This window comes from Papio anubis, chromosome 5 (genome assembly GCF_008728515.1).
Source record: "Papio anubis isolate 15944 chromosome 5, Panubis1.0, whole genome shotgun sequence".
NCBI classification, from domain to species: domain Eukaryota; kingdom Metazoa; phylum Chordata; class Mammalia; order Primates; family Cercopithecidae; genus Papio; species Papio anubis.
This window is the reverse complement of record NC_044980.1, coordinates 89,756,604-89,818,245: the sequence shown is the minus strand read 5'-3', so window position 1 is coordinate 89,818,245 and position 61,642 is coordinate 89,756,604. Positions and strand designations below refer to the sequence as shown.

Below are 61,642 nucleotides of genomic sequence, written 5' to 3'. Positions count from 1 at the left end.
CTGCATTGACTTGGCTCGGGCTGCGCCTCACTGCGCCTGCCAACTGTCACACGCTCCGAGGCTGTCAACAGCGGGGCGCCAGGGACAAACAAGCCGCGGCGAGCGCAAACAGCCTGCGCAAACAGGGACGGCGAGGGTGTTGTTTGACCAGCACTGGAATTGGAAACTAGGTTTCGAAGAAGTCAAGTCGAAGTACAATATTGTATTTTAAACTGTTGTTATTACATCCCTCACAATCCACGCTCTACTTGAAACTTCCAGTGCATACCAACTGCACTTAGAAAAAAAAAAATGAAACTCCTTGCCTAACTCTGGGACCTCATCAGCACATTCTCACCATGTTTTGGTCACAGAGGCCTTCATGCTGTTCCTGGAAGTCGCCAAGTTCCATCTATCATTGTTAATCATTCCTTTTGTTCGCTCTTCGCACTAGAACTGTTTCTTCTGCTTAGTACTTTGCCTACTGATTCCATCTTGTCATTTAAGTCTCAGCTCAGATGTCATCTCTGCAAAGAACCCTTGTCTGACCATACATCTAAAATAGCCACACTCTATAAAGAGTTGGCCTTGCTTTATTTCCTTCTCAGCACTCATCACTGTCTGAAACAATGTTTTGGATTTGTTGTTTATTATCAGTCTCCCTCTCAAGAATGCAAGCTTTGTGAGGGCAGGGTCGTAATCCTTTTTAAAGCTGTGTCCCCAGTGCGTGGGTAAGTATACAATAATTAATTTTTGCATGAATAAGTGAAGGACGTAGTGGTGTTTAGAGTTCGCTTCCACTGCTGCAAGCCCTTCCAGTTAATGACTGCATACTGAATGATGTGTTTGATCAGTACAGAGAAGATTTCTGTATCATATGATATGTCAGAGTTGCTGTCTTCCTAATGTGTGAAAGGTAATCAGAGCCCTTAGGCTGGCCCCTTGTGCTGGCATTTCAGAACCAAAAATAGTGAACCACAGGGGCTGATGTATCCCAGTTCAGATATTATACAGTATATGCAGAGCTAGATTTTGTTAACATACTTCACACATTGTATTGCTTAAATAAGATGCTCTTCTCTATATTTTAGGTCATGTCATATACCCTTGGAGTTATTTTTGCAACCAAACCACTTAGTATAGGAGATATTTAAAACACCGCAGCTTGTTAAATCGCCTCACCTCACGTCACCTGTAACCTACAGTCTACCATGCTTTTAAGTGTGAAACATGTTACCTTGTGTTTTGTTTTAAATATCCCAACTCTGCAGAGATATGTGGTAAAAAAAATGCACTAGCGAATATAGGTGGATCATTATGTCTTTTTGAGATTTCTTTGACAAAGAGGCAAATGATTTTTTTGCCAACCTCTTGCCTCCCGCCCCTCCCATTCCTTCACACACACGAAGACAAGGAGGACCATTTCAAGACATGTAAAAATACAAAAAATAAAATTAGCCAGGCATGGTGGCGCACACCTGTAATCCCAGCTATTCCGGAGGGTGAGACTTGAGAAGCTGAGGCATGAGAATCGCCTGAACCCGGGAGGTGGAGGTTGCAATGAACTGAGATCGCACCACTGCACTCCAGCCTGGGCGACAGAGCAAGACTCCATCTCAAAAAAAAAAAAAAAAAAAAAAAGGCCTGGTGCGGTGGCCCACACCTGTAATCCCAGCACTTTGGGAGGCCAAGGCGGGTGGATCACGAGGTCAGGGGATCGAGACCATCCTGGCTAATACGGTGAAACTCCGTCTCTACTAAAAATAAAAATAATAATAATAATAAAAAAAATTAGCCGGGAGTGGTGGCGGGCGCCTGTAGTCCCAGTTACCGAAGGCTGAGGCAGGAGAATAGCATGAACCCGAGAGGTGGAGCTTGCAGTGAGCCGAGACCGCGCCACTGCACTCCAGCCTGGGCGACAGAGCGAGACTCCGTCTCAAAAAATATATAAATAAATAAATAAATATGGTTTCATATAGGAAGTAAAAATAGTAAACAAACCAAAATGTTTCAGAATCCTACCTAGGAGCAAAAGAATAATAATGAAGTTTGTTTTGTTTCATTGGATACTGTTTTACGTTTGACTTTATAGAGCCTTTTTGAGGGAACATGGTATCACAGTTTCACAGCCAAAACCCATTATGTTTTTATCTTTAACACCCGCCTATCCTCCCACACAGAACTTGCTCTTTAGTTTAAAAATATGACACTTTAAGTTATTATGAAGTTACTATTCATTATCAAAGGAGATAATGTGACATTATCTACTATACCCATCTACTTACTGTCTTCAGAATCATTGCTGTCTACCATTTAACATTTGAAAACCATTAATTTGGAGAGTTAATTATAATACATAATAAATATCATGACAGGAAAAATATAAGCACCCTGAAAAACAAATTGCATTTGTTTAAAGAACTGACAAACTTGATAATCAATGAATATAGGAATATTTTTATCAAAATAAAACACTTGGTATACCATAGATCAGCAAATCCCAGCCTCACATTGAAACAGATAAGGAGGGAACTACTATCTAGAGAGGGTAGAATATCTACTCACAATCCAGGAGCAGACATGGACCGGAACTCAGACCATCTGTGTTCTAAACCAGTGCTTCAGAGTTTTCTGTTGCCTTGCAATTTCCACAAGCAAATTGGGGTCAATGACAAAAATCCACAAAAGGGATATGGAATAGAGAGAAATATAGCTAATTTCAGCTATTAGAAGTCTATTCCATTAATCATTTAATTAAGATTCCAACTTAATTAGTTGGTATTCCATAGGGAATTTGGATTCAGCCCTACTAAATTATTTTTCTAATTATTTTGAAATAAGCAACAACAATACATTAATTCAGTGAACACATTTGAAAATGTTATTTGTTCAGCACTCTTACAGAGGAATCTGCTTCCCGCCAGGGCAAGGCTGACCATCGTGAGGTTTCCGGCCACCCTAAGGAATGAAGGAGTCGATATCTCATTACCTTTGTAACCCATTTGCAGCACACATACACTGCATTAATTAGTAATGTTTGAAGTTATACCAAATCAAGAAATGTTTAGAACACAGAAGAAAGCAGAATAATTATCTAATAAAGTTCAAGTAGAGCTTAGGCATTAGCAAAAAAACACAGCCAAATAAAGTGAAAGGTTATTATTTGGAAAGAACAGTGATATACTAGTTCAGATTCCTTGGGCTACAAAAAAACAAAACTCTGAGTATAACTAGTTTAAATGATACAGACATTTATCAGTTCATATAACAAGTCCAGAGATAAGACAATCTTCAGTTACAGCTCACCAACCTCATCGAGAGCCCACCTTCTCTCTCTCCACTCTTCAGTCCTCTATATGAGGAATTTCCCAAAGCCCAGACTACCATATGGTCAAAAGTTGGCTGCAGCAGGGGAGGAAGCAGGAACTTACTCTTCCGCATCTCTTTCTTGGGAGCAGGGGAGACACGTCTCAGAAATTCCCCATTAAAATTCCCTTTAGGTCTCATTTACCAAAACTATATTTGTACGTTTGTAGATCAATCACTAGAAATGAAAATGAGGTTACAATTGAGACAGAGTAGGAATGGGGCTCAGCTTCACCTCACTCCTACTAGAGCATTCTTTAATGCACCCCCACCAAGCACAAAACCTACACCACTACCTCACTGATGCCTTAATGTTTAGACCATGCCTTTTACTTAAAGAATTCCAGGAACTAGGCTGGGCACAATAGCTCACACCTGCAATTCCAGCACTTTGGGAGGCCAAGGCGGGAGGATTGTTTGGGCCCAGAAGTTCAAGACCAGCGTGTACCCCACAGCAAGACCTCATTTCTACAAAAGATTGAAAAATTAGCCAGGCATGGTGGTCTGTGCCTGTGGTCCCAGCTACTCAGGAGGTTGAGGTGGGAGGATTGCTTGAGCCTGGAAGGTGGAGGCTGCAGTAAGCCAAGATCACACCACTGCACTCCAGCCTGGGCAACAGAGCGAGATCCTGTCCAAAAAAAAAAAAAAGAATTCCCAGAACTGCCTTAGATGACCAAGGTTGTGGAGTGTCCTAGCTAGGGAAGGAATGCTGAACAATTGATTTACAGACTTGTTGCCTCTGTCCAGCCCATAAGGTGCCTATTACTCAAGATAACATAGCAACCAGGTAATGCTGACCCGCATAGCCTACCCATCATATGCTTTGCCCAGTCCAGCCTGCATACCCTACCCCTGATGTCAATTCCTGCACTTTGCCTAATAAAAAAGCACTACTAGCTCTTTTTGAGGAGTCAGTCAGGAATTCTCTCTTTTGTGCTGCCTCCCTTATGTCCCAGCATAAACTCCAATGAAGGCTTGTCTGGGGAAACTGTTTTGGCCTCTTGTCAATCTGTATTGCATTGAGAGACCAAGAACCAGTGGTCAGTTAACACCATGATTGGTTTCTTAGACAAAGTACAGCCTAAATGTGCTGAGTTTAGGATCGCCTTCCTTGTTTCACATGGGAGGAGAGGGTATTTGAACGAAACCATTTTCCATTCAGAAAGGAAAAGGAGAGTGTCAGCTGAGGAATAGATGAAGTTCACAAATTTGGAAAGTTATTTCTCGAAAAGGGTTGCAGCCTGTAGGGTAGCCATGCTGACAGGCTGACCCCACAGCCAGAAGCCAGAAACAGACACTCTGAGGGAGGGGCAAAGAGAACAGGAATTTATGCTGAGCAGGGTGGCCAAATATACATATTCAATAAGCTATAGGAGTCATGAATATTTATGAAAGGATAAATGTGTGCATGTGCAATGGAGCTTCATGCCCCTTCATGGGTTCCATGTACAAAAAATAGCAGTGTTAGCATGATCCGAGAGTGAAGTTTTCAGTTCTCTGACATCAAAAGGCGAAGCAGAGGACATGAAAACTCTTACTGTGCATTTTCTGGAGATGGGCCAGAACCACTCCGTGTGATAATCTCTTATCAGGCAAAAAACTAGAGGCAATATCAGGTGGTCGGTTGATATAAGTGGTGGAATCTTTCAAAAGGGCTGGTTTCTGTTTAGCCCTTAGGGAAGAAAGGCTCATCCTGAATATTGAGGAAGGAGTATAATAAAGCTTGTTTGACCCCGGCATCCTGTCATGAATGATAATTTAGCTTTCAAGGTTACCCTGGAGTCCCCTTGGCCAAGGCATGGTCTGTTCAGTCACTTGGGAGATCTAGACTGTTATTTTTAGGCATTTATATTAGTTTAGCTAGCAAAATGTTAGGCAGGCAACCTAAATGTCCACTAAAGGTTATAAACACTGACATATTTTAATGCCTTCCTTGGTAGGAAAGAATTAAAACTGCTGAGGGGCTTATATAGGCAGAGTAAACATAGAGGCAACTTTTAGAGCAGGAGTGAAAGTTTATCAAAAATGATTAATATAGAGCAGGAATGCAAAGGAAGTAAATGGTACACTATTGTCAATGAGGGCCAAGTGAGTGAAACTCTGTAGAGTATCCGAAGTGCACTGATTCGGCCCTCGACTATGAGTGGTTTTCACACAGTAGCATGAGTGCCCAGGATTTCCTGTGTACATCCTGCCAAGTATGATTTTAGTCCCAGTTGCTGTGGGCTGTCTGCATGTGCAGTGACCTGCCAGCACTAGGGAGGGACCACCTTACTGAAGTTGTCCACATGTTCAATTGAGGTGTTTTCCCCTTACCAGTTGAGCAATCCTAAAGGAAGGCCATATACTTGTTGTATGCCATTTTGCCTCTTAGCGCGTATGCTTGAGCCCTCTTACCCAACTCCTGAGATCTTATTGAGAAGCCGCCGATCACCAGCTTCAGGTGTTTTCTGTCTACTGGGAGATTGCCTTTCCCTGATGCTGGCTGCAACCAATTACTATTTTAGAGAGACAGTTTAACAATTGCCTCTCTAAAATAGCAGACATGGATGGGGAACTCTGCTGCCTTGCTCATGTCTGCCTGGCTACCTATCCTAACATTAGGGCTAAAACCTAGTGCATTCTGAATGACTTAAACAACAGAAATTTATTATCTCATAGTTCTGGAAGATAGAAGTCCAATATGGAGGTGCTGGTAGGACCATACTCCCCCCTAAAGGCACTAGGGAAGGATCTGTTCTAGGCCTGTCTCCTAGGTTCTAATAATCCCTAGGCTTGTGGCAGGTAACGCCAGTGTTTACATGACATTCTTCCCGTGTGCATACCTGGGTCCAAACTTCCTCTTTTGACAAGGACACTAGTCATATTGGATTGGAAGCCCACCCTACTCCAGTAGGACCTTATCTTAACTAATTACACCTGCAACAACCCTATTTCAAATAAGATCACATTCTGAAATACTGGGGATTATAAATTTAACAGATAAATTTTGGAGGACAGTATTCAACTCATAACAACTTCATTGTAATGGAAATAAGGTTGAAGAAGATAAGTATCAAGAAAGTATGCTTCAAAGGATAGCATCAAGAAAAGATAGCCAGGTGCAGTGGTTCATGTCTGTAATCGCAGCACTTTGAGAGGCAGAGGTGGGCGGATCACTTGAGGCCAGAAGTTTGAGACCAACTTAGCTAAAAATACAAAATACAAAAGACAAGAAATTAGCTGGACGTGGTGGTGTGTGTCTCTAATCCCAGCTACTCAATAGGCTGAGGCATGAGAATCGCTGGAACCCGGGAAGCAGATGTTGCAGTAAGTAGAGATCATCCCACTGCACTCCAGCCTGGGCAACAGAGCAAGACTATGTCGAAAGAAAGAGAGAGAGAGAGAGAGAGAGAGAGAGAGAGAGAGAGAGAGAGAGAGAGAGAGAAAGGAAGTAACGAAGGAAGGAAGGAGACAACTCACAGAGTGGGAGAAAATATTTACAAACCAAGGGACTTGTATCTATAATATATAAAGAATGTTTAGATTTAATGACAAAAGATAAATAATCCAATTAAAAGTAGGCAAAGGATCTGAATATCATTCCTCCAAAGAAGATATACAAATGGCCAATGAGACATGAAAAGATGTTCAGTGTCATTAGTCATCAGGGAAAAGCAAATCAAATCCAAAATGAGCCACCACTTCACATCTACTAGGATAGCTAGAATAAAAAAGCCACATAATAGTAAATGCTGGCAAAAATGTAGAGAAATTATAAGCCACATACGCTGCTGATGGGAATGTAAAATGGTGTAGCTGCTTTCAAAAACAGTCTGGCAGCTCCCCAAAAGGTTAAGCAAGAGTTACCATGTCATCCAGCAATTCCATTCCTAGATATGTACCCAAAAGACCAGAAAACTTATGCACATTCAAAAACTTGTGCATGGACTGGGTGTGGTGGCTCACACCTGTAATCCCAGCACTTTGGCAGGCCGAGGTGGGTGGATCACTTGAGTTCAGGAGTTCAAGACCAGCCTGGGCAACCTGGTGAAACCCCGTCTCTATGAAGAATAAAAAAATTAGCCAGGCATGGTGGTGCATGCCTGTAGTCCCAGCCACTTGTGGGGCTGAGGCGGGAGGTTCACTTGAGCCTGGGAAATCGAGGCTGCAGTGAGCTGAGATTGCACCAGTACACTCCAGCCTGGGCAACAGAGTAAGACCCTGTCTTGAAAAAAAAAAAAAACTGGTACATGAATGTTCATAGCTGCATTATTCACAATAGCCAAAAAGTGTAAACAACACAAATGTCCATCGACTGATGAATGGATAAATAGAATGTGAAATATTTGTATATATAATAGAATATTATTCAACAATAAAAAGAAACAAAGTACTGATACATGTTAAAACATAGATGAACCTTTTAAAAATTATGTTAGCTGAAAGAAACCAGTTACAGAAGACCATATATTGTTATTATTCCACTTATTTGAAATGTATTATATCATTCCATTTGTATGAAATGTCCAGACCAGGCAAATCTATAGAATCAGAAAGTAGAGTAGTGATTTCCTTAGACTGAAGGGAGGCAAGAACGGGAAGTGTCTGCTAATAGGTATACGGTTTTTTGTTAGGGTGATGAAAACATTCTGAAATTGATCATTTTGCTAGGCACTCAACCCTGTCACTATACTAAAAACCATTGAATTACAAACTTTAAATGGGTGAATTTTATGCCATGTAAATTATATCTCAGTAAAACTGATATATATGAAAGACTTGAGGTTATAATTTTTAGAAACCATAATAACAATGCTTGACCAAATGAAACAGTAATGGCCGGGCATGGTGGCTCAAACCTGTAATCCCAGCACTTTGGGAGGCCAAGGTGGACAGATCACGAGGTCAGGAGGTTGAGACCATCCTGGCTAACACGGTGAAGCCCTGTCTCTACTAAAAATACAAAAAATTAGCTGGGCGTGATGGCACACGCCTGTAGTCCCAGCTACTTGGGAGGCTGACGCAGGAGAATCGCTTGAACCCGGGAGGCGGAGGTTGCAGTGAGCCGAGATCACACCACTGCACTCCAGCCTGGGCGACAGAGCGAGACTCTGTCTCACAAAACAAAACAAAACAAAACAAACAAACAAAAACAGTAATGCAAATTATACTATGTGTATCTCCATTCACCATTGCTCAAGCAAGTTTGTTTCCCCCCATCTGGTTGCTACTATTAAAAAAGGTACAGATTTCATTCAATTAAACACTGACCTATTTAGAAACAGAAACGCTATAGAAAATTCTACAGGTATAGATATATCATTTCCATTTTTTCCAAATGGAACCCTAAGCCTACTAGAAATGCTTAGAAAGAAATCTTCACTCTGGAAGTGCAAACTGTGGTGACTGTTAGAATTTCTTGAGGGAGCTTGTTAACAAAACAAATTTCTGGGCATTGTCCCCCAAAATTTCAATTCAGTTGGTATGAGATATTGCCTAAAATCTGCATCTTTATCAAGTGATTGTCACACAGGTGGTCCTCAGATAATCCTGCGCTGAAGGAATTCTAGGGTAAATAAGGAGCAGTATGTTTGCTAGAAACTGCACTACATTTACTACAGGCAGGACTGAGGTGAGAGCCTGGACCCTGGAGGTAGACTCTAAGGGTTCAAATTCTGCCTCTGCCACTTTCTACCCCTATGCCTGGGGCAAGTTCCCTGAGCTTCACTTTCTCCTTTGTAAAATGAGGACAAGTCCCCTCATAGAGTTAGTGTGAGGATGAGACGAATTCACATAATTATACTTAGAGACTGGCACAAAGTAAGCACTAAAGATGTATTTGCTGTTACTATTGAATGTGAGTTATAAAATTTAAATACCATGTAGATCACATGCAAAGAAGTTTAGACTTGTAATAGCAAACCAATTTCTATAACGGTAACATATTCCAATCTGATCACTTAAAATAATGACGTGCTGGCAAACCAAGTTTTCAGTGTTGAGTTGGCACCTAAGCCCTAGGTTGGATGGGGCCTACCTAGGCCAGGAAGTGACTAGGATGATGGGCCTGGCTTTATAGCCATAAAAACCAATCATAGGCTTTCTTCTATAAAAGTCAGAAGATAGAAAAAACATTTTTAGAAATGATCTGGGTCAAGCGCAGTGGCTCATGCCTGTAATCCCAGCACTTTGAGAGGCCGAAGTAGGTGGATCACCTGAGGTCAGGAGTTCAAGACCAGCTTGGCCAACGTGGTGAAACCCCATTTCTACTAAAAATACAAAAATTAGCCTGGCATGGTAGCAGGTGCCTGTAGTCCCAACTACTCGGGAGGCTGAGGCTGGAGAATCACTTGAACCCAGGAGGCAGAGGTTGCAGTGAGCCGAGATCACGCAATTGCATCGCGCCCAGCCTGGGCGAGAGCGAGACTGCATCTCAAAAAAAAAAGAAAAGATCTGTTAGCCCGAATTGTTGTTGACTTGCTCTTTCTAGAGGGATGTTTATACTCTTGAATATTCTGATTTAGTTTTCCTTTTCCTTTGTTTCTTAGAGCTATGCTAAAATAGAGCCTGCCCAAGGTTCACTCCCATAAAATGTGTCCTTGAGCTTTTTGTTTGTTTTTTAGCATGAGAAGGTCCTATAATATTTGTACCGAAAATTACATTTGACTGTGTTTCTTGGCTGACTCTCAGTTGATTCAGGTGCTTTTTTCCTCCCTTTGGCTGATGGTTGTCAGCACAGGCTGTCAGTCAGTCAGCACCATTTATGGAGGGCCCCTGGTGTGCAGGGCTTCAAAGAGACCTCAAAACAAAGCAGGAGCTAATGCTTGGCTTTTACGACACATAGAATCTATTGGGCCAATCAGGACAAGCGCACAGGATGTATACATAATACATGAAACATGACACAGACATATACCATCATGTTCTAGCAGGATCAGCCTGAGGCAAATTTTCTGTGTCTCTTCCTCACTTCCAGGTGCTGCTTTACAGCCAACAAATATTTATCAAATGACATCTGTGTAACATCCTTGAGTAAGTGACAGATACTGTCCTCAAGACCCTCCTACCTAACCAGTACTTTCTAAGCTATTGGCCAGTTTCCACAATTCACTCCCCAAACCCCTCTCCCAACTTCAGGGCTCTCTTTGTCTCCTCAGGGCCCTTTGCTTAGCTAGCTATAAAGAAATATTAATTTTTTAAAAATGTCGCACTAAAGCATAGCTGGTGAGTTACAATGTAATATTTTAACTTTTTATTAGTCCAAAGGAATAAATCTATAATGGTGAAATTATAAAAGAAAAGGCAACTGGATAAGAGTTGCCTTATATATTTTGACATGTATGAAGTTTCTTTTTTTAGACAGCACGTTTTAGGTTTGGATTTGCAAGGCCCAGTGTTGCTGTTATTTCTTTCCAGGTCCTCAGTGAGACCAAGGGGTCAATAAATAGTAGTTTCCCTTGGTCTTAAAATCCAAGCAGCCAGGACCTGGTGTGGTAGCTCACACCTGTAATTCCAGCACTTTGTGAGGCCGAGGCGGCAGGATCACTTGAGGACAGGAGCTTGAGACCAGTGTGGAAAACATAGTGAAACCCCCATCTCTACAAAAATTAAAAAATGAAAATTAGCCAGCCACGGTGGTGCACATCTTCAGTCACAACTACGTGGGAAGCTGAAGCAGGAGGAACACCTGAACCCAGAAATTCAAAGTTACAGTGAGCTATGATCATGACACTCCAGCCTGGGCAACAGAGCAAGAACTTGTCTCAAAAAAAAAAAAAAAAAAAAAAAAAAATCCAAATACTTAGGCTTCCCAGAGGCACAGTTGTTTGAAACCAGAAGAATAATATGCTTGTCCTACCTGATAATGGCTTCTCTGTAAGATAGAAGTTATGTGCTTTGATTGGTAGCATCATAACTTTTATCTACAGATAAGGCACAACTTTGAACAATAATAAACAAATACAAATCTTTAAATGTTATGCAGCCTCTTTCATTAACTAACAACTTATTAACTGTTGCTTGAGTAACTCTAATTTAGTCTCTGAGTGTGAGTCAAGTTAACTCACCCAGACAGAGGGTCTGACAACTGTGGGCTCTGTCTGGTTCACATAGATTGTGCACAATTGTTTCAAACCAGGTCTTTCCTTTGATTCCTATTAGCTGAAGTGTCTCTACCTGTTTGCCCCCAACCAGCTAGAAAGCCCTGTTTGTCCTTCTAAGACTCCTGCTTTTAGTCTTTGGCTCTACATCTGAAGATATGAATAGAAAGAAAGTAAAATTATATGCCAGCAGTCTTATGCCACAGAGACAACTGTTTCCCTTTTAGAAAAAGTGCCCCAAGGCCCATCCTGGCCTTTTTCCATTTCTAAGTTTTAAAACTCAAAAAACTCTCTATCCTTTTCCCAACTCCAACTCAAAATATTAGAGACGAGTTAGAATTTCCAAATTTAATTTACTAGAAAACAGTTTTTAAAGCAGAATACAGTTTTAAAACTGAGAAAAAATGTCCTTTGTGTCTTTTCAGTCTTTTCATAGACAATTTATTCTGGCTAACTTAAAATGAGGTTTGTAATTTTAACTGTGGTATTCTTTGGATGACTAGATGGACATACCAGGTGGTATTACTATGGGAATTCCTTATGGAGGAATGAACCTGAAATATAGTATTGAAAGAAAGAAATATGACATAATTCAACAGAGGAAGGCATGAATTTTGAAGTGTGGGAAATCATGTGTGTAAATAACTAAAGATAAGAATTACTGAGTCATGTACTGAGAATAGAAAACCAGTTTCCTGAACTTCTCTGTCCGCATAGTAGAGGATTAGGACATCTGGAAGAAGGAAGAATACATTTGTAAAAGATCTTGAATTTATGGTTGGGAAGGAAAGATTATAGAAACAAGTATGAAATAAAATGTTTTTTCTACCTTGTTTGTTAGTTAAGTGTGCATTTCTCAGACTTTCTAAAGATTTCTCACTATGAATACTAAACATTTTCCTGATTTAAATCCTGAACAAATGATCTGTTTACACTGCCAGCTTTCTAAGTTTGATGCAGACTTAGGTATTTGTACATTAGAAAATAAATTATTGTGGTTTTGGGGAATATGCTAGAATAGGTACCTTAACTGACTTTCCTGCTAAAAATAACTAAAAATGTAGAATAAAATTATTTTAATGCATTGATGACCTGGAAAGTTAGTAAGGAATACTCTTGGATCAGAAACTAAGTGAAGGCAGGAATCCCAAGGGGTAAGCTGAAGGCTGAGGCCAACTTTCACCTTGAGAGCATCTGAAGCTTCCATTTTTATGCCTTTGAGAGTGCTGGGGACAGATAACAAAGCCCAGGGCCTGCCCAAGTTGGGGAGCATAATAAAAAACAAAATTCAGGTACAGTCTCCTTGCAAAAAACTCATCTAAAACTAAAGGATACAGAAAGATATCAGGGGAAGTGGTACCTAAAATATTACTAGAGATCAGAGATTAACATCTGGTACTGACAACTACAGAATGTATGAATAAGAAGAAAGTGAATTAACATCCTTTTAAGGAAACTACCCAGCACAGACTATTAAAATAGAGGATTATATGAAATACACATATGCTTTGACCTAGTAAAGCCACTTCTTTCATGACCCTTTTTAGACTTTCTTCCTTATGATTTGGAGACCTGGCTTTGATGAGATTAAGATACCAGGAAGCAGACAAGCAAATGCGTGATTGGTTTAAAGTTTGTAAATGTAAAAGTTGTAAACCACTATAGGTTGAAATTTTTAAAATAGTGATACATGGTTACATGGATGAGAGAAGGTCAATAAAGAATATAAGTGAAGGAAAAGTAGCAGAGTAAAAATGTGGCCATTTTGAGCAGGCTTATGTTTGGTAGACATTAGTGTTCAGGTGGAAAACTAGTTCCCATGACTATTTGGAGGCTTGCCTTATGGCTGGGGGTGGAATAAAACACAAAACAAAAAAATTTACAAATAGAACCTCAAATGGGCTCAATGTCATAGCAAGGAATGAAGTGCAGAAGCATGTACTGATATAGGACAAGAAAATCCTTACCATGGCAGTTAGACTCTTTTTTTTTTTTTTTTTTTTATGACAGGGTCTAGCTCTGTCACCTAGGCTGGAGTGCAGTGGCATGATCTTGGCTCACTGCAACCTTCGCCTCCCAGGATCAAGTGATCCTCTCACCTCAGCCTCCCCTGTACCTTGGATTACAGGCGTGTGCCACAGTGCTAGGCTGATTTTTGTATTTTTTGTGGAAACAGGACTTCGCCATGTTGCCCAGGCTGGTCTTGAACTCCTGGGTTCGAGTAATCCACCCTTCTCGGCTTCCCAAAGTGTTGGGAGTGCCTGCATGAGCCACTGTGCTTGGCTAGTTAGACTCTTGAGGGTCAAAGTGTCCACTCTCCCCCACACAAAGCCAGTGGTTCTGGGCTTTCGTAATCTGAAAGATTTCTCATTATGAGTGGGTTGCTGGAACCACATAATTCTCACTGGGCCTTGTGAAGAATGGGGGAGGCCCAGAGAAATTGTATCTGCTCACCCCATCATATATTCATGATCTTATATATAACTTTTTCACATCTGATTCATTCAGAGTAAAAGAAAATAAAAGTAACTTAACCAAGTCTGAAGTTGGTGTCAGTGGCCTGGCATCTACCATAAGGTTTTTGAAATACTACACTAATAAGTACAATACATTTATTTTTAAAAGTCTATTTATTCATCAAAACAGTATTGGCACAGTAATTCTCATATTATCATCAAATAATAAAATTGCTACTTTCAGTACTCAATTCTTTAGAATCCTAGAAATTGCAAATGCATTCAATATAACAATATTGTAAATAACAAAACAAAAGAAAGAACTCTGCATATTTATGGAAACATTGTTGATGGTGCAGTTCTACTGAAACTCATACGCATTTTACTATTTAATTTACATATGGTCTTGTTGAAAAAACCAGTATGTTTTACTTTTTCAATTTCCTTAAGCTAAAATACATGTAATTCTAAAGGATATCACTTAGGTGTTATATAAACCAAGGTAGGTCCACCACCAAGTCAAAGTTAGAGTCAAAGATACGTCACAGTTTCCATGAAATGATCTGAAAACAAATTTAACAAAAAAATGTGTAATGTATTGGGGCACGTCCATGGCCACCCAAACTGTATGCTATGTCTGACTGTGGCATCAAAGAAAGGTATATGGAATTATAATTGACCTTCATGATATTGCTCCAAAGTGGATTGAATAACACTTTCCCCTCTTGACCCAACATCCCCAGTTTTCCTTAATCATGCAAACATCAGTCATTTACGTATTGTTTTGAGTCTTTCTAAAACTTATCTGTATTTTCATACTGTCTCATATATAGGATCACAAATTAAGTTTACTATCTGTATGTAGAGTGATCTTTTCTTTCTTTATTCCAAACTACCTTATTCAAATAATTAAGAGAAGCATTTAGCAGGGCATTTCAGAGAGCAAGAGGTGCCCTTAAAAGAAGGAGGTGGGGAGTTTCCTTAAAATATGAAGAAATGCTAAGCTGGGTTATAAAATATGGTGATGCATTTAAATATTTACATTCAATTATGATTTAACCCAAAATATACAATGCAATCTAATTCTGCAAATTTCAAAAGATTTATTAAAAATGCAATGGTGTATGAATTATATTCCTTTCTCTCTTGTATCTCTGTGAGGGCAGATTCAACTTCATTTGGAATGATCTCAAAAATCTACCCTTGAGGTTCTTCATGAATGTAAGGCTTAAACCAAATGGTGTGAATTATATTCCTTTTCCTCTTGTATCTCTGTGAGGGCAGATTCATTCATTTGACCGTTCATTCATTTGACCAGAGACCATTCATTTGGAATGGTCTCAAAAATCTACCCTTGAGGTTCTTCATGAATGTAAGACTTAAACCAAATGGTATGAATTATATTCCTTTCCCGCTTGTGTCTCTGTAAGGCAGATTCATTCATTTGACCAGAGACCATTCATTTGGAATGGTCTCAAAAATCTACCCTTGAGATTCTTCATGAATGTAAGACTTAACCCAAAAGGCCTTCCTAGCCTTCTTGATAAACCCTGACATCTAGTTTCTGATAATCGGAGATGTGGTGACAAAGTCTCTGGTTTCCTGATCCTTGCCTTTCATAGTTTGTATCTTTTATGCATTGGCTAATTTTTCTTGGACGTAAAACTGGTTGGGCAAACTATAGAATACAAAGTTAAAAAAGCAAGTTAAAAAAAAATTGAAGGAGCTAAATAGTGGCATAGCGTGAAGCAATGGAGAAAGTCGCTTGAGGCTAAATAATTACAGCTATATCTATATATCTACGTCTGTATCTCCACATATATCCATTATTTGGGAAGTTTACTTTTAAATAGGATACTGAACTGGCCTTCCACCACCACTGCATCATTATGCATCTTTTGGCTGGATATGATAGCTGAAAGCAGGCAACTGCACTGTCTGATTTCTTGAAACTTCTTGTTGGTTAGACAAAATATCCAGAGCTCTCGACTTGAGCTTTGCTGGTGTTACCCTGTGTAACTTCATGGAGGTAGTCATGTCTGATGTACTTTTTATTTTCTTTTCTTTTTCTTTCTTTTTTTTTTTTTTTTTTTTTTTGAGACAGAGTCTGGCTCAGTCGCCCAGGCTGGAGTGCAGTGACGCAATCTCCACTCACTGCAAGCTCCGCCTCCTGGGTTCACGCCATTCTTCTGCCTCAGCCTCCCAAGTAGCTGGGACTACAGGCGCCCACCACCACGCCCGGCTAATTTTTTGTGTTTTTAGTAGAGATGGGGTTTCACCATATTAGCCAGGATGGTCTCGATCTCCTGACGGCGTGATCCGCCCGCCTGGGTCTCCCAAAGTGCTGGGATTACAGGCGTGAGCCACCGCGCCCGGCCTACTTTTTCTATTGACCATTTAAGTATTAACCAGTAGCCACATCCTCAGAGTGGGAAGATTCTTCTCCAGCCATTTTATATTTTTGGTTATCGTTTCCAGAACAATTTGAAAAATATCCAGATGTGATCCTTGAGCCTCAAGAGATTCAAAAAATAGTTTCACCTGTAAAATATTGAAGAAACAAAATTACTGACAGTTCATAAAACACTTTGTCTTGGCCGTGTGTGGTGGTTCACACCTGTAATCCCAGCACTTTAGGAGGCCAAGGCAGGCAGATCAATTGAGCTCAGGAGTTCAGTACCAGCCTAGGCAATATGCCAAAACCTCTGACTCTACAAAAAATAACAACAATAACAACAACAACAACAAAATTAGCCGGACATGATGGTGCATGCCTGTAGTCCCAGCTACTTGGGAGGCTGAGGCAGGAGGATTGCTTGAACCCAGCAGGTGGAGGTTACCGTGAGCCAAGATGGCGTGCCATTGCACTCCAGCCTGGCTAACAGAGTGAGGCAGTTTCAAAAACAAAGAAACAATAAAACCACTTTGTCTTCCAACAATTTTCAAAAGAGCTTGCAAATTATATACACACAGGTATAGGCATTTCTCTGTCAACCTCTAAAAGATTCTTTTCTACTTTTCTGCATAATTATTCACTTTATTTTCAAACAATAGGTAAAGTAAGACAAAAATTATAAATCCTCATCTTACAAGTGACCACGATGTGACTAAAGAAGTTAAATGATTTACCCAAGTCATAGAGTAAATGGTGAGCTGGGATTTAAGTTCTGGAATTCTGAATTTGCCTAAAGGGTAAATAAATTCAAGATTTATTGTGAAAAAAAGATGCAGACTATAATGCTTTTTTTTAAAAAAAAAAAAGACTGGGCGCGGTGGCTCACGCCTGTAATCCCAGCACTTTGGGAGGCCGAGGTGGGTGGATTACGAGGTCAGGAGATGGAGACCATCGTGGCTAACACAGTGAAACCCCGTCCCTATTAAAAGAAAATACAAAAAAAAAAAAAAATAGCCGGCCATGGTGGCGGGCGCCTGTAGTCTCAGCTACTCAGGAGGCTGAAGGAGGAGAATGGCGTCAACCCGGAGAAGTGAGGAGGCACTGCAGTGAGCGAAGATCCGCCACTGCAGAGTCCAGCCTGGGCGACAGGCTGAGACACTGTGAAAAAAAAAAAGACAACTGGAATTACCAACAATAGTTTTGTTAATAAGATCATTAAGTAGGCATCCAAACTTTAATATAATCACTCTTGCATCATAATACAATATGAAAGAAATAATACAAAAGGGTTCACCTCTCAAGTCTATTTTCATTTTGAATGCTACGAATATATGCATTTTAAGAAAGTATTTTTAAGGAACAGAGGTTTGTTGTTTTGTTGTTGTTGTTGTTTTGTTGAGATGCAGCCTGGCTCTGTCACCCAGGCTGGAGTGCAGTGATGTGATCTCAGCTCACTGGAACCTCTACCTCCTGGGTCCAAGTGATTCTTCTGTCTCAGCCTCCCAAGTAGCTGGGACTACAGGTGCGCACCACCACATTTGGCTAATTTTTGTATTTTTAGTAGAGACAGGGTTTCACCATATTGGTCAGGCTGGTCTCGAACTCCTGACCTCATGGTCTGCCTGCCTTGGCCTCCCAAAGTGCTGGGATTACAGGTGTGAGCCCGGCCAAGTGTCAGGTTTTAATCCTGTCCCTTCCATTTACTTGCTATATGGCATTGGACAAACAACTTTTTAAAAAAATAAAATGAGAACTTCAAATCAGATTATATCTAAGTTTACTTTCAGTTCTACAGTTTGAACATGTTTTTTGAAATTGTTAACAATAGAAAGTCACAAACCTCTTGCAACTTATCCTTGGAAGAAAAGTGAGATGTTGTGCCAGAGATGATGATTCTTATGGCAAATGAGCCCAAGTCAAATCTGAAAATAAAAAGAAACACCATAGAAAGTCATAGAAATACTGACCTTATGTTTATTATATCCTGTATTATATTTTTAATGTATATTAATAACTATGCGATAAGCTTGTGTATTACAATAGATACTGTTAATTACCATAATAACATTCATCCAGTACAATTCTAAAGCTGTGAAACTTATCAAATTTTACTATAAAATGAAAGGTAGATACCGCTTCTTTGGGTAATATGGTTATTCAGCAATGTTTATGTTTAATTTTATGTTTCTGTTTAAAGCAGTGTTCCCTACTTTTTTTTTTTTTTTCACTGCATACTCCTGTCAGTAAAGATTTTTTGAGCAAGAACTTCTCAATATACATATTTTTATTTATAAATTATATGGGCTGGGTGTGGTGGCTCACACCTGTAATCCCAGCATTTGGGAGGCTGAGGCGGGTGGATCACCTGATGTCAGGAGTTCGAGACCTGCTTGACCAACATGGAGAAACCCCATCTCTACTAAAATACAAAAAAATTAGCTGGGCGTGGTGGCACATGCCTGTAATCCCAGCTACTTGGGAGGCTGAGGCAGGAGAGTCGCTTGAACCCAGGAGGCAGAGGTTGCAGTGAGCCAAGATCGTGCCATTGCACTCCAGCCTGGGCAACAAGAGTGAAACTTCATCTCAAAAATAATTAATTAATTTAAAAAATTATATGCATATGTTAAGGAATGATAAAATTAAAAGCATGAGATAAATAATGTAAATAATATATTTATTAAACTTTTTACACTATATATCATTTATGTTTATAAATTTATAACACTATACAATTTAAAATTAGGTAAGAAATAATAGACACTCTAATGTATTGAACTTCTTGCACACTTTCTCATCCCATTTTGGATACCACTGTGTTTAAACATTGTGTTTGGTGGGGCAATGTTACTTGGTTGAACTCTCATTAATGGCCACAGAATGCATCCTTCAACCTGATGTTTTATATATGGAAAACTTGTACTACGGGTCAAAGTGATTCATGCTGATAAAGCAGAGCACAGTTACAGCTCAGAAAAAATATGGTTCCAAGTCTGGGCTCTGCACATGGTTGGGCAGGGACATCATTTCCTATTTAAAATGAAATCCACAGCATTGTAGAAAAAGTCTGATCATTTCAGGAGGAAAATGACAATCATGCAAACAGACAAATCAATGGCTCAAGTAGAGTTTTAAAGGAAACATACACACACACACATATTAAAGCAGTTTCTATTTGGTCTCATGTGGCTGTCAACTCCTTGAGCATTTGGGAGAGAAGTGGAAATGTGCTTTTTGCTTATGCAAAGCTGTCTGAGGACTCTAAACCTTCCATGGCTATGACATGAAAGAGAAGGAACTAGGAATTAATGGCATCAGGGATGCTAACTCACCCTGACATAAACAAAGCAAATCATATCTCTCTGATTCAACATATTTCCATATAAGTCATAAATGACATTTTAAATTTGGATGGAGGATGGCTGAATGCCTTACAGGGTTTTGTGATGTGTGTGTGTGTGTGTGTGTGTGTGTGTGTGTGTGAGAGAGAGAGAGAGAGAGAGAGAGAGAGAGAGAGAGAGAGAAAGCAATGCTGTCTTATACATTCCATTCCAACAAAATCTAATCGTTATTGATTATTTCTGAGGGATATTTTAGACCCAGGAACATATTGAAATGAGCTCCAGTTCTCCCCAAAGTTGAAACCACAGAAAAGACTCAGAACCAAAACAATTTGGAGGGAGGGCTCCCCAAACACTCCTGACTGGGTTTCTTTCACCTGAACCAAGGTCTCCACTGTGCCACCTCCACAGGGGTTCTCGGGGTGAGGAGTAGTTCTTACCAAAATTCCTGAGGTTTTCCCCCAGTACAAAACTGTATTAACAAACGAGGCCACATATGTGTGATGCACTATACAAGGCATCTTGGGATTCTTCTGGGCTGAGGAGACAGCCAAGAAGGAATGGTGGGAGGGGGCTGATGACTGCATTTAATTTAACTCAGACTTGCTCCCAGTGCTTTCTTGCCTGTACTGAATGAGAGAAGGCTGTTTCCCATTCCCTTATACTCACGTCTCTCCCTTACCCCTGGATAGGATAATTTGAGCTAGGGAGTTTCAAAGTTGACTCCACTGAACTATTTAGATACAAATGGTATCATTTATATACTTTGAGAAACATTCGATTCCATTTGGTTTGAGGCAACTGAGACATCTGCATGGAAGAACACACATTGGATATAAACGAATACCAACTTTTTCAGAAGATGGGTCCAATCTTCTCTTACAAAATCCCACGCTAGTTGCTGCCCCTTTGGACGTCTGGCAATTGCATGAAGGAGAGCTGCCAAGTCCTGTGTCTTGATAACCTTTCCTTCCATTCCTAGTTCAATTAACCTGAAGAAAGAAAAATAATTTGTTTCTAAATAGTAGTTATTTTGTACATGGACATTAACTTAAGTTACCAATATATTAAAGGAATAGAACAGAAAGAGGGATGATAAAAGTATAATTACCAATTTTTTAATGTTCCAATTAAACTTTTACCTTTTTTAGAAATAATTTTTATTTTGTTCCTAGCAAAAACGTTTACTAATTATTTCAAAGAACTTTGATTAGCATCGTTTATACATCTTATATGCAAGAGTGTACTTTTACAATAACTTTCCTTCAAGGTTCTGAAGATAAAATATAACCACTTGTCTAGTATCAATCATATGATTAATAACTAGGGAATACCTATTTTCACTATTTGTATTTTGTCAATATATTCTTTTCTGAAAGCAAAGTTAAAGCCATACACATTCTGATTCAATTATCTTATGCCTTTAAAACTGGTGGCTGAAGTTTTAGTGACTTCATTGAATTTGTGTCAGTTTACTTATAACCATTTAGTTAAATTATTGAACTTACTTCTGTAACTTTTCCTGATGCTTGCTCGTTGACAAAGCATACAGAATTTTGTTTTTTTCAGCACTTGACATTGACAGTTCATATTGCTCTAGAAGGTAATTCCATCCTGTTGTCGTCTGAGCACCCACAGAATACACAATCTTTAAAACATCTGTTGGTATACTGTAATATCAAGCACAAAAATGAAGAAAAAGTTTTATGAAAGAAAAACTCTTTTTTCTTATGACAATTTTAAGTCCCATAACAGAATAATCTCTGAATTGTTTTCAGTACTCAATGTATTAAATCTTTTTCTCTGCCAAACTCTATAAAAATATTTTATGTGCTTTTACTCTGCAAATCTGTGTTTTATCTCCTACTGATGATAAAATGTTAGCAAGAAAATAAGCATAAAATTTTAACCACTCTGTGGTGAAAATAGAAAGTTGATGTAGTCAACAAATATAAAAGCTTTCTGAAATACAAAACTACTGGTTTATATAAATTCTACTATGTAGTAACCACTATTGGTGCTATAAGAATTTTTTTAAAAGATGATTACTTGATGCTTTTTCATCACCAAGTTGAGGGCATTTTTTTCTTTTCTTTTTCTTTTTTTTTGAAACGGGGTCTTACTCTGTTGTTCAGGTTGGAGTGCAGTGGCGTGATCATGGCTCCCTGTAGCCTCAGCCTCCTGCACAATCCTCTTGCCTCAGCCTCCTGAACAGCTGATATTATAGGCACATAGTACCATACCTGGCTAATTTTTAAATTTTTTTGTAGAGACGGGCTCTCACTGTGTTGACAAGGCTGGTCTCGAATTCCTGGGCTCAAGTGATCTTCTCACCCCTTGGCCTTACAGGCATGAGCCACTGCACTTGGCCTAGTTGAGAGCATTTTCTGAGGCCTGTCCAGGAGTCATCTGACTCTCTAGGCCTAGAGAATCTTAATTTAGTACAAGTCATTAGTGTCTAGTTATTTTGTAATTTTTAAAAACTGATAAGATGCAGTGACATGATTTTCTGTCCTTCTACAAAAGACACCACTATTTTGATTTTTATTATCTTGAGGACATTAACCAGGTTTTATTCTAAATGGGCATATGACTTTTTAATCCCAAATGTCAATGGATCAACAAGAACTGTTATCGATGTCTCAGAAAAAACACAACACAGAGCATTGAGGAGGGAGCTAGAAACTTGGATTTGTGAAGCCAGAAACTTGCATTTGACATGAAGTGACCATGTAGTAGAGATTGTACTAGCCTCCATACATCTTATTTAACTGTCAAAAGCTACCCTCTGAGATAGCTATTATCCTGATTTTTTTAAAGTGGAAATAAATCTCAGAAAAGTTAAGTAACTTGCACAAGATGACATAATTTGCGATTTTGCAGATGGGATTTAAACCTATGATTCTAATACTTGTGCTACTTCCGCTATACTATATGTACTTAAATACTCCAAGTGACATTGAATAATATAATGAAGATCAAATAATTAAATTTTATTACATATTGTTTTCACTTTAGTGTATTTTGCTGAACAAATTTATAACAGTTGGTAACAAACACACTGTAAGCTTCTTGAAGGTAAGCCGCATGGTTGTTTTGTTCACCACTTTATCCTTAGCTCCTACAGCAATACCTGGCTGGCATAAAGGAAATGTGCAACTAGTTACATTTCACATCCACAAATGAATGAAGTAATCAATTCATCTATGTAAGGAAATTCTTCATTAAAAGTCATACTAGCAATCTTGGAGTTTAGAAAAAACCAACAATATTTAATTACATATTTTTGTTTATGAGCATAAGTAAGTTTACCTAGAATATTTTCATAGGTATATTCAACATGTTGAACATTTATATCTACTATAGGTGGGTTACTGCAGGTTAAGATTATCCTTCTTATAACCAGCATAAAGATGAAATAACAGTATTCTATTTTGTATAGGGCAGCAGGATGTTTACATTTTAGCTTCACTCATACAACCCATTCAAACAGAAACAAAAAGAAGAGAATAATAGATTTAAAAGGTTTTTTTTAAGGTTTTTTTTTTTTTTTTTTTTTTTGGTAAAACTGATTTTAGGCTTGAATCCCAACAAGTAAAAAAGTCCAGAAAGAAGAAAACTTGAATTACTTTTTTAAAAGGAAGAATTCAAGAAAGGATTTCAAAAAGCTCACTGAGATTTAGTTATAGAGAGAGAAGTTATGATAGCATCTTATAACAATTTGGCACAGGAAATTTTTCTATTTTTTTGAGACAGAGCCTTTCTGTGTTGCCCAGACTGGAGTGCAGTGAAGTGATCTCGGCTCATAGCAACCTCTGCTTCCCAGGTTCAAGCAATTCTCCCACCTCAGCGTCCCAGGTAGCTGGGATTACAAGCGTGCTCCACCATACTTGGCTAATTTTTGCATTTTTAGTACAGACAGGGTTTCACTATGTTGGCCAGGTTGGTCTTGAACTCCTGACCTCAGTGATTCACCCTCCTCGGCCTCTCAAAGTGCTGGGATTATAGGCATGGGCCACTGCACCCTGCCAGCACAGGAATAATGGACACCATTACATTTCATGGTAGAGATTGTACTAGTCGCCATACATAGCACTTACAGTGTGAGAGCATGAAACAGGGTTTGTAATTCCCAGCATGTTTTTTTTTTCTATCCTCACTAAAAGGTTTTAGATCTAATGTCTTGCTTGATCAAAGACTTTTACATCAAAGAGAAAAGAACAAAGAGTAGGACAGAAGTCTATATCTACTTTAATTTTCCACTGGATTCCATCCACTGAGAGAAGAGTTCAGCAGCTTTCTGGATGCAAGGAGCATGGTTCAGGTCACAGGCCAGCTTCAAGAGAGCCGAGCGGAGCATCCTGTCCCAGACTGAGCCCTCGTCACTCCAGCTTTGCCTGTCAATCACTGGCTTAAAATACTGAAGAAGGTAACGCTGTAGAAAATATGAGATGGTTAACAGAGAGGCTAAATTTAGTCCTTAACACAGCTCTTGCCCATCTAAAGGGCTCAACTCTAAACTTTCTGCATATTTCCCAATCTTTCCCCAAACAGTGTATCTTTGTATTTCTCTTATCTTTTTCTGGCTCCTACCCACCACACTTAGGAAACAGTTTTTGCATTAAAACATGGTTTAATTTCCTATCTGAAAGGGGAATATCAATGGATATAAAATAAAATCACCTTTAGTAGAGATGCTTTGCACGTGATCCTGGTTATCTAGCTCTTAGGATTGGCAATGATAAAGAACGAGGGTCATTGACCATTAAATGCTATCAGTCAGTCTCCTGAGCTGCTCCAGATTTAACCTCAAGGACTTCAGACAAAACAAACTGAGCCTCACTGATACTCCAGACACCGTGTATTTACTTAATACATTTTCTAAAAGCAACACAAACCTTGAGGTTTTCAGAGATATCTGAAATATTCCTTCTGTCCATCATGTGGTAAAACAATTCCAAGTAACTCAGACCTTTGAGAAGTGCGGGGCTGCTTGTTTCATGTTGGAGGTAGTGAGTCATGTCAAGAGCTTTGTCTAGGGTCAGTCTCCCTGCACTGAGGTATAAAAAAAATGGTGGTTTGTGTGTATCTTATAGTTTTTAATATTTTTAACATTAAAACAAATATGAAATAGAGAACAATAACAGAAGTAGGTCATTATAGGTGGACCATTCAGTTTAAATCTTAGCTCTGCCACTGACTAGCTGGGTAATCTTGGACAAATTACCGAACCTCTCTGGACCTATTGCCTTTGTACAATGGGGATAATAATACTATCTTCGTCATAAATTTGTTGTGAGGATTAATGAGCTAATATTTTAAAATGCATTTAGAATAGTGTCTACCACATAGCAAAAGGTTAATAAATGAAATAAATATTAGCCAATATTAACATTTTAGTACCAAATAATATCAAACTTTTTACATATGATATCATTCTCTAATTGCTTCATGTGTGGGTTTGACTTGTTTCTCCAAGTACATTGGAAACTTTGAGAACAGGTGCCGTGTCTTGTTTTTCTTTGATGTTTGTCCTTAATCCTACCAGAGAAGTGATAATCATTGTGAATAGGGCAAAAGAAGTATTTTCACTTTTTAGATTCTAAAGTTACATGCCTTCTCTATGTTTTCTTTCAATGAGAAGAATAAACAACATGTTTATTATTCTAAGTACCAACATGCTGGCGCATCTTCTGTAGAGGTAACAACCCATTATAACCTCACTGTTGGAAAGTGCTTCTCACGTGTGTTTCTGGGAGGCTATGTACACACACAGGGTCTATAAGCCATTCTTGTGAGCACCTAACTCCCAGACTAACACAATCATGTAATGTGGAAACTGATTCCAGAACAAAGGATATCTTTCCGAGCTAATCATTAACATAATGCTCTACCTTCGCTGGGCTTATAAATTTTTTAAATTCCTGTCTAAAAAGAGGGAAAAGAGACCAGAAGGAAATGAAAAAGAACCAACCTTTGTTGTCCCTTTAATCTTCTCAATCATGATGACTTACTACTTTAAAATAGACTTATGGAAATTTTTTTCAAAAATTTCGCCTGAAGACAGAAGGCTGGACCGTATACTCCATGATTCTGTGGTCTGCCGTATTTTTTTTTTTTTTTTTTTTTTTTGGAGACAGAGTTTTGCTCTTGTCACCCAGGCTGCAGTGCAACGGCATAATCTCAGCTCACTGCAACCTCTGCCTCCTGAGTTCAAGCGATTTTCCTGCCTCAGCCTCCCGAGTAGCTGGGATTACAGCCATGTGCCACCATGCCTGGCTGATTTGTAATTATTAGTAGAGACGGGGTTTCACCATGTTGGTCAGGCTGGTCTTGAACTCCTGCCCTCAGGTGATCCACCCGCCTCAGCCTCCCAAAGTGCTGGGATTACAGTGCTAAGCCAACCCCGCCCAGCTAGTCTGCAGTATTTAAAAAAAAAAAAAATCCACAAAATGTTACTACTCCTTCCCACCTGTGTGAGTAGCACAATACCTGGCACAGTTGATACCTTAGCATCAGAAATAGGTGGAAATGATATTCCAGGGTCATGAGTTTAAAAAGAATATTTGACATATTAAAACTACTTTACATTAAGCCAGTTTTTCTTTTCAGCCCAGCCTAATTGATTTCTTACTAAAATCAATGCTATTATTAAAAATACTTACTTTTATAGTTGCCTATTTCTTTTAATTTTAATATTTATTCATAAGCAACTCCTTTTCTTTTTATATAGTTACTAAATTGGTTAATAAAAAAATCTAAGTCCTCATTACTCACCCTATGCTTCAAAAAATGCATAGAATATTTTCTGAATGTTTGTTTAGCTTAAAGAATAAAAATAGATAAACATAAACTTTAGCCCAACAGTAAAAATCTATACCTACTTACTTGTATATAATTTCAGCTAGATTGTACCTTTGCGAAATAACATAGTCTTGAAGCACCAATTTAGGCTTTTTGTTTGTTTGTTTGAAACGGAGTTTCGCTTCTGTTGCCCAGGCTGGAGTGCAATGGCACAATCTTGGCTCGCTGCAACCTCTGCCTCCTGGGTTCAAGCGATTCTCCTGCCTCAGCCTCCCAAGTAGCTGGGATTACAGGCGTCCACCACCATGCTTGGCTAATTTTTATGATTTTAGTAGAGATGGAGTTTCAACATGTTGGCCAGGCTGGTCTTGAATTCCTGACCTCAGGTGATCTGCCTGCCTCGGCCTCACAAAGTGCTGGGATTACAGGAGTCAGCCACCAAGCCCAATCTGGGGGTTTCTTTTTAAGGTATGGGACTAAAAGAAACAAATACAGCTTTTTCTATAGGCAAATTGAAGTTGTCATTTCAATTCCACTCAACTTATACAAGACCCATGTCTTTAAATTACATTTAAAATGTATGAAAACCTAACTAAAATAAATGTCAACTCTTGCATCAAATTCTCTCTCCATGCTGGGTGCAGTTGCTCATACCTGTAATCCCAGCAATTGGGGAAGCTGAGGCAGGATGATTGCTTGAGCCCAGAAGTTTGAGACCAGCCTGGGCAACATAGGCAGACCCCATCTCTGTCAAAAAATTTAAAAATTGGTTGGGCGTGGTGGTGTGTGCCTGTAGTCCCAGGTACTCAGGAAGCTGAGGTGGGAGGATCACTTGAGCCCAGGATGTTGAGGCTGCAGTGAGCCATGATCACACCACTGCACTCCAGTCTGAGTAATAGAGCAAGACCCTCAAAAAAGGAAGGAGAAGGAGGAGGAGAAGGAGAAGGAGAAGGAGAAGGAGGGGAAGGAGAAGGAGGGGAAGGAAGGAGAAGGGAAAAAAAAAGGAGACAGTGTTGTGTCATGGTTAGGAGAATGGCTCTGGAGCAAGCCCTTGGATAACGATGTCTTGTGCATTAAGAACTAAATAGTATCACTTCTTGTAAAGATTGATTTACACTGGGTGTGGTGGCTCATGCCTGTAAACTCAGCAATTTCGGAGGCTGAGCAGAAGTGCTTGAGGCCAGGAATTCAATATCAGCCTGAACAATATAGGGAGATCCTGTCACTACAAAAATAAATAAATAAATTAATTAATTAATTTAATTAAAAAGAAAAAATTCTGTCTCCAAACTAAATATGATTACTATTGTTTCCTTTAATTCTTTTTTTGTTTGTTTGTTTTTTGAGACAGAGTATCATTCGGTCACTCAGGCTGGAGTTCAGTGGCATGATCTTCTGGGTTCATACAATTCATGTGCCTCAGCCACCTGAGTAGCTGAGATTACAGGCGTACACCACCACACTGGGCTAATTTTTGTATTTTTAGTAGAGACGGGGTTTCACCATGTTGCCCAAGCTGGTCTCAAACTCCTGGCTTCAAGTGATCTGCCTACTTCAACCTCCTAAAATGCTGGGGTTACAGGTGTGAGCCACCATGCCAGGCCTCAATTCTTTAATAGAAGTTTCATAAAGCATGGAGGAAAGTGGTTTATAGTATTGAGAAAGAACATCAAGTAAAAATATTTTATTTATCTTTATCTATTATGAAAGCTTTAAATTGTTTTCTTATACAATTGCTCTTTGTTATAAAAGTAATATAAGTAAATATAAACACAAATTACAGAACAACTGGAAATTAGACTCATAATGACAAAACAACCAGAAATTAGAGAAGACTCATAATTTCAATACCCTACACACTCACCAATAGCATTTTAAAATCATTCCTTCAGGTTTCTTTTTCCCCTTCGCACTTATTTTTTCATATGTAGTTGCAAACAAACATAATAATACACAAACTTACATTCTGCCTTTTTCCCAACTTCACATTATTTGAAATGTACTTTTCTATGTTGTCACCTCCTCTTCCTATTCATCTCATGACATTTCAAATAATTTGTATTAGATAATACTAATAATGTTAACAGCTGACATTTATTGAGTAAGTACTGTACTTACTGCTTTATCTTCATTACCTGCGCAATCCTCCAAACCCTGTATGTCGGATATTATTAGTAATAAAGTTTTAAAGCCTGGAAAATTTAGGCTTAAAAAGGTTAAAAAAAAAAAAAAACTTGCCCAAGTTCAAAAAATTAGTAAGTGAAGGCATAGCACTTGAAATCTTCTGTTTTCATATAAAATTTGTATTCTTAACTTCATTAATCTGTTTACTTAGTGAAGAAAAGATGATTGGTTTTCCACCAATGCATCAATAACTGCACATTTCCTCCTGCTAAATTTAGACAATCTTAAGTGTATAGGCTAGAAACAGCAAAAAAGACTTCACAACTACCTAAAAGATTAATTTGCTGAGTTGTCAATATTCTCCATTTTTTTCCTAGTCTTGCGTTGTTAATCTATCTTCTCTTCAGTCTGCTCAGAGCTTCCTCCTTTGAGCAGCCAAGCCTCCTTCAGCTAGCAATAGCCTGCTTCTTAGCGCACCTTTCATGCATTCACTCCTATGTAGGATGGTGTTTTTCCTAATTTTGGCTTCCAATGAGCTGTGCCTCCAAGATGTTCCTGAGACCCATGGGACTGAGGATTAAGCCTCACTTTCTCTTTTCTTTCTAACTGAAGGATTCTAGTGTACCAAGAAACTTTGTTTCAGAGATGTCTTGCTGGTCACTGTCACTCAATGTGACCTAAACAAGCTTCCGAAAGAAAATTTTATGCCACGTTGAGTAAAGTGAGTGCATCACAGTAATTCTCAGAATAGAGAAAGCTTACAATGCACAATATACTTCCTGGTCCTCAATTCCCTCCACCCATTGGTGATCTTGTGACCCAATTCATTCTACACATTATTCTGTTGATGATACATAGAAAAGGAAAGAAAACATTTTGTCCTTCCAGGAAAGTCTAGAGAGGAATAAATGCAAAGAGCCAATTATTACTTCATTTCCCTACAAACTTCATACTAATTTCTCCAGTGTAAGTAATGATTAGATTTCATAACAACCCATTTAAAATTGTAAAGATTAAGCCTATATTTGTACTTTTTATTTAAGAGATTACACAGGTATTTGGTGTAGCAGCTACTATCATAAATACATTTTAAATGTGAGGTCAAAAGCTCAAATACTTAGAGAGTCCACACTAAGTGAATGAAACAGGCCATTTGGGATATTGGTGCTTGGGAGAAAGTAGGCCTGGCATAAAGGGAGTTTGGCCCACTGCACTCTCCTTTATAGCTATCCTGTGGCCCACAGGATAAAGACCCACAGTTGCCAGATATCATTTTTAAAAGATTCCAGGGGTCAGGATTTTTAGGTAAGGTTCTCCACATTTTAAAATATTGGATTACATTTATAAACACAGTGTGGGTCAAAATATGTTATTAGTGGGTAGCCTTTGGACTAGTGTTACTGTTTGAATTCCATTCAAATCCATATCAAATGAATGACCAATGCTGAACATTCAGTATTGAAGTCTAGCATATCTGGTTACGGATCAGTTATTTCCCATGAAGTCAGAGGAAATGTTGCCTTACCCAACTAGCTGAAACACATCATGAATCAGACCTATTCTGTCCTTAGGTCTGAGAAGTGTGTGGTTCTGATTCAGCTGTGTGATGAGTTGGTCCCATCCATGACCCTCATAGTGAACAATGTAGTAACCATTTGAGTCCACATTAAATTTCACCCAACTGGTCTTTTCCGGTAAATCCAGAGTATCTAAGAGGATAAAATTGGCATAGGCATTTTATTAGTAACATACTCATTCAGAACATCTCCACAACTGTTAGTTTTAATCCAATTACTTATAAATCAATGGGAAGATGAAGTTTGGGGAGAGTCATAATGATATTCATTTTCATAGTTCACTGGATGATTTCTTTTGGGAAGATGGTCTTATTAAATTAATAAATAAGTTGATTCATAGGAATAAGACTGCTGAATTTGTTCTAAAAAATTATCTATGCAGGTCTAAGAGGCATGCAAGGGCCCAGTGAGCCAGATAACTAGCATGATGGGAATTTGGCTTAATTTGATGATATCCTTGTCTCAAGGTTTAGTCACTAGTCATTGAAATATGTATGTGTAAATAGGTGATCCATTTGTTCATTTTAGTAAAAGAAGGACTCCAGGTTAAGCATGACTTTGTGATGGAAAACCTCTCAAATTGTATTAAAGTGTTTAGAGGAAAATTAAAATTATACTATGTATTTTTAATACGGCATATATTATACTAGAGAGTAAAATTACATTATAATATTCTCTCAACAACTTTGTGAGGTTTAGTCCTTATTCAACATAAGATGAAAAAATTGAAGCTCAGGATGAGTTTGTAAATTTTCTTAAGGTCACACATCTAGTAAGTGAGAGAGTGAGGATTTGAATCCAGAAGCAATCAATTTTAAAGTATATGCTTTTCTCCACTGAACATTTTTTGCCTCATCCATAACCTATAAAATAGATTAGTGTGTATTATAAGACATAAGATGAATTTCTGTTATTTCTTGATGTAAATAATCTATCTCTAAATGATAAAAGCACGAGAGAACTTCCCACTGAATGAAAAATCCAGATTTTCTTTCTAAAAGAGTTATTTTAGTAACATATGGATAAATGAAAATTTCCCTCAAATATAAATCTTTTATTATTAGATTTACTTATTGTATCTTTCCTTCAAATAGCTCAACACATGTTTAATTTCAACATTGAAAGACCTGTTTGGCTAATTAGTTCATTACCTGTCTTTGATTTTAGAATGTGTCTGTGGATCACGTTAGAGGAACTCGTGGAGTAGGTCAACGGGATATGCCACAGGTACCTATGACAGGGAGTAAAGACAATTACACACCAAAAGAATACTGCTGTGATTTTTCACATTGTCAGACTCGGACAGACTGTAAAAGGCACCTAAGTACCCATCATCCTTCATACCCACAGTGGTCCTATAAATTTTATAGGCTAAGACTAGCATATCCTTAAGTATGCAAAAAATTATTCCATGGTAATTATAAAGCAGCAGCCATATCTACCTAGTTGAACTCTGCCACAAATAATTGTGTCATTTGCTGTCCTAATCTCATATCATAACAAATTCTGCTGTTTGTATGAGAAAGAAAATCCAATATTCCTTTCACAGTTTCAAAAACTGCCAGCCTGATGCTGATTCAAATAACTAAACCAAAGCTGTAGGGAAAGCCCTTAAGAGGTAAATAACTTACTCCAGTATGATTTTCTACTTATGCTTTTGTTCAACAGTACTACTCACATCCAACCTCTCAACTGCTGAATGACTGCAAATAAATAGTCAACAATACTACAGCTCAGGATTTGTAGGAGAGCTAAGTGCAGAGAGCAGAAAAGCAGAATGGATTAGAGGAAAAGTTCCCAGTCACTTTTCAATGGCCCTGCTGTAGTAAAGAAGAGAAATTGGCTATCTTTTTCTGATTAACTTTCTAGCAGCCTCTAGAATTCATTTCCTCTATTAAATCAAGTCATGTTAGCTATAATAATCCTGCACATGTAAAATCATGTGCTTGATAACACCAACAGGTGTAAAGCAGACAGAAGAGTAACTGAGATCTTTACACAAAAAGGTAAAAAAGGCCAGGCGCGGTGGCTCACGCCTGTAATCTCAGCACTTTGGGAGGCTGAGGCAGGCAGATCACTTGAGGCCAGGAGTTCGAGACCAACCTGACCAACATGGTGAAACCCCGTCTCTACAAAACAACAACAACAACAACAACAACAAAATTAGCCAAGCATGGTGGTACGTGCCTCTGTAATTCTGGCTACTTGGGAAGCTAAGACAGGAGAACTGCTTCAACCCAGGAGGCCAAGGTTGTAATGAGCCAAAATTGTACCACACTCCAGCTTGGGCAACAGAGTGAGAATTTGTCTCCAAAAAAAAAAAAAAAAAAAAAAAAAAGATTAAAAAAAACTCCACATAGATGAATTTCTAAGACTTAATTGATTGGGATCCGTCAGTGCAGCTTGGCTCCAGAAGAGAAGGGATTTTTCCAAATAAACACATCTGGGGCTAGAGAGAGGGAGAGTAGCACTTCATGAGTTTGGATAGCCATGAATTAGCGGGCCATCATTTTATAAGAATTGTCTAAATACTGCCCCAGAAGGAGGAAAAATACAGATTATTGTAGTGGATCTTTGTTATTCTGGGTCATCCACAGTTTTGAACTCTCTCATCACACTTTGATAAGTTACAAAATTGTGAGTCCTGCTTTCCCAATAATGAAGCAGACATTAAATTATTCAGCCCTGTTTAACAAGCTGCAACTTGTGTAAGCTCTCTGAAGTTCAGACTTCAGAACAACACACAGAAAAAATAGAAGGATGCATACATAAGAAGTGGCATAAGAGTTGGTTCCACTGGATTGGAAATGTGTAACTGATTAAACAAACCAGCCCCAGTAATTTTATATGTCAAAGATCTCTAATTGTTTCTGATTTCCAGAAAAATTCTAGCATTGACAGCTCAGTTCTTAGAAAACAAAATTATCATCATAAGAACCAGAAAAGGTTCACCTGGATTATTTCATTTTAAATTAACCTCATTCATCTTATTAACAGAGCTAATAGTGAGACAGAGTAGGAAGGGGGCTTAGCTTCAATTCACTCCCACTAGAGCATTCTTTCCTGTATCCCCAGTGATCACAAAACCTATACCACTACCTCACTGATGCCATAATGTTTGAATCATGCCTCTTAATTTAATGTTTGAACCATTCCTTTTAATTCCAGAAGCTGGCCTTAGGAGATAACCAAGGTCATGGAGTGTCCTACTTAGGGAAGGAATGCTGACCAACTGATTTACAGCCTTGTTGCTTCTGGCCAGACTACCAGGTAGCCCATTACTCAAGGTAATTGTAGCAACCAGGTAAGGCTTATCTGCCTACCTTATCCTTTATGTGCTTTAACCAGTCCAACCTGCATACCCTACCCCTGATACCTATTCTTTTGCCTAATGAAAAGGTTCTACCAGCTCTTTTTAAAATGCCAGTCAAGGAATTCTCTCTCTCTCTCTCTATCTGTCTCTCTCTCTCTCTCAGCCTCCATTATGTCTGGGCATAAGCTCAAATGAAGCCTTCTCTGGGAAAACTCTTTTGGCTTCTTTGTCAATGTCTATTGCATTGATGGCCCAAGAACCCATGGTTAGTAGCAATAGTTCAGAGAAATGTTTACAGTGTGTTACTTGATTTCAGTAGTCTTTACTAGGTTTTTTTCAGGATGGGCTGGTGAACAAGATGACAGTGTGTTTAATTGGATTTGCTTTTACTATTACTCATAACATCATACGTTTTAAGACATTATAGTTTATTACTGAAAAATGAAAGGCAACAGGAGATCTTAGCATCTAATTTATCACATAGGGGATATCTTTCCTCTGATGATAAGAAGCATTGTTGTCATACTTCCTAGGTATAGGCCAGTCACAAAGCTTATTAGGGCCCAGAAGTCAGTGCATTATGACATAAGTTTAACTAACCACCATTGGCATTAGAACTGAGGTTCTCAAGGCTGATGGAATCGCTAAGAATGGTGCTGCTGAACAAAGAAGTCTGGGTCATATGAAGCTCTTTAAATCTTATCAAGTCTACTTTAGGCCTTCGATTCCTATATGGAACTAGCCTCCTACAAAGTTGCCAGAGGAGCTGAGAGAAAGCTAAGGAAATGATGAGGAAACTGAGATGAGATAAGCTAGACCTAAAGAAGAAAAGCAGCCACCTCTCCTGCAGGGCCCTCCATTCAGGGTCCTCCTGGAAAACCCCCTGGAGGAAGCGCTCCTGTTGCAGTCGGAGTGAATGTCCGTCTTGTTTAACCACCAGCAGGGGGATTCCTTTCTGGAGAGTCCACGTAGTCATCATCTCCTTGACCTCTGCATTTTCCCCCAGAAAGGTGAGCTGAAATGACAGGTGACTATGATAACTCAAGAGAGAGGAGACAACCCAAAGACAGAGGGACAGAAACTTCCATCTCCTTGGATGCCAGAAATAAGGCTTGGGGAACAGAAGACTCGGGCTGCTATCTCAGGGAAGGGCAATCCAGGCAACTGGATGAGGGATGGCTATCCCAGGGCTGCTCTCTGACAATTACTTGAATTGAGGGATATATACAGGATTTCGTAGGGTTAATATATGGCAGGAAAAGCCAGTGAAAAGGGGGTTGAGACTGGAGTCTCTTTCCTGCCCCCTTTCAAAAACAAATAAACAAAATCAAACAAACAAACAAAAACCCTCTAATAACAGTAAAATCCAAGAGGAGTGGTATAAGAGGGAAATATCTGTCTTTAGGGAAGCTTTAAATATTTCAACAGAACAATTTTATATCAATAGAGGTATAGTGAATGGAGAACAAAACCTCTGGCTGCTGCGCTTCTAGTATGGGTTTCTGATCACTGGATAATGCTGAATCTTCCTTTAGAAAACACAATTTAGGGCTGGGTGCAGTGGCTCATGCCTGTGATCCCAGCATGTTGGGAGGCTGAGGTGGGCGAATTGCATGAGGTCAGTCTGGCCAACATGGTGAAACCCTGTCTCTACTAAAAATACAAAAAAATTAGCCAGGCGTGGTGGTGTGCACCTGTAACCCCAGCTACTCGGGAGGCTGAGGCAGAGGAATTGCTTGAACCAGAGAGGTGGAGGTTTCAGTGAGCCGAGATCGTGCCACTACACTCCAGCCTGGGCAACAGAGCAAGGCTTTGTCAAAAAAAAAAAAAAAAAAAAAAAAAGGAGGATTAACATGACTCTTTTTTTAAATAAAAAGTTTTCCTTTTTTCCCCTGTGATGACTGACTTTCTTTTCTCTTTCCTGTAGTGATTCTATAACTTTCCAGAAGGAAAAAGAAAAACATATACTGTATTTCCAAACCTAACAGCATACTTATTTTGGCATTTTTCAGAGCTTAAGGGATGCCAATGCAGTAGTAACCACTCAAAAACATTTTGAGCTGAGTTTTAGCTAGCAGTGGGGTTGTGGAAAAGCTGAACTATAACAATAAAAATGTAGTAGCAACAGCATCATCCCCCTAAATATCCCAAGCATTTCCCCTTCAGTTTTGTTTTACAGAAAATTGTGGGGACTCTTTCTCTCCAGCGTTTAAAAGGGACAGGTGGGCTACTCACTCCAGGTCAGGCTATTCCACAGATCTCTTCTACTCTTTGACTCTCTTTATCCTTACCATGTTACTTGTCATCTTGGGATCCGAATGACAAACTCCACCAGATGTAAAATCACTTTCTAAACAACTCTACAAAAAAAGAACAAAAGAGCACTGCCATGTAGGCATCATTAGTTGGCTGAACATGCACATTAGCCATGGATGCAGGCATTTATTAAAAGAGCTGTATGAAATAATTCATCCAGACATGATGAACATGAAAATGATAAAAGAGGCATGCTTGCAGTGACCTAGGATAGAAGTTCACAAAAGTTATTTATTTGTGTTATATATATATGCATGTGTAAAGTTTCCTTAAAAAGTTCAATAAAGTCAATAACTGTTCTAAGGAAGAATCAATTTGTTGAATTTTCTATCCAATTCTTCTCTTTCCCTTAAGAAAGGTCTTATTTTATTATTTCATTATGCATGTTATGCATGCCCCTATTTAGCATGTAGGCAACTCTAGTACTATTAACTCTCCCCTGACCTATTGCAAGTTCTTTGACAGTAGTGGAAACGCCTTTGTTTACCTGGGTATTCCTACAGTGGCTATCACAACAGCATGTGATGACTGTACAATATTTCGAACTAACTGGGAATAAAATAAGAATTAAGAAAAGTACCAACTTGGCAATCAACCTTGAATAACCAGTAGTTAAGGGCAACTGCAAATGAGAAAAAAATGAAGTATGTGTTAAGGCTCTCAAATGCCTTTAAATGATCTTATGAAAAATAACAGCAAAGAAGTCTTCTCATTCTCAAGTTGCTATTGGCATGTATTAGAATTGACTTTATGTGACACAATGGTGGGCAAGATATTTTCAGTAATTTATTATTTTAATACTACAGGGCCCTTTGGTGTCAGAAGGGAGCTGGTTAAAATCTAAGACCTTTAGGGAAAGGTTGATGGGGGACTTTTCTTATAACTAGGAAGTAGCTGTGATACAACTGAAAGAATAACTATTGGCTTGGAGTCAGAAGACAAATTTTAAGTACTGATTTTCTCACTGACTTGGTGACTTTGGGCAAATCTCTCCCTTAGTATCAGTTTTCTCATCTATAAACATGGAGTAATGATGATTACTTTATCTCTTGAGATGATTATAAGCATGATGTGACAAAAAATAACACGGGAATCTACACTGCTGGACTAAAATGATCTGGTAACTGCTGGCCACATTTTCTTTCTAACTCCCACCCTCTACTGCCAGCATGCACACCAAATGATAGATTCTTCCATGTTGGAGAGGGGCTAAACTGATGTCTACAAATATGCATACATGCACACACACATAGCAAGGGAGAGGGAAATGGAGAGAGATGAGAGAGAGAAACAACACAATACTTGGTGTTGAGAAGCTTAAGCGGAAGCATGGAGAAAGTGTCCGGACCACTGACGGTGGGTGATGGAAATGGATAATAAAGAGCATCTTTATATGTTTTTTGTTTGTTTGTTTGTTTGTTTTGTTTTGTTTTGAGACAGAGTCTCACTCTGTCGCCAGGCTGGAGTCCAGTGGCGTGATCTCAGCTCATTGCAACTTCCGCCTCCTGGGTTCGAGTGATCCTCCTGCCTCAGCCTCCCGAGTAGCTGTGATTACAGGTGCACCACCATGCCTGGCTAATTTTTTTTTTTTTTTTTTTTTTTTGTATTTTAGTAGAGATGGGATTTCACCATGTTGGCCAGTATGGCCTCGATCTCCTGACCTCATGATCTGCCCGCCTAGGCCTCCCAAAGTGCTGGGATTACAGGCATGAGCCACCACACCTGGCTTATAAGTATTTTTATAAGTAAGAACTATGTATTTCAATATGCCTCAGGATTTTTAAGAAATGCAAGTAAAAAATTAGAACTGTGAAATAATTTTTGATTGTTGAATTTTGTTTCTTTAACCACAAAATCACACATCAATTGGACCATAAGGGTGCTTTATAAAGGCACAAAAATATCAAATGAGATAATGAACATGAAAGTGCTTTTTATTCTTTAACTTTGATTCTTATTTATTATTAATTATTGTTATTATTATTATTATTATTATTATTATTGAGACAGAGTTTTGCTCTGTCGCCCAGGCTGGAGTGCAGTGGTGTAATCTCGGCTTACTGCAACCTCCAGCTGCTGGGTTCAAGTGATTCTCCTGCCTTAGCCTCCCGAATAGCTGGGATTACAGGCAAGCACCACCATGCCAAGCTAATGTTTGTATTTCTAGTAGAGACGGGGTTCCACAAATTGGCCAGGCTGGTCTCAAACTTCTGACCTGAAGTGATCTACCCACCTCAACCTTCCAAAGTCTTGGGATTACAGGCGTGAGCCACTGTATCCGGCCATGAAAGTGCTTTTTAAACTGTAAACTGCTGCACAAATATTAAACAGTATTATTACTGTCCCTGGGACACAAGTGCTTATAAAAAAGAAAGGATCTCTTCTGTCTACAATGACTTAGTGTTCTTCTAATTACAGGTATGAGTTCTCTGGGTCTAATGGTTCTATAAAAAATTATTTTCTTTGCAGTTGGAAATTTTAAAATATTTTAATAATTATTAGAATAATCTGAATTAACTGAATTTTTCTGCTTTGCCTTTCCTATGATCTACATGAATCCCAAAGACAAAGAGAACATGAGTTATTTAATCAATCATTAACTACTTGTTAATCACTATTATAGGATCAGCATATGCTAGGTGCTATCACATTTTTAAAAAAAGGCTAGACACAATTTTTGTTCTTAAGCACATTATCATTATTGAACTAATAAAAACAATAAAAGAGCGTACTATCATGTGGAACAGATTATAAGTGCACTTCTAAGAATTTAGCAGACAGGCAAACGAATGAGAGCTGGAACAGTCTGTAAGGAGGAGGTGAAATCTCAGCTGGATCTTGAAAGTTGGATGGCATTTAAATTGTTGGAAAGAAGAAAGGGCATTTCAGCTAGTAAAGGCACTAGAAATATAGACACAATGATCCAGGGATTGAGCAAGATTTCTTCTTATGAGGGAGAAGATTAGTTTTGCTAAACAAATAATATACGTTGGGGAATATGGTTGACAACCTTAAAATTTGCCAGAGATTAGGTGCTATACAGTAGAAATGACAACATTTAAAGATTTTGGATCAAGGCAAGATAAAAATGTAGGATTAGCCATAGAAGAGAAACCAAAGAAAGTCAGGTCAAATAGTGAGCCCCTGGGGCCACTCCAGCATGACATCCTACTGTGATGTTAGAGGAAAAAGGGAAGTGCTGCCTTCTATGGACCATGACAACCTAGCAAGCAGAATAAATATTATTGACTGACAATATATAACTATAAACATTCACAATTATTCTGTTACTTTCTAGATTAAATAACAGTCTACCGTTACCCAACATATGACTTACATTTGACAGACTGCTCCACAAATCATCATTCTTAGCATTTCTATAGCTGAACTTCTTTAAGTACTGAATTATTCCTTTCTGGAATTTCTCCTCACCCAGAAAATCCTTGAGCATATTCAAAATACAAGCTCCCTTTAAAAAAAACAAAAGAGTTGAAAAAAGAGATAAAGAAAAGGGTAGTATGGTATGTTTTTAAAGGAAGCTTAAATTTTATGGAACATGTGTGATGTCTGAAAAATGAACAAATAAAAAGTGAAACAAGTAGCAAAAACTGGCACCAATGACGTAAACTGTTGATTTTATAGTCATTATTACATTTCTTCTGAAAGCAGAGCTTCCACCTGCACGTGGTATTTACTACCTTGTTATAGGAAACTTCATCAAACATTTCCTGTATTTGAGTCGGAGTTTCTGCTGGTTTGGAGATAGGGCGGGATGAATTCAATGAATCTTTTGTAATTACTTCAAAACACACATTCAAAAAATGGTCATCCTAAACAAGGAGAAAAACGTTTAGTTTTAGTTTCTATTTGACACTGTAAAAGCAATAGAAAACACAGTAGGTTTAGTAAGATGTTCTTAGAGGTAAGATTTCAATCAATATTTCTTAGAAGATGTTTCTTTTCATTTATGTATTTCCCTTGCACCGTTTCTCTACTTTAAAAAGATACAAATCCAATATTCCTTCAGACATTGCCTGAATGTTTACCATGTACCAGCCCTTCAATACAGAAATAAAATAATGGTTTCCATTTACTGAATACTTGTTATGTGCCTAGACCTATCGTCTGCAATCCTGTCAACACCTCTGCAAGGGAGATGTAGTATAAGCATGTTACAAATGAGAATATATAAAGCTTTGGCATTAAGCCACAAATTCAGTACATACACCGTAACAAGAAGAGCCTAAGTTTGAATCCATGTCTGTCTATAGTGTACTGGACTAAATATAGATCCTAAAGACCTCATTAACCATTACTAACCACCTTGATATCCAAATTTGTATAGTGTTCAGATCACTATATTTGTTTTTTAAAAAAGACATGCCTGAAGAAATCCCTTCACACATTTTGGGGAAGCCAGCAGGCCCTTTAATGTTGATTTCAGGTTACATGCCAAGAACTCTGTATAGTACCTAGTAGCCGTGGGCATTCCTGTGCAGATGTATACAAACAGTGTATACAACCCACATACACAGCTCTACATTTGTATTAGTTTGTCTTCTCTGTTTACAAACTTTGGGGTGACAGATTTATGTTGATTGTTTTCTAAAACTTTCAATGTTTCCTCCAGTTCTGTGATCTGTTTCGTGTATCAAACAAAATGCCGTATGTTCAAAAACCACAACATTATGTAGTTTTTCTCTTTAACATTAACTTGAAATTTTAACAGTGAATTGATGATTCTTTACGTCATATAGTATGATACACAGAATTGTGAACTTACAAATTGCAGCTCTGGATATGTAGCATTAACAGCAATAAGTTCCATGTAATTTGCAAAACCTTCATTAAGCCAAATATCATTCCACCATTCCATGGTGACCAGGTTGCCAAACCACTAGGAGGGAAAAACTCAATGTTATTAGAAGTTAAACAAATAAAAGTTATTAACTTTAGCAAAAAAAAAAAAGGTACTAACTTTTTTTATTACTTAGGATCTCTCTTCTCCCTTTGCTACCCTTTTCTCTTTGTACAGTTTTCTTCTACTGATTTTCTTGCCTTCTTATTCTCACCACCACATTTTTGCTTGATTTTCTTCTTTCTTTTTTTTGTATGTTCTCAATGCTCTTAACTCTTCGACTTTCAGTCTATCTGCCCAGCATTTCCTAGTGATTAGATTTAATATTAAGAAATAAAATGGAACACTTTGTGGAGGTAGTTTTTTTTTCCTGCACAATAAGAACAATCTCACCTTGTCCTTGATATATGATGATGTTCAAGGGAGAAATATAAACCCAAGTGTCCTGGGTGAAGTTATATTTTTATATTAAGTAGCAGGTACTTAGGAGAATCATAAGAATTCATTTAGGGCTCTCAGATTGTTATATAATATTACTGAAGAGCAAATTCTGTTGTTAGCCTCTGCCCCTGACTTACTTCCATGGGCCACTAGAAACAATAAAGGTGTAAGATTTAAAATATATACAAATAAAATAAAAAGGATGCATAAGGATAATCGACATATTTACCCTTTACCTATATTTGATCTGTATTATACATTTTAAATATTACTATTCTTTTATATGCTTTTATATTTTATTTATTTAGTCTGTATGCCTAATACTGTACATCTAGTGTATGTCTCTAAAATTGCAATCTCTAGAAGGACCAAAGCTTCAACAATAAGATTCTAAGATTCAGAAGAGCCTGGTTATAGTTACAGAACAGAAAATTATAAGTCTGTAGCTTCTAGAAACGGTTTAAGCACTATGCCTTTTCTGACAGCCTTCAGATTACTTTACAAGTGGGCACCAACTTTCTGAAGGGCATTCATGGAAAGGGAGAGGCGTTTCCTCAATTTGAAAACTGGTGAATATAAGAAGTACAGGATAAACTGACTCTGGTCACTTCACCAGTTAGTAAAACTAGTTTATTTATTCATTCAATAAATACCTATGCAGAAACTACTGCATTCCTGGCACCATGCCATATGTTAGAAATACAAAGATGTATATAATATAGCCACTGCCTCAATACAAATGATGGAGGTCAACCAGTAGACAAATAAATACAGTAAAGCAGGTGCTAAGATCAATGTCTTTGCCAGGGACAGAGGGGATTCTAGGAGGAAATAAACAGTTTTGCCAGGACGGTGTTCATTTCCTGAGCCTTGCAAATAGTACTCAGGTATGCTGAATATCAGGTAGCAGGAACAAAGGCAGAGTGATACAACCTGTCATGCTCAGAAAATGGCAGATAATCTTGGATGGCTAAAGTTTAGGCGTAGGCAAGAGACGAGGCTGGAGAGGTAAAAAGGAGCTGGGTCATGGGGACCTTGTATGCCAGTCTAAGACAGTTGGCATTGGAGAATCCTTACCAGGATTATGCACAGAGTGACATGTTAATATGGTCATCAATGGGAAGACAAAAAAATGGGGGCAAAAATTCCAGTGCTGTTTGCTGCTTCAGCACTTGACTGCATCTCCGTGGAAGAGAAGCTATTAAAGGGAGGGCCAGAGGGAGCGTGGAGCCTCAGAGGTAGAGCTCACAGAACACTTCCCTAGAAACAACGGGCAGAAAGAGAGAAATCCCCAGACTCAGTTAAGTGCTTTAGAGCTCCTGGTGACTCATGATCAAAACACCTAAAATGAGCCAGTGGGGAGATTCTGAACAAGAGGAAACAGCCCATGTGTTCTCGAAGCACAGTGCTGAGCATGGCTCTCTGTGTAATGGAGTATTTAGTTCACTGGTTTAAAGAACAACAAGTCATTATTGTGGTGATGATAAAGGATAAAGTTAAAATGTTTTAAATAACAGATTTTACCAGATTCTACAATGGAATGGTATTTGCCAACTTGGTGAAAGACAATTTTGGTGCCTTTAATAATTTACTGCATTACCGAGAGTTTTCAGAAATGAAAGAGGGAATAGTCTCCAATCTCTGTAGACCTAGCTTTACAATTCCACATTTGTAGGTAATACAGTGTTGATAGATGGCCCTAAGATATCTTATTCCGTAAGAAACAGTAGTATTTCTTGTAGATGTAGTGGCCATTGTCATCATCATTAATAACTAATACTTGTTGAGTGCTTACTATGTGATCTGCACACTTTCCCTATCCATAATCCTCACAACAACTTTATGAAACAGAACTGTTATTAATTTCATTTTATAGATGGGGACATTGAACTTCAGAGAGTTAGGTAATGTGCCCAGGATCATCAGCCCATCAAGTTTCACTTGAAGTATTTCATTATGGCCATATAAGCACAGGTTCCAACTGAAGGAAGATTGATTTTGCCCTAGATTGGAATGTCAGAGTACCAGGGGATATAAGGAGAAATATTTTTAGTAGAAATCTTTATTTGTAAGGTTTCCAATTCTGTGCTTCATGTGTCTGTATAGTCACTTCCCTTCTTTTCCCAAATGACATTTGAAGGCTTTGCTTTGAAAGGTTTTAGAGGATAAATTTAATGGCTACTTCTTGTGATAAAATTCCAGCATGCACACCACAGTTCAGAGACTGAGTACTCTGCTACTTGACATGTTGTATTAGGTTTGGTAATCTCTAAGTTCCCCTCTAGAGGTAAATGAGTTGATTTATTTTGTTTCAGAAAGATTGGTGGTGTTCTATATAATGTTATTTTGAACTGATATCGAGATAATGTCTTGAGTGCCAAGTACCTGGTGTGCCAGTTCATGGGCTATGACTTTGGTGACCCACAGTTTATCAGAAGCAGAAGAGGTCTTGGGGTCAAAAAGCAGTGACGTCTCCCTATATGTAATGAGGCCCCAATTTTCCATGGCTCCAGATGCAAAGTCAGGAATAGCAATCAAATCTAAGAAATAAGAACAACCACAGTTGATTTTTATGGCTCCCACACCAGAAATAGAATTTGCTCCCTGCTCAAATACACTATGATCCTTTAAGTATATGTAAGTACACTTTTTGAAAACATCAAGAATATCTTAACATTGACAGAGTGTCTTATAGTTGTGCTGAAAATAATCAGTGCCCATTATCAAGTGGAATAAGTTGTACAAAGAGTTTCGTAGATGAAGTAACATATTGACATTTAACCATTTTCTTCCTGAAAGTGCTGAACTCTGAAAATATTTTGGGTGCCTTACCGCCAAGAAAATAATTTATTTAAAAACAATCATTGTATTTTATGTTAGTACTGCTGAAAACTTTAAAAAAAGGTATAAAATAATTTCTAATATGTTTGAGATTCATCAAAACATATAATGAACTCATTTCTAGAAAAAACAAAAAGATACATGATTTTAATTTCAGGAGAATACCTCTTATGGCCATCTCTATAGTCAATATTTTGATTGATATTTCTAGCACATACAGCCTCTATTATGAGCACATGTCCTTCTAAGACAGTAGAGGAAAAGAGCTCTGGGCAGCATTGATTCTTTCTGACTTCAATTTCCTTTTCAACACTGATATTTCCTCTGTTTCTTAAGAAAGTGTCGTGGGGGGAAAAAGTGCAACCTAATCATCTTTAAACAACTCAGGTATAATGCATTAATTTGCATTATGTGTATGTGTGTGTATATATATATGGTATATGTGTGTGTATATTATATATATATACCTGTATGTGTGTGTGTGTGTATATACACACACACCTGTATATATATACACATATATACACATATGCACACATATATATACATACACAGGTATATGTATATGTGCACTGTTTACTATCCTTTGCTAATGATTTCACGTAAGCTAAAAAATTTCTGGCTAATATTTAGTCTTTGAATTCTGCTAGCTAAAATGTTCTGTTTAGCTGGAAAAAAAAGAGATAATTTTTTAAAAGTTCAAAATGAACCAAATCATTTGGCTTATAATTACATTGTCTGGAGTTAATACTGGTTAATTCTAGTAGATTAAAAACAAGTATACATAACACAATCAAAAACCAAATTAGCACTAATAAAGATTAGTATTCATTAGCACTTCAAATGTGGGAATGACTTTTCTTCTAAATTGCGTTGCTGATTTTATAGTAGTGGGACTTACATCTGCTCTATTTTTTTCTTAAGCTGCATGTTTCTTCTCTGTTAGTCTTAAAGGTATTTCATATGCTCTTTAAGACTGCATTTTTCAAGAACATGCATTAATATGGTTGATGGTTGTTATTAATCTTTCCTTGACTTTTGACCTAAAGTACAGCAGTGAATTATGTATAAATGGGATTTAGTATATCTGACCTAAAGGGTATGTAGAATCTGCAGGTTAATAATAGAGTAAGACTCAGGAACTATCGAAATAAGTGCCTGGATATAGCTTTTAATTTTTTTAAGCCTAGAACTGTATGCCAATTGAGGGTCCCTTTTAATTTATGTAAGGAAAATGCATTGGAGTTGGGGGCAAGAGGTGAGAAAGGACAGGATAAGAAGTATATCCTAAATTCCAAAGGAAAAAAAATTGTTTTGTCACTATCAGAAACCCCAAGCACTAATCTTTATATGTTATGAAACTTTCTTCACAGTTTTTAAATGCTCTACAACAGGGGTCCCCAACGCCGGGGCCGCAGACCAGTACCTGTCAATGGCCTATTAGAAACTAGGCTGCATGGCAGGAGGTGAGCGGTGGGTGACAGAGCATGACTGCCTGAGCTCTGCCTCCTGCCAGATGAGCGGTGGCATTAGATTCTCATAGGAGCATGAATCCTATTGTGAACTGCTCATATGAGGGATCTAAGTTGCGTGTTCCTTATGAGAATCTAATGCCTAATGCTCTGAGGTGGAACAGTTTCACCCAAAAACCATCCCCCCAACCTTCGTGGAAAAATTGTTTCCACAAATCTGGTCCCTAATGTCAAAAAGGTTGGGGGTCGTTTCTCTATAACATTCTAAAAATAACGTTTTTATTTTTTAAGATACAAAATTAAAAGCAAGATAGACTATGAGTATCATCTCGTGTAAACACCTACTACCACACCCAGATGATCTGTTTCCTGCAATTTTTTTTAAATCTGTTCCACAGTCTTACCATCCAACCTCAGTGCCCAATATAGATAACAGATGGAGGCACAGTTTTCAGTTCTCTCTCTACATAAACTTTTGATAACTTTTATAAAAGATTGCTGACCTTGTACAAATAGGGTATAGCGATTCCTCCCGAAATCCCTCTAATTCTAATATGCAATGCATGCGCGCGCGTGGGTGTGTGTATTTTTAAATGGAAAATCCATTCTCTAATCAGTGCTGCTGGGGCATAGAAGAGCAGCATGATGGGAGGTGTGTTTCCCTCCCATAGAAGAGGAACATAATAGGTGAGAGCCTTGATGTCCGCCACAGGGAGCCACAGCATCACTGTGGTAGACAAATATTCAAAAAGCATTCCTGTGATGAACTCTTGGACATATAGACCCTTATTTCGAACAGAACAGTCACTGGTTTCCTTCTCTTTTTTTCCCCATCTCTTTCCAGGGCCCTCTACCTGGCTTCCGTCCCAGCCTCCAGTGTGTGCCCTTTCTAATCGGCCTGGGAAAGATTGCAATGCAGATATGTTAGCATTAAACCTGATAAAAGAATACAGAAATGATCCACACTACTGGGGCATCTCATAAATATTTTATTTTCTACGATCAAGAATCATCTCTGAGGAACAAATTATTTTTTCCTGGGCTAACTGAATTCCTCAGTGCTCATTTAAGTCCCACAGAAAGAGAAAGAGGGAAGAAATCAAAGCGAGTTCTATGAGCAAAAATGAAGACAATAATGTGGAATTTGAACATACCCAGTTTGGGGAGTGGATAGTTGATATCAAAGTACTTTTCATAAAAATCAAGTAGCTTCAGTGACGCCTGCAAAGCATAATGTGTTTGATTCCGTTTGTCTGGGGATGCATAGATGGACACCTGGGAAATGTGGATCAGAAGAGGTTTTTGAATGACAGCTCCCTGGCAAAATTCCATTCCTGATAACCCTCTCACATAGAAAAGCAGACTGCATCTTTTTAAGAAAGTATTAAGATACCATTAAGCATGTTGTCAATAAGGATAAGAGTTTCTGTGACGTATTAAAGCAAGTCAGTCTTGAAAATGACAAACACCCTGGATCTTCTATTACAATCCATTTCCTCAGTGCTCATCTGTAACTTTCAAATCATATTAACCCATCGTATCATAACCCAAGTATATCATAGAGATGAATCCACTTGAGTTCATCTCTATGATATACTTTAGCACTTGACAACTAGCTTTCCAAAATAATGACCACAAACACAATTCAAATAAAACATAGGTTTCTTCTAGACCTACGTAGGGAAGCCATGAAGAATTTATTGGATCCGCTGTCTGTCAAGTTTGCTTTAAACTAAGAAATGCTCAAATATGTTCAATGGCTTCCCCAAAGAAACTAGCTATCAAGTAGAAAAAATAGAATTAGATTCAAATTTTATTGCCTTCCAAGTATAGGGCTACTTTTATTTCATGACCCACTTTTACGCTTTGAATTAACTGAAGTCCTTCAAAACTTTTATGTGGAGAAAATGTAAATGGCCACCATTTTTTTGACAGTTTACCAGGCACTGTGCTGAATGCTTACACATAAAATCTAATTTAATACTTGCACCCACTCCATGAAGCAGGTGCCATTTTATAGATGAAACAATAAAAACACATAAAGATTTAGTAACTTGCTCCTGATCACCCAGGCTGAAAGTTGCAGAGCTGGGATGTGAATCCAAAGAGGCTGACAGGAACCTGTCCTCTGAAGTGCCATTCACCTCCTGCACATCCATGTCTATGCATATATATATATAAGTGCAGAGGTGCCATGATGTGTATGTGTAGCTACACAACTCATATATCTACCTATTCATAAACATAATACATATGTAAATTGTAATAGATATTTTATACCGATTTTTTTTTCTTTTTTTTTTTTTTTGAGACCAAGTCTCACTCTTGTCACCCAGGCTGGAGTGTATGGCGCGATGTCAGTTTACTGCAACATCTGCCTCCCAGCTTCAAGCAATTCTCCTGCCTCAGCCTCCTGAGTAGCTGGGATTACAGGTGCCTGCCACCATGTCTGGCTAATTTTTGTATTTTTAGTAGAGACAGAGTTTCCCCATGTTGGCCAGGCTGGTCTCAAACTCCTGACCTCAGGCAATCTGCCAGCCTCGGCCTCCCAAATGCTGGGATTACAGGCATCAGCCACTGTGCCCGCCCTATACCCATTTTTCAAAAGCATTATTTTATAACTCTTTAAAGATGTTTTTATGTCTATAATTTGGTCCCTTGGGATAAGAAGTTCTTTTTTATTTATTTAATGTGTCCACTGCTGTTTGCAAATATTTAACTACAAAGATAATCATTAGGTATTGTAAGTTTTTGCAAACAATGAAGACTCTAAAAATTATAAAGACCTTCTTCATTGAGGGAAAAAAGTTAAAAGAAAACAGTGGGAAACGGTCCGGCACGGTGTCTCACACCTGTAATCCCAACACTTTGGGAGGCCAACGCAGGAGGATCACCTGAGGTCAGGAGTTCAAGACCAGCCTGGTCAACATGGTGCAATCCCATCTCTACAAATAAAAATTAGCCAGGCATGATGGCCCGTGCCTGTAATCCCAGCTACTCAGGAAGCTGAGGCAGGAGAATCGCTTGAACCCAAGAGGTGGAGATTGCAGTGAACTGAGATTGCATCATTGCACTCCAGCCTGGGCAACAGAGTGAGAATCTGTCTCAAAAAAAAAAAAAAAAAAAGTGGGAAACCATATACATGTCTAAAAATAAGGTGCTGATTTTAAAATCCTTATTAAACATCCATGAAATATTAATATAATATTATTTAAAATTTTTAGTGACATTCAACTTTTATGGCATATTTTCATGAAAAATGGGTTAAAATAGTCAATATACTATTTTGCAAAGGGTATATGTGTGTGTATGTGTGTGTATATATATATATACACTTTGAAAACTACCTTTACATATATATAGTCAGTAAATACTGTTACTATGTACACCCGTATATGCTGACATACATATAGAAAATATTTGGAAGGCTTCCATTAATATTATCAGTGGTTGTATCTTGGTGACAAGACTATGGATAATTTTTAAGTTAGTTTTTTATCTGTCTCTTTTTGTAATATAAACATAATACTTTGATAATAAGGAAAAACATGAGAAAATAAAAGTTCATTGCTCTCAGGACACTTTTCTGCACTGCGTAGAAAATTAGAACTCAGTCTCACCTTGACTCCTGATGAGGTGATGCCACTCACAGAGTGGAAATCACAAACAATGTAGGCTACAAGGTACGTACTCATTTTTACAGTAGTTTCAAAGTGATCTTCCAGAAGACCTCCTTCAAGTTCAATTGTCTTAACCTACAGAAATGAAAAGGAATAATCAGTACTTGAAAACTGGAGTATTTCACAACCATGCCTATGACTTATGTCAAGTGAGTGAGAGGCAAGCCTGATACTCTAAAGGACAATCGATGACCTCCTAGGAGAGCAATGGCCTCTCCTAGTATTCTGTGGCCTCTCTTACCTCTATTGCTTTTACCCTGGCACTCTGTTGAAGACACAAAGCCCTGCTTTTGAGATCCCCAAAGCACAAAAATGCCAAATCTCATTTTGTTGATTGAAAGCACTAAAATATTAGATATTTCTGTTTTCTTAAAATGCAATAATCTCCAACACTGGCATCAATTCAACTTCTGGGCTTTTAAGTAAAATGCCAGATAATGGCGCCTTTCCCTTTGTTGTACAAGAAATACACCTCTGTGGAAAAAGGAAACAGGAAGTGAAACTGAACTAGAGGCCTCACATTGTCTTTTAAACCTCTTATGTGGGTGTGAGGTTGGTGTTATTTCTCAGGTGAGGAAACAGAAACTCAGAAACGTTCACAGAATTGTTGGAGATCACATGGCTAGTTCCACGGTAGGACCAAGATGTGGATGGTGACCGTGTGATTCCAAAGATGATGCTCATTCTCTCACTTGCGGCATGACAGCTTGAGTCATGGTCTTATTTTATCTTTGCTTCATTGATTCAGCAATGAAAGCAATCAGGCCAAGGAGGTCATTAGTAATTTAAGCTTCTGCCCATCTCCTGAGGAAGCAGAAGCTTTTCAGCCTGCAGTCTCGTCAGCTGCATCCATCAAGATCACTGGGTAATGACTGAATTCCATCTTCATTTGGTCTGGGCAGCTTGTCTCAGAGATGGTCTTCACCATAGTACAATGCCCCTAAATACTGAATGGGTACAGATTCAAAAATCTGAAAACATTTTCTTCAAGCTAGTCACAACTCTTAGACAGGCTCTTCCCCACCTCTATCCCTGAGCCCTTTCTGGGAGTCAGGCTTGTGATGATGCCGACTGCAGCTTATTAAGCATATTTGACATGTTGGAGATTACAGTTTGCTTTGGTGAGAGAAAATAGCTTGAAGCATTATCATAAATTATCTAGTCTACTTCGATGGCAAATGTTTTTGCTATTAAATTCTACAGAATTTAATTTTACTGAATTCTATTTGAAATCTATTTCTAAGTTCCAATAAAGAAGAAGGTACTGACCAAATACTCTAAGAAAGGCAGAAGTATATACAGGGCTGTACTTTTTAAAAACTCTATCCAGCAAATTAATTTTCCCCAACAACAGTCTCCATTTTTAGGAATCTGATTCAACCAACGTTCTCTGGATATCCACTCCTAGCAGAGGAGATGCTGTCTTATGGTGGGGACTGAGAGCTAGGGTATTGGTGGTCTTCTGACCAAACTCAGCAGCAAAACCATTTAGTCAAGTGTGTGGAGGGGTTACTGGTGGAGGGGTGAGGCTGTGAGACTATGGGGAAATCAGTCTGGGCTACTAGAAGGCTGATGGCAGAGACGGTTAGGAGGCAAATGGGTGTTTGCTATGGTTTATTCCCCCCAGATGAAGATGATATAGTCCATGGCGGCTGAGTTTTGTTCAGAAACCTGGAGTGGCCCATGTAGATTAATATTGCCCTAAAGGAACATGTATGGGATGTTAGTGTAAGTTCTTCCAGGATGATGATGTAAGCTCCAAGTACAAAACACTGGTTGGTAGACAAGGAATTGCCTGTTTTCTCAATACCAGCAGAACTTTACTGGCATAGCAATTGTCACCAGTGAGTATGTGTTTCCTTAAAGGATGAAAGAGACAAATAAGTGTCCAAAAGATATGCTGCCTCTACTAGCACTTGAGTGCCTCCTCACTTCTCTTAAATCCTGCATTCTTAACTAAGGAAATTGAGAACTGAGTGTGTATTGTTTCTTCCCACCAGTCTACATAACCCAGCTTAGGTGCTACAACTGTTATCTAGAGAGTATGATTGTGACATTACTTCAGTTCTCCTTTTTTGACTAACCACGCGAGCCTGGGTTGGTCAATGTTTATAAGAAGCAGAATGTTAAATCAGTATTCGCTGAAAAGGGCATGATCCAGCGAGCTGCTGCAGTCAACTGGGCAAAGTAGAGATTCAAGGACTTTAGAAAATATTTTCAAAGTGTTTGCTTCTTTTCCTTAAACATGAGAAATTACTGGAGATTTCTGAGATATAAATTTTAAATTCTAACATAATAATGATAACAGCAATTTATGTTTGCATTCTATTTTTATGAAAAGGGCCGTGTTTTTACTTTACCCACCATGATTATTCAGATAAAAAATTATATTAATAAAAAACTTCCAGGAAAGCTACTTCAATGGTACACTGTCTTGAAACGAACATGCTGTTGGAAAGATGTAATTGTGTACATGAGTGATGTCCTAAGCTCTATCAAAGTAGCAAATTGTTGCTACCTGAAAATGAAGGGCTAATTAAACTGCTATCTATAACAATAACAGAAAAACTGAGCTATGGATCCCATGGAGGTTTGCCACTTTTTCCTTTGGTCCGCTCTGCCAGTATTTCAAAGCAAACGTCTTTTCCAACAGTAAGCAGAAATCTGGGGAGATGCAGCATCTAGATAATGGGCTCATTTCTCTCCTGCATCTGTAGAGGCAGAGAGGAAAACGGGCGTGCGACCACTTGCTGGCTGTGGATGACCTGCTGCCTCCTGTGCTCCACCTTTCTGAAGCACTGTCAGAAAAGCCTCTATTTTTGTTCTACTTTCCAAGCAGTGTTACAGAAATATTTTACATTTTGTTCAACAGCACAAATGGCAAGCACATCATTAGTGAGGAAGTATCAAACAAGGAAAAGGGTCTACGGTGTCTTCCAGAGTCTCTGCATTTTGAGTACTAATATGAGCCAAATAAGAGTCCCAAAGTTCTCTTCCAATTAAAAAAGTTGTATAGGCCTGGCGCTGTGGCTCATGCCTGTAATCCCAGCACTTTGGGAGGCCGAGGTAGGTGGATCACCTGAGGTCAGGAGTTCGAGACCAGCCTGACTAACATGGTGAAACCCCGTCTCTACTGAAAATACAAAAAAAATTAGTTGGGTGTAGTGGTGGCAGCCTGTAATCCCAGCTACTTGGGAGGCTGAGGCAGGAGAATCACTTGAACCCAGGAGGCGGAGGTTGCAGTGAGCCGAGATCACACCATTGCACTCCCACCTGGGCAACAGAGTGAGACTCTGTCTCAAAAAAAAAAAAAAAAAAAAAAAGTTGTATAATCACAATTAGTAATTTTCATATATAAATTTAAGAATTACTTGTGAAACTTAAAAGAGGGGATTTCTAAGTTCCATCACAGACTTCTAGATCAGAATTTCCTGGATTGGGGCCCTGCAGGGTCCCTGAGGTCCTTGCCACTGCAAAAGGGGTCTCTGGACCATCAGCAGTGGCATCACCTGGGGGCTTGTTAGAAAAGTAGAGCTTCGAGCTTTACCCCAAGACTTCTTGAATCAGAATCTGAGTTTTAGCAAGATCCTCAGACCATTAATCTGCACCCTAAAGTTTGAGAAGTGCTGCTCTAGGAGATTCGGAATTTCATCCCTGGCCAAGAAACATTGATTTAAGATACTGTTTCCATATGAACACAAAATATAAATCATTTTGCTTGGGAAAAAAAAAAAAGCTCTGTAACAATGCCCCAAACCGAATGATGTTAAAGTCTAGAAGGATTGAAATTATGATGATTGATTGATAGACAGACAGATAGATGGATAAATAGATAAAAACAAATTAATGGCTGAAATCCTGAAAGTAATTTTAAAAAACAAACGAAGACTGAGTCTCAAACTTGAGAACAATTTCTAAAAGTTTCTGTAAGTGGAAATACCTTTGGCATGTTGGATAGTGCAGTATGCCTGCTCTCTCTTCGTATCTTGATTGAAAAGTTGGCTTTGAACAACGGTTCATCAAAGCAAGGGAAAGCCATGCGTGCCTGGGTTGGCTCAAAATCTGTTACTGCAAGTATTCTGTGAAAAGACCCACCCCCAGCCAAAATGCATAAGTGAAATCAAGAAGAGAAATGAATCTGTACATTTAGCAAACAGCTTATCAAACCTGGAGGTAATAGACTTGATTTCTCAAACTGCAATCTTTGTGAATCTCAACTGTCTCTTTGAGGAAAATGAAGGTAAAATCTTATTTAGCAGCCACCAGTCATGAGCAATGCCCTGTTCTGGGAACCCTAATTACACTATTTCGTTCATACTCAGGTCAAACAAGGATATTGAGGCTCAGACAACTTGAACGACCTTAGCAGGATCCGTGGCCAGTAAATGACTGAGATAGTACACATGTTGTCTACATGGCTTCAAAATTGACTAGGAAATTAAACGTTCAGTACCGTCTCTAAACCTGAAAGGGCCTCAGCAGACATTTGAGTAATTGTGTACATGAGTGATGTCCTAAGTTGTATTTCCAGGAAGCAGATCCTGATTTACTGAGAACATCCTGCCAGGAGAAACAGGTAAGGGAGTGAAGGAAGCAGGACAGGGAAAAGGGAGAAGCCAGGCAAGGGTGCAGGACAGGCAAAGTCCCAGCATCAACCTGATTCCCAGGTTGCTCTGGGATGCAAACTACGCCTTCACATGTCCCCCACTGGAGGCAAGGAGCTGGGCTTTCATATTCTTGTACCATTGCTGGCTAACAATCTCTCTGTTGCACCTGTGCCCCCAGGTACTTCTAGTTCTCTCTGCTTGGCACTCTTCAGACGATGACAGGTATAATAGATATATACTCTGACAAACTTCTCTACCCCAACACCTGGAGATGCCTGAAACTGTACGGTTGCAGATTTACTCCTTGGACGTTAAGCTTCAATTAAGAAGTGAATCTGGAGAGCAGATTTTGACTGGAAAAGGAAGGGAGAATAGAATAGCTCAAATAAGCGGGAGAGAGAGATCAGGAGGGCAAAAAGAGAAGCTGTCAGCATATTTTACTTCAGCTTACTTTATTTCTATGCCACAGGCTGGGAAACTGAGACTAGGGATGTAAATGATTCACTTGTGGCCTCAAGGTTTTATTTGTATTTGGTAGCAGTTTCTGCAAATGTAAAGGAATTCTAAGTGGCTGGAATAATTTTCACTCACATGAAATTTTGGTTGTAATGAGTCTACATTGAAAAAACAAAAAAATTGAATCTTTGTTGCTTACATGATTAATTTGAGCTCTACAGGCAACGTGCGACTTTCTGCATCTCAAAAGAACCACCATCAACTGAATTATTTGTGTATTTTAGATGAAGAAGTGAGGAAGAAAGAGAGAGAGAAAGAGAGATTCACAAGATTCAATTGACATTGTGCAGTACATTATCATACATGTCAGCCCTACTAGATGACTGAGTATGAGGGGAACTGACTAATCAACCATAAGAAGCATCAGGAATAGCCTGCGTTTAATCATGAGAGGCATGCTGGAAATCTCTCCAGCTTTACTCCAAATATCTCCCCATCTCATCTCCCACAGCCCCCAGAATAGTATCCCTAAGATGTATGTCCTTTGGATGGGGCCTTCGGCATTTGAAAAAAATGAAAAAAGCCATCATTGTTTACGTGGTACCTTAGTGAGAAGAGGTTGATACTTTTCCCATCCAATACTATGCTGAGCCTGAGAACAAGTCCCTGAGGATTGTGACTGCAATGAGGGGAAGTGTCACCAAGGGAATGTGGAAAGAGATGAGCCTGGGGAAGAGCTGTCCTACGTGGATGGCTGGAGTCTGTGCAGTGAGCACCCAAGGTAGGGAAGGGAAGAGCAGGTATGTAGCAGACACAGTTAGTTGCTTTCCTGGTGCCCATTCCCCTTCCTTGGTTCCAGTGGAATCCTGATTTTATTCAGGAAGGCAGCAAGTCCAGATAAGGGAGTTACTTCTTCAGGCTCCCTTGTGACTTCATGAGGCTGTGACTCATTCTGGCCTAGCAGAAGTCGCTGGGTGCGAAATCTTTGTAAAGAGTGTTAGATTCAACTAGAATGTTTCTTTTTGCCCTTATCTCTCCCCCATGTCCCCCTTCTTCCTGCCTAGAATGTGGACTTGATGCCTAGAGGTGCAGCAATCATCTTGCAAGTATTAGGAAGAAAGCCATAGGATGGCTGAGCAGAAAGACAGAAGAAGCCTGGGTCCTGGATGACACTGAACAGCACTACAGCAGCTCTGAGCTGCTCCACTTCTGGACTTCTTGTTGCATGAGAAAAATATACCTCTGTGTGGTTAAGCCATGGAATTTAGTTTTCTCCAAATGGCAATTGAACACAATTCATATAACTTCAGAGTGCACTGAGCCAGACTCCTCTTACCTCCCAGATGGATCCTGGCCCTGGGAAACCAAACCATCCACTCTATGAAGCATCCTTGATTCTTCTCTTTCCCTCACCTCACATGACCAACATGTCGGCAATCTCTGTTATTTTGCCCTCCAAAATAACTGCCAAGTTCAATTGCTTCACTCCATAAGCACTGTCCCAAATTAGCATCACTTCTTACCTGAACTATTGCAGCAACCTCCCAAATGATTACACTGCTTCTCTATAACATACCCTCAACATAGACTTGACCTTTTTAAAGCATAAATCAGAGCAGAATCTTCCAATGACTTCCCATTCCATCTGAGTTAAAGTCAAAACTCCTTACAAGATGCCCCAAGGCTCCACATGATCTGATCCCTTTCTCCCTCTTGTTCACTCTCCTCAGCTCACACTGGCCTTCTTCTCTCAACCAATCCCACTTTAGAGCCTTTGCACTTGCCCTGAGATGTTCTCATAACTGTCTCTTAAAAAAAAAAAAAAAAGCTCTCAGTTTAAATTCACTTCCTCAACAAACACTTCCCTGCCCAGTCAACTGAGTTAGTCTCAGTCCTCAGTCACATTTTCTACCTTTTTTGCACCTTGTTTTATTTCATTCATAACACTGGCTCCTTACCTTGCCAGTTTTATTTATTTTCTTGCCCTGGTTGTCTGTTCCATCAGATCCCACCATGATACATTCAGTGCCTAGTGCAGTGCCTGGCACATAGTTTGTGCTCAATGAATGTGACTTGATCAAATAGACTATATTTCTCCATTTTCCAAACAAACTTGTTCCTTATTTCTGCCTATTCTATATGAGTCATGGTGTTACCTAGGCAATGTATACTCTGTCACTTCCTCTCTCCCAACCCCAATCTCACTTACATTTCCTTCTGGTCCCAGATGAAGACTCGCTTCCTTTGAGAAACATTCCCTATTTCAGCCCTCTCTGCACTGACCATCTCTTTCCCTAGCACATAAGCATATCCATCACATTAGTCATATACTGTACTCTCCTCCTAGTTATTCACCCTCCAGCTGTTTATGCCTCTGTGTCCTGTTTTCCATCTCTACTGTGGTTTCCTTAAGGAATGGTAGAGCTTTTCCTTCTTCTGGGTTCCCCATAGTTTACTGGATTTCTCATAAATGGCTGCTGAAGTCTGCTCCTGGCAAAGAGATGTAACTCATAAGGAAATTATCACAAGAGAATGTAAATTACCTGAGCAAGTTCTTACCTTGTTTCACCACCAAGAGTTCTGTATGTGCTTTTATAAAACCCTTCAAAGCCATCAGCTAACTTGGCTTGGAAGTCAATAGCCACATAGTATTTCAGGTGAGGCGTAAGTTTCTCTGGAACCAGCAGTGCAATTTGTTGATGAGCAGGATAACTCAAAACTTTCAGCTCTTTTCCTGAGTTCATGTATCTTGAATCTTCCTCTGACTGAAGAGTGGCATTTGTGATTTCAAGATCTTTGCTGTGCAAGATGATAAACTGGGTAGCATTGCTGACCAAGACCTCGATCTTCTCAGATGCAACAAAGTCCAGAGAGGTGAGATTGGGGTGGACAAAGAGGTCATAATGGAGGGGAATGACCACGCTGGGGAGTCTTAGCTCCTGCCAAGGAAATGGTTCCCCATTGGAGGCTACTGGGAAAGCCCCAGGATCCTCAGTGAAGTGATGACTAGATGGCACTGAGAATTGAGAACAAACGCATATTTGGAGCAAGATGGCTGCTAAGCAGTAAAATCCTGTGTGAATATTAAACATTGGTTTTCTGTGTGAATTAACCATTGCAGAAGAATGGAACATGACATCTATTCCCTAGAAGACAAGTTAATATCCAGGCTAATCTCGTAGTTCTTCATAGCACTGCACTGGCTCCTGTTCTGTCACACGGAGTCTGGACAATATTTTCAATATATGAATTTAATCTAGAAGAAAAAAAAACACACTTATAACATGAAGAAAAAGATTTCAATTTACAAATAAAATCTTAAACATGTAAAAAGGTATGAGTGAGTAAGGGAAAATCTGCTTTCTGTCTGAATTATGCCAAGTATCCATAAAATAAAGCAGAAATTAAGCTGTTATCTGGTTATTATAAATAAAAACCTTTTAGGATTCCCCCCAAAAACTCTACCTTAAAATTGAATGTAATGAATTTCTTCTGAATTCTTGTGCAACGAGCAGAAAGCAGGTGTGTAAATTTATTGCATGTTGAATGTTTTTAACATTTGTTTATATTTTAAATTTTTGTTTATTTATTTATGTTTTAGACAGGGTCTTGCTCTGTTGCCCAGGCGGGAGTAGAGTGTGCAATCATGATCACAGCTCACCGTGGCCTCAACTTCCTGGGCTCAAGTGATCCTCCCACCTCAGCCTCCAGAGTAGCTGGGACTACGGACACACACACTGCCACACCTGGCTACTTTTTGGAGAGAGGGGTGTCTCCCTGTGTTACCCAGGCTGGTCTCAAACTCCTGAACTCAAGCAATCCTCCCCGCTTAGCCTCCCAAAGCGTTGAGATTACAGGCGTGAGCCACTGTGACCAACCTATTTTATTTTATTTTTATTTATTTATGTTTTTGCGATGGAATCTCTCTCTGTTGTCCAGGCTGGAGTACAGTGGCGATGTCTCGGCTCACTGCAACCTCTGACTCCTGGGTTCAAGTGGTTCTTCTGCCTCAGCCTCTTGAGTAACTGGGATTACAGTCATGTGCCGCCATGCCCAGCTAATTTTTGTATTTTTAGTAGAGACGGGGTTTCACCATGTTGGCCTGGCTGGTCTCAAACTCCTGATCTCAGGTGATCCACTTGCCTCGGCTTCCCAAAGTGCTGGGATTATAGGTGTGAGCCACTGCGCCCAGTCATATTTTATTTTTTTTAAAAGACAATGTCTCACTATGTTGGCTAGGCTGGCCTCAAATTCCTGGGGTCAAGCAATCCTGATGCCTCAGCCTCCCAAGTAGCTGGAACCACAGGCACATGTGTAATCTTAAGAGTATGCCTGAAAGTAAACTCTGCAAGATATCTCTATTTTGTCTTCATAAGTCACAAAGAATAGTCTGTATATATTCTATATTCTTTGGATACCAGATATTATTATTACTACTACTAATGGCATTGGACTTCAACTCTTTCGATAACATTATCTGAATGGCCTCATTTTATGGCTACTGGTGTAAAGGTTGCTGGTCAAGGTAGGTGTTTATCCTCAGTTTATTTTCAATATGTCGAAAGCCATTGAAATAAATTTTGAGTTTATAATATTCTCACATAATTTTTTAAAGGTTTAGTTCTTTTCCTTTACACTACTTTTGAAAGCACAATTAAATCAAACTGAATTTACTACCTTTGTAAATAGAACTAAGTTTCTTACTCTTCGAAGGGTAAAGCTATAACACATATAAAATTAGGATGAACAGCATAGTTAATTTAGGAGAATCAATTCTTACTCTCACCCTGCCACCTGCCTCTACTTACCTCTTTACTGCTCCAACTGAAACCATGAAGGTTTCCTCTGCTGCTGCTGCTTTTTATAATCCTTAACAAGTTTTGCAGTATTAATTATCCAAATAATTACTTCAATTTTTCAATTTGCAATACTAATGCAGATAACAGGTATTATTAAAGGAACAAAAATAAAATAATATTAAATAAAGATACTTCTCCCTCCTTTTGAAAAACAAGCATTAAATTACTGCTACAAATCTCAATGTTCCAAGAACCTCTGATAAGTACACTCATAATTGGTCTATTAACTTGAGTTTTGGAGGGTTTAAAAAAAATGGAATGACTTATTAGGTGGGTCTGAGGCTTTGGAATCAGACCGGATTCCAATACTAAGTCTACCAACCTCACCTGTGTCATCATGGGCAAAGTTTCTGACTTTTTGAGCTTCATTTATCTCACCCATAAAACAGTGTAATAATTATGTCTTCCTCATGCTGCTATGATTAAATGAAATAATTCATGTGAAGAAGTTGGCACAGCACAGCATGGAGCATATAGGAAGCAAGTAATGAGTGTTGGATAGGAAATTATTATTGGGATTATAACTTGCATTCGGTGACCAAAATGAAGGAGTAGCTCTGCCCCCACTTGTAGCAGACACTCTCAGAGATGTACTTGATTGATAAAAGTAGAGAGAAAAGCTTTACTCACACAGTCTTTAACTTTAGAACTAGTAAGGGTTTTAAAGACCAGCTAGTACAAGTCCTTAGTATTCAGATAAAGAAACAGGACCAGACACAGTGACTTAGGTCTGTAATCCCAGCATTTTGGGAGGCCGAGGTGGGCAGATCACCTGAGGTCAGGTATTCGAGACCAACCTCACCAACATGGTGAAATCCTGTCTCTACTAAAAATACAACAATTAGCCAGACCTGGTGGCACATGTCTGTAGTCTCAGCTACTCAGGAGGCTGAGGCACGAGAATCGCTTGAACCTGGGAGGTGGAGGTTGCAGTAAGCTGAATCGTGCTGCTGCACTCTAGCCTCGGAGACAGAGCGAGACTCTGTCTCAAAATAAATAAATAAATACATAAATTAAATTAAATAAACAGGTAAAGAAACAGGATGGTGACTTCTCAAAATCCACACAGGAAGTTTGAAGCAGAATCAGGACTAAAACACAGCTCTTTGACCTCTAGCTTTCTATTATACTGCACTGTACCTTAAATAGCAATGCAGTGAACAAAACATCCTGGGATTGAAGAGGCAAGAATTGTCACAAATGTTTAGAAAAGACAAAAAGATCTCTGAAAGAGAGTGAGTCAGTGCAGCAGAGTCTTAGATCAAGTGCCACCCTCGACTGCATACACTTTCTAATACAGCCGTGCCCAATTCACCCCGGTCCTCCAGAATGTTGCCTTAGATTACAAAACCTTCTCAACACAGCAGTTCTATACCTTCAGTTCATTATTCTCATTGAAAAATTCTAACTTTAAGACAAACCCAAGAGAAATGTTGATACATTACCTTAAGTCATGCTGCTGCCGATTTGACTGAAGGGGAATTTATTTTTGCTTTCGCTTTCTGTTATAAGATTCAGAACTTTGCACGCTTCCTGAGTACAGTGCTAGCTGGTTCATTATCACGCAGGTGTGATTGGAGCTTAGGATCCAAGCTTTATTCCAAAAGGATAAGAAACTTTTTGCAGAATGCACTAATAAGTGGCTTTGGAGTATAAGCCAAACCATGGAAAGAAAGGATTGCCAGTGACTGCCACTTCTGCTGTTATCGCCTCCGTTCCCTTATCTCCAGGGTAAAGCCTTCAGAACATACTTCATGTTTTTTAGTGCCAAGTTGCCTTAGGAATTGATCTTGAACTTCTCCTTGTGCTGCGTCCTCAGTGCTATGAAATCTGACTTCTGCCCATCCACCCGACAAATGTAACTAACTCCAAGCGTACCAAACACCTCCCAGGCAACTTCTGTGGTCTTTATCAGAGGTGATTATTCTCAATTTTTCCAGTCTGTAACCTCCCCGTCTCCTTGGGTACGAGGGGACTGTATCTCACCCTCATCTCTTTGATCTCTCTTTATCTGCCTGTTTGAGTTGGGCTTCTACTTCCTCTTTGCTCTGAATATAGACCTTCCACAAAGATGAAACCTCTGGACTTTGCTCTGCCCTCTCTTTATCCTTTCCAGTACCCAGATTTAGCATTTATCCCCATTCATCCCACATTGCTCCCATTGTGATCCCTCCTCCAAGGGTTCTGCTGCTGTAATTCCAACAGCCCGATGGACTGACATTACGTGAATGTCTAACCCTAACCTGAACCAGAACCCTAACAACTCAAACAGTGTTTTCTTTCCCCAGATTAACACCCTTTGCTTGAGCTTTATATGCTTCCAGCCTTCTTCCATTATCTGGGATTGAACCATATAGTTAGTTATTTTGATTCTGTCCCTCTCCAATTTGTTACCAAAGCCTGTGGATTTTTCCCTTTTTTTTTTTTTTTTTTTTTTTTTTAGATAGGGTCTCACTGTCACCCAGGCTGGAGTGCAGTAGTGCCATCCCAGCTCACTGCAGCCTCGAATTCCTCAGCTCAAATGATCCTCCCACCTCAGCCTCCCAAGTAGCTAGGGCTACAGGCATCCACCACTACACCCAGCTAATTTATTATTATTATTATTTTTATAGATGAGGTCTTCCTAGGTTGCTCAGGCTGGTCTCAAATTCCTAGGCTCAAGTGATCCTTCTGCCTCAG

General features: G+C 38.9%; 1 protein-coding gene and 1 long non-coding RNA gene across 2 annotated transcripts; one reads left to right on the top strand and one right to left on the bottom strand.

The window, feature by feature from the left end:
- Window positions 1–14,037: 14,037 nt before the first annotated feature.
- Window positions 14,038–60,987, bottom strand: ERAP2 (endoplasmic reticulum aminopeptidase 2). The gene is made up of 19 exons (XM_009208827.4): window positions 60,409–60,987; window positions 56,664–57,360; window positions 52,982–53,120; window positions 48,982–49,116; window positions 46,516–46,636; window positions 43,434–43,588; window positions 40,533–40,646; window positions 39,448–39,579; window positions 39,087–39,218; window positions 35,725–35,793; window positions 34,273–34,448; window positions 31,272–31,351; window positions 30,069–30,252; window positions 24,514–24,670; window positions 23,866–24,050; window positions 21,124–21,285; window positions 20,467–20,607; window positions 18,118–18,199; window positions 14,038–16,423 (listed from the first exon to the last, which is right to left on the bottom strand). Exons 2-19 carry the CDS (start codon window positions 57,236–57,238, stop codon window positions 16,280–16,282), a joined length of 2,883 nt encoding a protein of 960 aa, XP_009207091.3. The 5' UTR covers window positions 57,239–57,360; window positions 60,409–60,987; the 3' UTR covers window positions 14,038–16,279.
- Window positions 34,356–46,575, top strand: LOC116274932. The gene is made up of 2 exons (XR_004183772.1): window positions 34,356–34,443; window positions 46,206–46,575. It is a non-coding gene; the product is annotated as an uncharacterized LOC116274932 (long non-coding RNA).
- Window positions 60,988–61,642: the final 655 nt, after the last annotated feature.

Bases quoted from the DNA above. Each gene is read 5' to 3' on its own strand.
- ERAP2 (XM_009208827.4), bottom strand. From the start codon at position 57,238: ATGTTCCATTCTTCTGCAATGGTTAATTCACACAGAAAACCAATGTTT. The intron at 53,121-56,663 runs GTAAGAACTTGC...GTCTTTTCACAG, and splicing joins ACTCTTGGTGGTGAAACAAG to AATACTTGCAGTAACAGATT. The intron at 30,253-31,271 runs GTAATGAACTAA...TTATCCTCTTAG, and splicing joins CATTCTAAAATCAAAGACAG to ATACTCTGGATTTACCGGAA.